The sequence below is a fragment of the Netta rufina genome, assembly GCF_964035555.1.
Source record: "Netta rufina genome assembly, chromosome: Z".
NCBI classification, from domain to species: Eukaryota; Metazoa; Chordata; class Aves; order Anseriformes; family Anatidae; genus Netta; species Netta rufina.
In genome coordinates this window covers 53,647,185-53,719,273 of record NC_140126.1, presented here as the reverse complement: position 1 = coordinate 53,719,273, position 72,089 = coordinate 53,647,185, and the positions used below count along the sequence as shown (strand labels likewise).

The following is a 72,089-nucleotide window of genomic DNA, read 5'->3' as shown; positions in this document are numbered from 1 at the left end:
CTTCCCTGTCTCTACTCTTTCCCAATGTTTGCTTTGTTCTCATGAAAAAATGATGCATATCATTAACAGTCTTTAATGGACTCACTATTGTTTTGATTTTTTTTTTCCTTTAGCCCTGTAGTTTGTACCTGCAGCTGCTTACAAAGTATTTCAAACAACCCAAAACAAGTGGCCTGAATGATTCAAGATTATTGGTAAGGACACACAGAGCCTTTCAACTCCATAAGACAAATAAACATGCATCATAAGATGATAGTGATGAAAGACATAACCAATTATGTTCTAAAGTTTTATGTGAAACAAATGTGGTGCACTCAGTGATCTGTTCCACATCAAGAAACCCACTATGTGTGGCACTGGTTAATAGGAGCTGGCAGTCTCCAAAGAATGGCTGTAGAATCAATGCCTGATGAAATAAATTGTTCTTTCGGCCCTAGAAGAGGTGCTTTAGCTCAGAATTTACATACTGCGTACAGACATGTTAGGTACAGTAAGCTTTTATGTAGAGTGGAAGGGACACAGACCAATTCCATCATTGTTCAACTCTTTGGCGTTTTAGAGATAAAGTTTAACAGCATTCATAATACCAGATGGCCTGGAATTTAGCTAGACGGAGAATGGAGTGGGAGAAAATTCACTGAAATTATCAAACTGTATAATATCAATAATATATATTATTCTTAATAATATAATGTACAGTTTAGAGTTATTTGGTTTTTTGTTTAATTGTACTTCCTTTTCTTTACAAAAGGCATTGTCAGAAGGCAGTCTGGGTAGTTGGCATCAGCAAAACAAAGATGCGAAGACACAGGGAGAAAGGGAACCTGGACAGAGCCAACAGACGGGAAGATACCAATACAACTTGTGCTCAACCCCTCCAGCCATGAGTCCCTAGCAATTATCCTTCCTGACATTGTCATGAAAGAGAATGCACAAAGATTATTTCATTCTCAGGCTGGTTATTGCTACCAACAGTCACATGACTATGAAAACCTTTACAGCTGATGTCCCCAGACCTAGCATATTGGCCTCCAAAGAACAGCATAAAAAAAATGAATGCCATACATTTCACATATCCTGAAACAGGTTCTGGGCATGTATCTTGCTTCCATCAGAGACCTTTTAATTAGCTGAAAGACACAGAAAATAAAATACTGAACAGTGATCAGAATGCCTCACATTAACTGGTATTAAGACCCATAATGTCTGTTAATATTTTGAAAATATTCATTCTTAATTTCTTATTACACTTGTAATAAGAACCCCAAACTTAATTCAGCAGATAGAGGGCAACACCACATAACTTATACCTGTGCACCAGAGCAGGAATGAGGATCAAACACAACAGATCAGAATAACCACATCAAGACAAATCAAATTACTGGGTAATTTTAAAAATATAAAGTATTTTATGGTCCATAATCCCATGCATCACCTACTATTACATTTCCATTTTTTATTCTATTAAATGTACCCTGGTACACATGGTACAAATGCTGGTACACAACACCTACAGCCCAGAATGCAGGTAAAGTGAGTTCCTTATGGAAGCTTTATAGGTACGATCTGAACATTCGGTGGTTAGTCATATTTCATGAAAACAGCCTACAAAGTTCAGAGCACAAAAGGGAATAATACCTAAACTATCACAGTAAATTAAATCCTTCTTTACTTCCAGTACTCTTAAATAGTTTTAAACCTATTTTAGATTTGCAAGAATAAACAGAATGACAACTTGTTTTTCAGAGGATTTGAGTAAAGAAAATTATCATTTAAATCCAACCTGAGTACAGTCAGCTGTAGAGTCAGATGCTTAGAGAAATGCTCTGGAAACCTCTGAATGCTCCTTGAAATGTTAAACATAAGATTCCGCAGACAGGTTTCTCTCTGCTCTTGTGAAGCATGGAAGTAGCAAAAAATTTTCCACTTTTGCCATTCCTGTGCTTTGTGTACCCTCTAGTGGCAATGTTTTTAAACATTCAAATCCTTTCTCATCTCTACAGTAAATGCAGGGCCCACAATAAACAAAAGCTTTTATTAAATATATTATTATCTATTTTCTTAAGTATTTCAGCTGTGGTTTACTTCATATCATACAACAGCTGACCACATTTATAAGAGTTTTTAATTAAGGTATTAACACCTTATGTAGATAATTACAGTGCTGTTGCGCAGGCAGTGTGTGCTTCCATAATAACTCTGCAAAAATCAAGGTTACTCATGCCACATCTACATTAACATGATACTTACTTATCCATAATCAATAAAGTTCTTAATCACTTGAAATCTCAAAGCCCAATCCATTGGTGAGGACACACTGCAATATCCCTTACCTTAGCACACTTTTTTAACATATTTTGCACAATATTATGAATGAATATGAAATGAATATGATTTTCTCTGGATTTTCTGGTGTAACTAAAACACAAAGTAATGAAAAGCAGGATGTCCAAAAGTTAGCAAAAAAGAAGGAAAAAGGAATCTATACTCACCAGCCAATAAAAATCTAAACATACAGAGGGGAGGGGAAAAGATATAATAATAATAATGATTTTTTTTTTTTTAAAGTATGCCTTAAATACTAATTGGAATCAAATTCGAGATTCTAAATGAGAAAAGGACAACAAATTCAAATTACTGCTCCCAAGTACATGAAGGTGTTCAGAACAAATAGGTTGTTCTCACAAATGAGAGAACAAGGTGAAAGTCTTAAAGAGGATTAAAGTATGCCTACATATGCACGTAAAAGCTTTCAGCTGCTCTAGTCTCAGATAGACTCACATGGATGGTAGAATTCAAGTAAAACAGAGATAAGATTATATCTAATTAACTTTTACTAAAGATTTTAAGTAGTTGTGCTGTGCATTATACTAACATGACATAAAGGTCTAGCTTTAGAGTAGGTGAATACTCAAAATCAAAAGCTGACAGATAAATGCATACTTGGCATGTCCTGAGTGAAAAAAGATTTTACTGACGGAGGGTGGTTTTTTTTAATACTATTATCAGATTCTCAGGCAATCCAACCATGAATTACATGCAATTGTTTTTGTAAATTGTTTTCATTTAGTGACATGCTGCATTTGAACTGTTTCCAAAATAGAATTAATCCCATTCTCTGTTTTGAATAAATCTGTGTTCCCATAATAATTGATTGCAACATCATCTTTGTAATAGTTAAAATAGATTACCATTGAACCAATACATATCAACTCAAGCATTTATATAGAACTTACAGAAAGGGGCCTTATCCCAGGCTGCTGTCAGTAACATATTTTCCCAGAAGCCCATTTTAATTTATAAGTAGAATACACTACACTGAACAGTGTTAAACAAGAATGAAGCAAAACTTTAGTAATGAGGACAGGATTAATTGGATTTGCAGTATATGGATTTCAACATTCTAGCAAATACCATGTGTATTAATACTATTAAAGGTACTGTTCTGGCATTACAACATAATGACTTTATATATCTGAAAATTATGAGTCTTACCATATATTTAGGACCATATATTATGGTCCTAAAAAAGAGCTACAATCTCTCCTTTCTTATATGTGTTATATTTAAACACAATTGGATGGGGAGAAGAATTAGCATATATACTCTTATGCTAATGAGCAAAATTCTTATACTTCCAGAGTACAAGACTTTCTAGGATAAGCTTTCTTGTTCCAGTGCCTATAAAGTATTTGATTTTTTTCTTTTCTGTATAATAAACTTTTTTTTTTTTAGTGAACATTCAGTAATTCTTGTTTATGCTATTTTTTTTAAACCAAACACTTATCCTCACTAAAAACATATCCTCAAGTCTCCTTGTAATCAATGCAAATACCTACATTAATTTTCTTCATGCTTTTTAAACATAATTAGATATTACCCAAATATTCTACTTAGGTACTACTAAATGGTACTTTAACTTGCTTTTATCCTTTTCCATTCTTGCAAATGGCTCCTCCATAGTAATGAGATTAAAGGCTTTCCCTGACAAGTACTGTTTTGTGTCAGTTTTCAATTAAACAAACCATCTGAACTGCCATTTCAAAAACAAAACATTATTTAGCTTTTACAAAGATCAACTAATTCACACACAAGCTCAGGAACTGTACAGATTCTGTACACATTTAAGACTTTAAACTTTAAATTACAGATGAAAAATTCAGAACTAGTATGTGCACCTAAAGAAAACGCATATTGTATCTATGTGTATATGCATATACAGAAATGCACACTATTTTTATATTTTTGATTTGCTGTCTTTTAGCCTATTCTACTTGATTTATTGGAAGAAAAAAAATCAATTTCTCTATATGTGCATATACATGCATATATATGTACACATGTTCTTGGTTATCACTACCGTATACAAAATCAGGTAAATAATCTCTAGCTTTTGTATCTGAAACCATGTATTTTATTATAAAATTGAAACTGCACATATATGTTAGAAACTGAATTGTTTACATATCAAATCCTTTTATCAGAGTTTTTTGTTTTGTTTTGTTTGCTTAAGATTCTCAGAAATTGGACTGATCCATTGGTTTTTATCATCTCTAGTCTCACGAGCACCCTCTATTGACTGAGGCTCTCAGGCTTTGATGCTAATTTGCCATATGTAACAATTCTTCATGTTTGTAATACCTCCCCTAACTTCCCCCCCCCTTCAAATCTGCATGCAGACAAAACTGCCCGATTAATTATTAATTTTTGCACTAATTTGTGTACACTGTTTGTTGCTGTGATTTCCTTGACATGAATAGGCACTAACATCCAAACCTTTCATGTTTCCCAAGCACCACACAATGCACCACGCATCGTTACACTACTACCTTCACATCAGCTAGTTCAGGTAGCAACAGTCTATCTGGAGCCATACTGATAACCAGCCAGTTTAACTTTGCTCTTAGGTAAGTTTTGCTGCTGCAGTTAAGAATTTTAAGGAAGTACAGAGATACTTTAACAGCCGAAGGCAGTCTAGGCACGCTCTTTGCCTGGTTGAAAACAGCACTAAAGAAATGGGTAAAAACCAAGAAGTGCTGACTGAAAGTAACTAAATATTTCTGTATAAACTTTGGCATTCATTAAATGCAACATTAATTTTTCCAGTTATTTAGTTAAAACAACTGAAATTGCTTTAATGAAAACAGCATAGCCTGCTTTCTCATTTGTTATATTTCATGAAAGAGTATCTCTGTATCCTAAAAAATAATAAAAAAAAAAGTAATACATTTGCATTTTTTTGTTTAGCTTACATTACTGCCTTTTAAACTCAGTTTCAACTCAGTGAAGAAGCCAACAAATATAGATTTAATTATACAGAAAAGATGCCTTAACTGCAGTGCAAATTCAATACCAAAAATCCAAAGAAAGCAGTCCTGCTTGAAATGTGGACAAATCAATTCATTATATTGATTTGAAAAGAGTTGTGCTTTAATTTAAAACATAGATTACCAAAGGCCAGAGTTGATAAAGCCCTATATTTCAAGGTACAGTGGCCAAGTTTTACTGAAAAATGGATCATTTGTAAGACACTGACTTACTTAACGGTTTTTCTTCTCTAAACGATGCAACAAGCCTCTTAAACTCTGCTCACTGCTAACTATTTTAATGTCATCTACTAAAAACTACTAAGACAATTTGAATTCAGGCAGAGTATTAAAGATCTGCCGACACTATATGAAAACCTTGAAATATTGCAACTTAGACACAATATTTTTCTATATTACATACATGTATTTTCCTCTTAGTTTCTCCTACCTTCTTTCTATACTAGAAAAGGCAGACTCTAGGGAGACTTTGTGGTCCATCATACACTTGACCACAACAGGAAGCATTACGATTACACAGATCAGAAATAAACTGTCCAACAAGACCTGATTCACTTCTTACCATGTAACTACACTAAAATAAATTATACCTAGACTTTGCACAGGAGGGCCCATAACTTCTGAATATAATGTTCTGAGCTCTGTTTGTCTTACCCCTAAGTTTTTACTAATGATGCACATTATTACTTTTCTGATTTAAGGAGCACACTTTGCCTATATACAGCAGGCTTCTTATCGAAACCCCATAACAATGCTTGAGAATTGTGCCTGAGTCTTGTGGTTTAACCACAGCAGGCAGCTCAGCCTCACACAGCCACTCGCTCACTCTCCCCAGGTGGGATGGGGCAGAGAACAGGAAAGGGAAAAGAACAAGAGCTCATAGGTTGAGATAAAGGCAGTTCACTGGGTGAAGCAAAAGCCTCATGCACAAGCAAAGCCAAAGAAGGAATACATTTGCTGCTTTCCCATCAGCAGGCAAGTGTCAGCCACTCCCAGCAAAGCAGCGCTTGTTACATGGAGTGATTTCTTGGGTAGACAAATGCCACCACTCCAAACATCCAGCCCTTCATCGTTTACCCCAGCTTTTATTACTGACCATGACACCACATGGCATGAGACATCCCTCTGGTCAGTCTGGGCCAGCTGGTTCTGTCCCCTCCCAACTCCTTGTGCTCCCCCAGCCTCCTGGCTGGCAGGGCAGCACCAGAAGATAAAAAATCCTGGGCTCTGTGCAAGCACTGCTCTGCAACAACTAAAACATTGTTTTTTGATGAAAAACTATTTTCATCAAAAAATCCAAAACACAGCACCATACCAGGCACTATGAAGAAAATTAACTCTATCCCAGCTGAAACCAGAACGCTGGGAAGACAGTTATCAGCTGCAACCAGTCTTATGCCCTCTGCATGTAGGATACTGCCATTCTCTACTGCTGGAATGACTTTTAGGTGAACCAGCAGGAGAAACTTAAGCACACAGAACCTCAGCAGTATCATCTCAAGCTGTGGAGCTTGTTGTGAGATGCTAACTGTTGGTGGAAGTTAAAGCTGCCATAAATAGCTGTAAATTGCACCAAGGGCCAATTAAAGTCAAAAATGAATAAACAAGCTTAGCAATTTATCCTGTAATTAAACGTATAAATGTAATTTAGCACAACAAAATGAGGGAAAGCCAAAATATGTTCTTTAAGACAAACTGTTTTAGTAAATGCTCTTTAAAATGTCAACAGCTTCTTGAGCTTTGACAAAAAGCATTGCGTTAGCAGGGATACGACAAATCTGTAACAATGGCATCAAAATTACCATGAACTGTTGTGTTTGCATCTCTGAAATTTTATAGCCATATTTATTGTATTTTTTTTCCTTTCACTATCTACTTGTATATAAATCACATATAATCATTCACTATTCTACCTCAAAGCAAGCACAAAATAAGCTCGCTATCTTAGGCAATAAAATACGTTTTTTCCTTAGGAAAATAAGTTCATAAAATCTCACATTTTCAGTAGGAAAAAACACTTGAAACAATGCTGTGGTCAAATTCTCATTATTATTTTGAAAAGGAAAAAAAAAAAAAAAGTCACAAGAATTTGCTTATTCTGTGGTATTTAACTTTCTTTTTGCTGAATAGCAGACACTATATAAACCCTGGCTGATAACAAACATCAAAAATAGAGATCTTGCTAGCACTGCCACCTGCTGCTGATCCTCATTTTGTTTCCTGCTCAATAGTTTTAAAATACCAATTTTGTACAGCTAATTTCACCTAGTCTGTAAGAAAGACACATAATCAACATTGATTTTTTTAAAATGTTTTAAACACCACTCATTGTTACAGTTTCTGTTGGCAGCAGATGTATAATTATCTTCTCATGCTTTTATAAGCAGTCTGAATAATTGCAATGAAGATTCTGTCTACTTTGGAGGATTTCCTTAGAATCTTATATGTGTTTCCAAATAGATTTTAATGTAGTAAAAATTAAAGAGTAAATTAAATAATTAAAAATGTATTAGAAATTTAAGTAACTATTTTTTAAACCTATAAACACCACAGACTCAGTGAGGTTGATGAAATAGGTGTTACTATTCTGTAGAAAATAGAACTAGTAAATGTGCTGTGGGATTTTATTATTTCTTAACTTAGGCCTTCATCCATTGAACCAGACTGTTACAAGTTTCACTTTCAACAGCCTTTGGAACTATCACAGTCTTCTGTATTGACAAAAATTCAAGCAAGTCAATGGATAATTTTATTTCTACAATTCAAACTTGTTGCACATACTTTCTGTAGTTTAGTATACATCTTTTCCATACCTCATAACTTGACATCACAGCTATGAGTTCTTCACAAAACAAAGCAAATGTTAAAAGACAATTCTAGCATTTTCCCCTAAAATTCTAAAGAATGCATTAAGTGTTTAAGAATTTTAAGAAAAAATTTTAGTCTATGGCATGTGTAAAAACAAACATGTAAGATGGTCCTAAAGTTATTACTAAATTTCAAGGGATAGTAGCTGAGCTATGCCATATATCACCACTTAGGATATAAGTTAGTTGAGAGGAGAAACCTTCATTTTCCGGTGCCTGTTTCTTAAGACTACATTCCAAGAATACATAGAATCACCAAATGGTTTGAACTGGAAGATCATCCAACCCCTTAAAGACCATCCAGTTCCAAGTCATTGCCATGTGCAAAGACATCTCCCACAAGACCAGGCTGTTAAAAGCCCCATACAGCCTGGTCTTGATCACTTCCAGGGATGGGAATCCATAATCTCATAAGTTTATGAAGATTGCGAAGTCAAACTCTAAGATTAAATAACGCCATTTTAAATAATTATATAAATGATAATAGGACTCCCACTACATGGTCATGGACCATTTTGTGGTAGTATCTTTGTTATGGGGCATGCGTATTGTCCGTGTTCTGGGAATTAAACAAGTGGCTCTTTCAAAAAAGAAAAAAAAAATATGTTTCCTGTCTCCTATGTTGTGGAAATAGCAGGTGTATATGATCAAGGCAGAAAATTAAAGCAGTAAAAGAGTAGTTTCATGAAGGCTGCATTAGGGAGCTCAGTATTTATCTTTGTATTGTCTCCACCAATTCCTGGAAAATGTATTTTTTTCAACCAGTTTTCTAGTTTCAAACTCCCCATTACCTTAAGGGCAGTCATCCTGTGAATTTGAAACAAGCTGCATGACAATAAATATAAAACAAGTAAATAAATAAAATAAAATCAGTTTTCAGGTATCACCTCATTCAGCTTAAATGAAGATGCTTTTATGCTAACCCTGTGCCTCAGCTACCAGTCTACAGAATGCGGAGAGTTCTTTCAGCTCAAAATCACTGCTATTGGGGAAGCATCTTTAAGCTAGACTCTTGCTAATTATTAAAGCCATACATTAAACAACCCTCATTAAAAATGAAAAAAAAAAAAAAAAAAAAAAAAAGAAACACCGGCTTAGCCTCCACCCGAGGAACATCAGAAACTAAATTACCCTTTCCGGTGCTCAGGGAGCCCTACTTTCCCATTCATACACAAATAGTTAAATACCAATGTCTTATAAACAGAGCCAAATTAGAGTAGTGAGAAAATTGAAAACACGGGAATAATTTGGAGAAAAATAAATAATCTCCAGCTGCCAACCACAAAGTACACAATAATTTTACCCATACTGTACCCCCCTTTCCAGCCCTCAAGATATTACTTTTCCCTCTAGTCTTACCACAGTCTGTCGGGTTCTGAGTAGTCCAGCAGATTAATACACTGTAAATGTTCTTGTTGCCTCTTTGGGTTACATTTTGGGTTAAATTTGAATGGTTATGTTTTTATCACTATCAGCTTTCTCAAGTTAAGCAAGCAAAGGAAGGTAAAGGAGAGAAAAATGGGGCAGCTAGGACATTTCCAAATGGTAATCCACTCTCATAAGCCACTTGCTGGAAGGCTACCCCCTTCAAGTGACAGTCTTGATGATCCTTCTCCTGCCATTCAGTCCTCAACATCACACACACTGTCCCTGCAAATTTAACTTGCTCACTTCCAGTAAATTTCTGCACTCAACCCCCACCACATTGCATTAACTGTTTGGAGGAAAATTGCTTCACTAACCATTGTATCATGAACCATCCGCTTTTGAGGATCATGTTCTGAGCAGATAGGTACTGCTGTATGCCTTTTTACCTGTCAGACACAGCATATAATTCAGTTATACCAGCACTACAAGAAAACTCCTGATAATACAGTTTAACAGACTGAAAGAATTTCATGCACTGTACAGAGCTTTGCTACAGGTTTTTCCTAGAAAAATGTGAAAACTCCCACCAAACTGACTCCAACTCTCCAGTGCCAAGAGACTCATATCTGTACCAATGGACTCTGGAGAATGCCCTGCAGGTTGTGTCCCAGTGGTCCTCAGGCAGAACTGTTTGGAAACACATCAGGGAGACACTTGGAAGTGAACCCAGTGAGACTGAAAAAGCCATGCTTAGAAACACTGAACGGGACTGTTCTGTAATGTTATGGTGCCTGTTCATGAAACCTTGTCAGAAATACTGATTCCTGCTTGCCTCATAAAAGCCTTGAATCCCTCAGGTGTGCTATGAATGCATCAAAATTTTATTTGAAGCCAAAAAAGCACTAAAGGATTAATCTATTATAATACTTTGAACATAAATGGAAGTGTTTGGCAACACATTCTTCTCACACATCCAGTGTCTCACTTTCACTGCCAATGAACAACTTAAAACCAGGACTGCCTTTTAGCCTTCACCTAGCACAGTAACCCTTGAGGGGGGAGGTGGAAGGAAAAAAGGGAAAAAAAAAAAAAAAAAAAAAAAAAGCACAGCCCCGAAGGATGAATTCACAGACCTTCTACCTTCTATGGTATTTCTACTGTTGCTACTGTTCTACTATGAGGAGTCTGAAAAACATTAAAATGATTGTTTTCCTGTGCAACTTAGTCCAAGCTCTGAGCCTCTATGCTAAAATATGATGAATCCAGATTCTCTTTCTAAATAGTCTAGGTCATGAAAATGAACTGATTTTACTGTATTTTTGATGCTTCTATTAGCCTAAGTAACTAAGCTAGCCATTGCCCCAGCCCAGAAAGAACTGATAGCTACTGGATTATTTTACAGACTTCTCAGCCCAGTCTAGTAATTCATATAGAAAGAATTAAAAGACAGTTCATACCAGAGCTAACAAGACAACATGGACTTGAAAAACAGATACCTCATTTCTACACCAATTTCTTTATTCTAAAGTCAGTTCAGGGATGGGAGTGGAGGGAGTAAGGGGGACAGAACTGTTTTTTCTCTCTAGATTATTGCTATTGGCTCATTTCTTTACAGATATTAGCTGCTGAGGCAGAGCTGGTATGTGAATAAAGGTTGCTACATGATTAGCCAGACCAAAACCCATGAGAATTAAAAAGGCAGATAAATCTATTAATGTTGCATCGTGCAAGTAAATATCAGTTCTCTTAATTCTTGTGTGATATTGATTTCCACATAGACTGTAGCTTCTACAGATACCATATCTTCAGATGTTATCTGTTACAGGGAGGTAATAAGTCTGTCAGGTGTCCAAGATCTCACTAAACACACGGTGTTTAGGAACACATTCCCAGTCATCAGAATTGTCTCTCCTCTGATGCATAATCCTAAATACATGTTAGTGTTAGGCACCTAAATTCTCTGGGTTAGCATCCTGGCATCAAAACATCTGTATCTCATGGGAAGATCCAATTATCCTGACCCATTGCAGGAAAACACTTATTCCTTGTACTTGAGTTATGACAGTATTAATGAATCACAAGAAACCTATTCCAATTTTAGCAGTCCATATTGTCATTTATTTCTGCAGTCTTCTAGCTAATAATGTGGGGAAGACACACAGACTTTAAGAGTCTGAAAGATTAACTTCCCAGAGGTATTGCTTCAAAGAATGTTCAGTTAGGGAGGGTTGCAAATCATATTCTCTCATTGACATTATTTTCCTTACATATCCCCCATCCACTTCAGGCAGAGGAATTTCAAAGTATTCTCTCTAAGCTTCTTCATTTTAAGATTTATTTTTATTTTTTTAACCTTCAGGAATGGGGAATCCCTGAACAGTTGCATGCTGTGGTAGAACCTAAACTTACAGTAGTTTCTGACAGTAGTTTCTGCATTTTTTCTGTAGTAACGTTAATAGCTTGTTTTCATAACAACTGTATACTGCTAAGCTTTTGCAGATAAGGTTATGAAACAACTGAGGATCAACACTTCTGTTCAGACTGCTTCTTTCCCATTTCCCATCATTTTGCCATTTTTTACGCTAACAGGAGCAGTGTTGTCTCACTTCTTGCAGACACTTCAACTCTGTTTTGCCCACACATTGTAGTGCTCCCCGTGGCACTGTTACATTCTTTGCAGAGCATGCAATTTTTTTCTGGAGGCTGCAGCACAGAATGAATAGGACATCAGAGCATTTAGACATGACTCCCTATTTGTTGTCTGCAGTAATCAGCATACATTTTGAAGACACTATCATTAGTCACTATCAATACAGAGCCACTTGAGTCTCTTTCAGGATTGAAGTAAATTAGTGGTGCAGCACCCTTTTCCATTCTCACACTGACAACCTCACTCAAAGTCTAGAAGCGTTATAAATACACTTTATAACAATGTTCCCCACTACTAAAGAGCTAACATACTCAGTCAAGTCAAAGGCTATACTAGACTGTATTTATATTATATATGTATATGTTCACACACACACATATATACATTTTTCCAAAGTTCAAGGATTCAAGAATCACACCAAAGTCCAGCACTACTTTGACCCTCTTAATACTTAGATGCTAAAGACATCAAAGGTATCAAGTTTTTAAAGTGACAGTTAACATTGCATATTTTTTCAAAGTATCATTAAATTCCTCTTAGAAAATTCAGCTCAGTCATTAAATAAAGTTCCATATAACCACAAGAAATCATAACATTTTATCCAGCATTATAATTGAATTTGTTAGCAGAACTAAGCCTTTAAAAATTCATGCATTAATATGCATGTAACAATTTAAATTCCTATTCATGTTTTTTCTTATAATCTCTGATACCAAAAACAAAGGGGCATTACATTACTTTTATAATCGTACCTTTGAAGATGCCTCAAGTTCCACTTGAGGTACTTATGATCGTGCAAGCTGAGGACTACTAACATGATGTCAAACACACTGAGAACCAACAAGGAAAAAATATTTCCCACCAGCAAGGAAAAAGTATTTGTTTATTACCATACATTCCCGAGCTCCTGCAAATCCTTATGATTCAAAAACACCACCACCCTTGAGCTGCTACGTACAAGCAGCACTGGAACAAACAGCGTAGCACAACCTCTTATAAAAGTATTTACAAAGTATATAAGTTTGGAAAAGACATCTGGTGAAGGTTAGAGGGAGAAGGGAGACAGAATAAAAAAAAATGAAATCTGAATGACCAGGCCAAAAGTGTCCTGCAGGTTCTACACTTTTGAAGGGTCTCCAGTTAGAAGCTGGCCATATAGAACATGTTTACTGCTGCTTTGGGGAGGAGCCGTACCGTGGATGTTGAGGTGAGTAAAGTACATGGAAATTACAACCAAAGCAAATTTAAAAGGACTGTGTAATATGTATTTTACAATGAAATACTATTTGCTAGGAAATGCAGTAACATAGTAACAAGAATCAGTAGGCAGAGAGCTGGGTAGGGCACAGTTTGGCTCAGAAGTTATTTCACACTAGGATTTATAGCTTAAGGGCATCAAAGTCTCAAACCATTTCCGTTTAATTTCAGTCATGCATTCAGAAAAGAGGACCTTTCTACCTACAGCTCTAACAAGGATTAAAAGCAATACGTGTTTCCACCTAAAGTTCTGTTTGCAAAACAAAAACCTGATGAATGGGCACATTAAGCCCTCTGTCTGAGATCCATGTTTTAAAAATGAACTAATGAGTAATCATTTCGTTTAGTATTTGAAAACACAGTGAACAATTCAAATAAAACAGTGAAACACAGATCTTTATGAGCTCATTATTTCTGTTTAATACATGAGTTGAGGAATCTACAAATGTAATACACATGGAAAAGCTGGATTTAATTTAATCTATGTGTGTCAATTGGAGTAACTGCAGCCAGTTTTGCAAGGTTTTACTGCAGCAGTATCAGTGTTGTATTTGACACCTCAACTATTTTGTTGTTGTTGTTGTTGTTTTATACAAACATGAAGAAGGAGAAAGAAAGCTATGCAATTTTCAGTATAAAAATCACTCTGAATTCATTACATAAATGTTTTCTAAAGAATATGAACTTTGTGCTATTTTAAATTTTCTCTTTCAAAATGGCATACTGAAGAAGCTTATAAATAAATGAATAAATAAAATACACATTGTTGATCATGCACTACACTTCTGGAACAGGAATAAGATTCTGGGAAAAATAGAAAAAAGTACTCATGTCCAATAGTTTTTAGTCTTAAATTTTTAATACAAACATGCTTCCCATTTTACAAATTGAGAAATCTTTCAGTGATGTTAAAATGGATATAAGCCCTTTATGTCTGTGAAACAAAGAGGGAAGAAACTTTGAAGGAAGTTCCCAGAACAGTTCCTTCAAAGTGATTTTTCCTTTAGGGAGGCAGAGCTAGTTTTGTAGGATCTAACATGTACATGAGTGTTATGGTCAAAACTTCCTGAAGGAAAAATAGAGAAGGAAGAATTGGGGGCAGAAGCAATCTGATAGCACTAACATCCTAACAGCACTAAAAAAAAATATATAAAAAAAAATGCCATACAGATACAGCACAAAGTCTGCATATATTTTTTTCAGGATTTAGAGGAAATAGTCATTCACACATCCAACTATTACTGAAGTTAATTTCATGCTTAAAAAGATAACTTGACACCCATGACACACTTACAAAATCTAAGGCAGAAAAATAGAAGTTTTGGCAACGCAGTACCACTGTTTTGTAACCTTCAGAATGTATAAACATATTACAAGTAAAAAATCCCAATAAAATAATTGAATACTTATTGAGTCTAGTTAGATGCTCATCTGTATCTCACGCTTCATATTGTACATGAAATGGGTATTGCCAGAAGCACCACTAAAGATAATGGAAGCCTCCTCAAACACTATCTGATCCTTCTGCCTATGTCATGTTTCACCAAGTAGCAGGACACAGTAACTTGATCACTGCTACTGTAAGATTTGTGTGTGTGCATGTCTATAGATTATATATAACCAGCTTAGATGTATCTCATTATCTTGAATATGAATGTTAAGGAGACTGCCTATACTTTGTCTCATAGAAGCTTCAAGTGATATGCTTCCTTCTGAATTCCCAAATATCCATCTCTCAGCTTATTCTCCCTCCTCGTCTTCCGTCTGTGCATTAGGATGCTTTCTTGTTCTTGACTTTTTTCCTTGTACAAACAAGGAAAGCAAGTTTCAAAGTTTTTACCTGGGTAACATGAGTTATTCCAGTACACAAAGTTCTGTAGTATGCTACCAGACAAGATCCAGTTGCCTGAACACAAAGAATGCTTCAGCCCACCTATGAGATCAGTGACTTTATTACACAGATCAGGATGTAAGGCTGCATGGTGATAATTTCATATATGGCAGATTTAAGACACTACTAAGAAGATAAGAAGTAATTTGTGCCTTTGAATGCCTATTACAATGAGAAAGCTATTTCCTACTTCAGTCATTAATCATCAGAGAAAGGACGAATGCCACTGGGAATCACCTACTGAAGGGCTGGTGGCAGCTCTTCACCAGGTGGAAACAATTATTTATGGATAGATGACCCTCATTGTATCAGGTATGGCTAGACAGCTTCCAGATGATTAAATAAAATTAAAATCACATCCCTTAACTTTTTATTTATTCCTATCTGGAAGAATACTCCTATCAGTTCCTCACGCACACGCTCACTGCTTCGTGTCTACGGGGGGCAGAGAGGGCGTGCATCTCACAGGGCTAGTCCTCTGCTGCGGACAGCTAACCACAGGCTGTGCTCTTGGTGCTTACTCAGTGTGTTTGATGCCACTTGTGGTAGCTCCTAGGAGGTGACGATAGCTTAACTACACGCATTTCTCTGGGACTGGAGCAGCCACACTTCCCCAAGCTTTCCACAGCGTCAATGGAAGTGTGCACATTAGCCTGCCTTCTGCTGTTTTTTTGGCTTTTTAACTACCGCCCCCAGCTGCGTATCATTTGCTCCACTTGTCTTGCACGAACACTCGCGTGTTCCGTTGACAACCTGGTTTCGCTTTCTGTTAGCATGGTGGGAAATAAATAAATAAATAAATAAGCGAATAAATACATAAAGCCTGGCTGGCCTCCCTAACTAAAACCAGGCATCGCCCGCGAGCCGAGCTGAGCCGAGCCGTTCCTCACGCTGCCGCCAGCGTTCACCCTGCCCCGAAGCCTCCCCCGCTCTCCCACAGCTGCCCTGAGGGCTGAAGCCCCAGCCCCAGCCGCAGCCTCGCCCGCTCCGGGTAGGCTCCGGGTAGGCTCCGGGTAGGCTCCGGGTAGGCTCCGGGTAGGCTCCGGGTAGGCTCCGGGTAGGCTCCGGGTAGGCTCCGGGTAGGCTCCGGGTAGGCTCCGGGTAGGCGGGGCGGCGGCGGGACGCGCCCCCACGGCGGCGGAAGGGCGGCCGGAGCCCGGCTCCCTGCGTTGGCCGGGCCGCTCATGGTAACGCGGCGCCCCCGAGCACCTCCCCGTCCCCCGCCGCCTCCCTCTCCCGGTCAGCGCAGCCCCGCGGTGCCCCCCTCCGAGGGCTGCCCGGGCTGGGAGCCGGCGGGTCCCGGCCAGCGCCAGGCACCGCCGGCGGCTCGGGGCGCGGAGTGGGTTTGTTAAGGCGCAGGATATCGGCGTTGTTCGTGCCGAAAAGCCGCGTTTGGCCCTTTTGGGTAGGCGGTGGTGCGGGGGCTGTGAAATGTCGGGCCTGTGGAGAAGGGTGGATAACGGAGCTTGGTGGCGCTGAACGCCCCTGAAAGGCCAGAGGTGCTTGTTTGCGGCAGAGACTGCCCTCTGAAGGGATCGAAACCTCAGGGGTCACGGCACAAGTTACTAAATTAATTTGTCACTGCTCCCGAGCAGAGATATACTCAGCAAAAAAAAAAAAAAGAAAAAACGCCTCGGAGTGAGGTGAACAGGCCTTTTCTCTGGAAGGGGACAGCTGTCTCACATTTATTTTTCATTCTTTCTAGAATATCCAACCGAGATTCATTTCTTGGGGTGGAATTTTGTACTGTTCAAAGGTCTTATTTTGTGTCCTTGTTTGATCAGAAGCCAGAACATGTTTTCCATATTTGAATAGGTTTCAGTTTCATAGCACAATGTTCCTCTCCTTAAGCCTTTTTCAAACGAGTCTTGATTTTTAGGGTAAAAATTTGCCATGTCTGGTGATCTGTGGGGCTAAGATTTGTTCAGGATTAACAATTTCATGCTAATTTTAAGAATTTTACTGTTAGATCACCAATTTGGTGACAGTGTTGGGTTACCTATGTAGCATTAAGCTTATGTCATTTACTTGAATTGTGTTACTAACAGCTGATATTTTTTCATGTATTTTTGTTTTCTAACTTAGCTGAGACAATGACAGCCCTTGAAAAGAACCTCCATCAGGAAATGATTTCTCAGCTGCATAATTTTGCTGCTGTTGGAGATGTTGCCAAACTGAAAGCATTGCTCAGCCATTCTCCATCACTTATCAATGCAGCTGCAGATAACGGCTGGACAGCCTTGATGTATGGCGCAAGAAATGGACACTTTGATGTTGTACGGATTCTTCTGGAAGAAGGGTAAGCTGTTTAGTAGATCCCATTGAAGAGTTCTGACCTAAATTCCTCTCTGTCCAGTTAAATATGACATCAGACAAGTAGACTTACTCAACAGACAGTGGAAGAATATTCAGGCTTAAAATTCAGAATTATATACTTTGTGTCATTTTATAACTGGATTGTGCTATTTGCTAAAAATTGTTGAAAAGATACAAGGATCCCTAAAATTATTGATCTTCAAAAATACATTGTCACTCCTCACAGAAACATGCAGAACAGAACAAAATTTGTACCCCATTCCAAACACTGTTCTGAATATAAATTTGATGTATTTGATTGTTCTGCTTAGGCTTTTTCTGTAAGGTTTAATTGTAATCCATTTGCATCTGTGTTACAGTGCAGAACATTTGCAGGCATATTGACCATTATGTAGGATATGACAGACATACCTACACCAAAGTTAGTGATTGCTGAATTTCGTGCTGCTTTTCTTTTACATGAGTCTTCCTTCCTCTTTCAGCTGTCATATTTTTTTATTCAGTCACTATGACACCATGCATGTTCTTTGCTTGTCAAAGGCTTGTTTTCATACATTTGTTGTCCGTCTTCAACTCCTGTAGTTCTAGTCTAGCAAGACACTGAGAAAAGCACAGAATGCTGCAAAGTTTTTGAAACCTCAAAGAAGATTTTTCCAAAGCCTGAATAAAGTTAGGATTGACATGTTTCAAATGGAAAACATTTCATAATAAGAGTGAGAGTTCAGCTGAGCTCTGTCTTAATCAAGGCTGATCTGTTCCTCTGCAACCCTAATTACGGAGCCATGCAAGACTAGTTCATTCTGTGGTTATGAGTAATCTCAAGCATGTCATTCCACAGCCTCCAGGATATACTTTTATTTAAGCCCTACGCAGATGCTGTACTTTCTGCTGGAGCTCAGCATGGAGTGTCAGACGAACTGCTGTTTTGCACCGTAATTAGTGTATCCTAGCAAGCCGTAGAGCTTCACTGTGCCAGATCTTCTGGGTTGAAATCATCGTGCATTGAGTAATACTTTGAGATTTTGGAGAATTTACCAGTTTGGTAAACAGGTTAACAAGATCTGAAGTTGTGCTTACTATAAGGAAGAGTGAATTTCTGCTTGTAAATGCCTTCTTCATGGCCATTTTCTTAGACAATATAGTTACTGATGTGTTACTTCAACCTCTTGATTTCATTTTAGTCAGGTTTAGTCATAATAATCATTTAGATGAATACAGCTGCTGGATGCATAAACATGAACATCAAATACAACTATGAAGGTAATATAATATAACATTCCAGAGACTGAGCCTGGATAACTAGTCATTTTTTTATTCATCCATGCTTGAGAAAAGCTACAGGAAATGTTTATGGACTGAAAGAAAGATCTTAGTGATCTGAAGAGTTTGTGCCACTGCAGAGCACATGAAATAGAAGCTTCATCATAGTCTGCATGTACCTGAGCAGACAGTAAGTAGAAGACAAGATCAGAACAAGACTGTGTCTGAGCAATAGGTAATTAAGTAGGAAATAAGGTAAGATTTTAAACTAAAGATAATTAATTTGTGAAGATAAGTGGGCAACTTTAGTTCCCTTAGCACCAAAAGCTTTTAAGCTAAGCTCTGAATGCATTTCTAAAATGTACTCAAACTCTCTCAGAAACCATTCAGTTAAATATAAAACCGTAAGTAAGAACAGTCTTGCTAGTGATACAGTTAGTTACCTGTGTATTAGCACTAGTAATATTTTGGCATCCTATCGTTTTAAAAACTGATTAGTATGACCCAGCATCTACTGTGTACTTTATAGTTTACAGTGCTATTTTCGTTTTACTTAGCCACTTGAGTTAAAATTGACAAACAAAAAAATAGTGTGCTCATTTTGACTTCCCTATCCACCCTTACCTATCTGAGATTTTTTTCAATATAGTTGAATATTTGCCACAAGTGACTGTTTTCCTACCTCTACCATTTTGCTTTGTTACAAGAACAAAGAGATGCTTATAGACCAGCTCATTCCCCACAGTTCAGAGTGCTTCTTCTACCGCTAAACACAAGCCATATTCTTGGTTCTTATTCAATGGTAAATCTAGTCTTATAACTGCTTTGATAGCTTGGTAGCTGCTAGGAAGTAATGCTAATTAAGCTACTGAATTTTGTCTTACTGGTTAGTCAGAAGAAAGCTGTGTCTTGGTCTACAAAGTTTCACATGTCTTGAGAAGGTTTTTTGTGGTATACAAAACATTGGTATACCAGTTTGTTTTTGACATGTTGCAGTATTTGGGATTTAAATTAATTGGTCACTGTTGTTGTAAGGCATGAACCTTGTTAAGTAATACCAGGAGTGCAACATAGATGTGGGATTTAACCTTAGCAAAATAAAATGAAGTAAGATCATTTTTCAATACCACAAGTATTTAGCCTAAAGAATGACTTAGTTGCTGAGTTTTGGAAAGTTCCTGCACCTATATATTATTAGATGTATATGCTGTGAATAATAATACAGTATTTACACTCTTCTTGCATAGCCTTATGCTGATAGCCACTGTTCTTTTCTGTTTCTGTAGGTGTGACAGGTCCATCGTTAATATGTCAAGGCAGACAGCTCTGGACATTGCTAAATTTTGGGGGTACAAGCACATTGCTAATTTGTTGGCTAATGTGAAGGGCGGGCAGAAGCCTAATTTTCTGTCAACTGAAGTGAAAGAGTGTGAAAATTATTTTAGCATGACACTTCTGGACAGAAGAAGCGATAAAAGAACAGATTCCAACTGGCTAAGCAGAAAACAAAGCCATCCAGCTACAGTATACATACTCTTCTCAAACCTAAGTCCTTTGGTTACTTTAGGTATGGGAACAGAGAGGTCCCAGCCACCAGAAGTCAAGCTTTGTAGGCTGTATCGCAAGGATGTGGAACAGTATATGAGTCAAACAGAAGAAGTCACCTTGATTTTTCTTGGAGTTGAACTTCAGTTCAACAAGAATTTTATGGCTGCTGGCAATGAAAAGGTTCTGGAAGAAGAAGAAGATGATGGGTTAGTTGCTTGGTTTGCTCTTAGCATAGATCCCACTTCTGCTGAGAAATTCAAAGAGAAGCATGAGGACTGTTACTTCCTTCACCCACCAATGCCAGCACTACTGCAGCTAACTGAAAAGGAAGCAGGTAAGGTGCATAAAATGCAACAGTAATCAAATGTGTGATCAGAAGAATATGCTTTAGGATACACTGAGGTATGCTGCAAAGACTAACCACAGCAAAGGTATTCAGGTATTCACTGAAAGTCAGGTATTTTCAGTGGCTTTAGGAAAAAAAAAAAATAACAGTCTGGCAGTGGCTTTGTGAATAATTCTATATGTAAAAATGTGCAGTTGCAAAGTGCTAACATCTTCAACTGTGAATTGTAAACTGTAAAATTTATTATTATGGTTTTACAAATAATAGATAGTATTTTAATATTGATGCATGTGCATTATTTTAAAATGAAAAAAAAAATCTGTCATTAATGACTTTTCATTACAAGAAATTAAGCTATCTCCTTAGTAGAAGCTTGTGGGATACTTTTCCTGAGAAGAAAAAGTTAGAGCAAGTGTTGCAAAGTCAGGATCCCAGTGTCCAATGTAATGGACATGTTACAACAACTGCAGTTGTAATATTTTCGTAAAATTTATCCTTTACAGAAGGATAAAGGACAAGCTCCACTTGTACCTCAAGTTTATCTGGGACAATGCATTATTATGTCAAGATACCTGTAGGAAGTACCTTTTCCATCTGGAAAAAAAAATGTGTGATACAAAATTCTGGCACTTCACACAGGAAAAATAATTTTAGTAAGAAAGAGGTTGTATTGGTCTGGATTAATATTCCAAGCAAATAAATTGGTTTGTATCTACATAATACTGCATTGTATTACATATGTTGTGCTGCAAAGAAAGATTTAAATGACTTGCATCATTCGACTTATGTTGTTAAGCCATAGTCTACTTTGATTTTTACATTGAACTTTAATACTTGCTTTTTTGTGTAATGTTAAAGGCTTAAATGAATTAGTGTGGAGTATTAATTATTTTCAATGTATTCTTTAAAAGGTGTAGTAGCCCAGGCTAGATCAGTTCTAGCATGGCACAGCCGCTACCGATTCTGCCCAACATGTGGGAGTGCAACCAAGATTGAAGAAGGGGGTTACAAGAAAACTTGTCTAAAAGAAGGTTGTCCCAGTCTCCAAGGTGTTCACAACACATCATACCCAAGAGTAGGTGAGGATATTGTAAGATAAACTTGGTCAAAAGGGATTATATGCACGTTTCTTTTAAATTATTTATTTAATTATTCATTATTTAATTATTTATTTAACTCTGTTTCTTTTTAATTATTTCAGCTTCTGTCCCAGTACTTACATGTTCACCCCTGTCAAGATTATGTGTGTCTCAGCTATATTTAGGATTAAGAAATTCAGGTTTCTCTTTCTTGTACTATACTCTGTGGCAGAAATTGCAGTGACAATATCAATCTTTATCACAATGCAGCTATATCAGATGTTCCAACAATATAAACAGTCCAGAGGGTCACATTTTACTCTTTCTATTCTTTCTGCATGTTTTCTCACCTACCAAAAGTCCTATTAGCTTGAAATAATCTGGCTCTGTAACAAATTTTTGGTATAGTGTTCGTTTTTCTGTAGTGCCTCTTCAACTGCATTAGCCGTCTTCACTGGCTTTGACTCTTCATTGTCAACTGCAAACTGCCAGGCCTATTTCTACCCAAAATACAAGCTTTGATATATTTTATAACCCCTTTTAATTATGTATTGCAAAGGAGGTTGTTAAAATTGCCGTGGTAGCGATGGAAAGACAACATGGAAAGAAAAATTACCTTTTTTTTTTCTTGGATTGTTTAGTGACCACGTTTGGTAATCACCTTTCCTTCCCCTACTTTGTCTTCTCTTTTGCAGTTGTAGTTCTTTCCAGAACTTCCATTGCATGTGTATTGTATTTCTGAATTAGTTTCTCTTACATGCTCTAGACATACCTTTGTAATAATCAAAAAATTGTGCCATGTCCTTCTCTCTCATGGGCTGCTGTGAAGCTTGCTAAAATACTAGTGGCCATTCCTTTGCAGTTTCTCACACAACAAGTTTAGAGACATAAAGGGATTATATAGGAAGGACAGCTGAACCAGCATTTTCTACTTATGCCTTTCTTGCATATTCTGCATTGTGCCAAGTGGCAAATACCTTCACACAGGACAACAGTCTTTGAAATCACTGTTTATAGCAATTGCTGAAGTAAGTCTTTTAATATTAAAAAGAGAAAAATATATAAAGGCAGAGGTAACAAAAAATAAAAACAAAACATTGGTATACGTAATAAAGTAGAGAATTAAAAGGGAAGAAGAGGGTAGGTGAACTGTATACAGAAAGTCATGACAAAATGAATGATACCAATAGGAGAAAATATTTAGCAAGAAACAGTAAGTTACATAAAACAACCAAGACTGAAAAGTAGATAAAAATGCTCCACCAGATAAGGGGTTGAAAGCAAACAGAAGAAAAAGTGTAAAGGTTAGTCAGTATTTGCTAGAATACCTAGCTCTTCAATGTGTAGTGAAAAGTACAACCTAGGAACCTGTGTATGTAGATGAGGTGATAGAAAATGGTGTTTCTTGCTGAAATTGTTGCTATCTGCTGGATGTATTGTTTATACTCTTAACAGATTATATGTTTGGGTTGCAGGTAATTTATGCCCTAACCTTGGCTACACTCACAAAGCATGTTGCAAAACAAAATAAATAGTATCTTATGGGGAGAAAAAAAAAAAAAAAAAAAGGTGAAATAACAACTTGCTCTGGGCATCTAGCCTATTTTGATTTCATGCACTTAAAGTTATCTTATTTGTATATGCATTGGTGTTGAATAGGCTGAATTTTATTGCTGCTTTTAGGTCCCCCAAAAGTTGTAATATATTCCTTTCATGTCCATTACAGATCCTGTTGTGATAATGCAAGTCATCCATCCAGATGGGAACCACTGCCTCTTAGGTAGACAAAAGAGGTTTCCTCCAGGAATGTTTACTTGTCTTGCTGGATTTGTAGAACCTGGTAAGTAATTTCATTTTCCCTTATCCGATGGGTTTTCTCACATATTGTGCACTGAAAATAATATAGAGATTTCTTCTGTTTTATGTCAAATAAAATATTAGTTCTTCATATTAGATGTTGTTATAATAAACATGTTAGCTACCATACTCTGCAGAGGTTGATTTTTTTTTTTTTAATAGCAAAAAGCAATGAGCAAATACAATTTTAAAATAGCTTTCTCATCAATTCTCATCACAGCATTCTCATAAATCATATACTTAAGTGAAAAAAAATATATAAAGGAACTTTCTGTGGTATGAATTCACTATAGGAAATCTGGGAAATAGGATTTCAGTATAGGAAAAATAAGAGTTAAAGCATAAATTAAAGTTTAGTGCGTGCTTATTTGATTGATTCTATGGAAGATAAGTAGAAATTTTGTAATATGAGAAAGAAAAGTAAAGAGATTTTGCTAACTGTATTTAGCAATAATATTTGAAATTAGCTAAAACTGTTGGTAGCTACAAAAAGTTGTAAAGCATTCTTATATTGTGAATACATCTTAATCACCAGCAATAGTGTAATTTATAACTATATTGTACAACTGAACTGTATTCAGTAACGGTATGCAAATGAAATGTGGTTACAGCATGAATGAACTGATTGAAGAGTCATTTAAAAGAAGTCAGGAGGTTTATTTTTTCACTGCTTTCTTTCTTATCATCCACTTTCTGATACTGATTTCAAGCATATGTACTAAAATTTAAGAGTAGCTGATCTTACCAGTTCTATTCAGTTGAACTTAATTGCACTAGAACTTCTATCTCTTAGGAGTTCACTTGCTAGTTAAAATAATATTTGCGCTATCATTTAGTAAAGAAGGCAAAGGAAACATCCACACGTTTTGAAATTTATTCAGAAGTTAATTCCATAATTGGATGAAAAGACAAAAGACTGAAAAGATTGTTATATTAGTGATTAGTTTTCTTATGGGACAAGGTGAGATGTATAGAAACATCATTGTATATTGAGATGTCTATAAAAAATTTGGTTCAAACTACTTGAACGGATCTTTCAATTGTCTTCAAATAAACACATACTGATGCATGGACTATCTAATGAATTTGTAATTAGTGGTTATAACACAGGGCATGTGTACATATATAGGCCTATGACCATCAATAGTCCACATGTACACTCAGAAATTATAGAATCATGGAATCACAGAGTATCCCAAGTTGGAAGAGACTCACAAAGATCATTGAGCCCAGCTCCTGGCTCCACACGGGACCACCCAAAAATCAGACCATGTCTGAAAGCACTGTCCAAACCCTTCTTGAACTCCCTTGGGGAGCCTGCTCTACTGCCTGACCACCCTCTCTAGCAAAGAACCTTTTCCTAATAAAGTCTTACATGAATGTAGAAATAAGCTTTTCCACTGCAAGTTAAGTTTGGAGAAGTATTTAGATTAAGACAATGAATGAATCTGGTGAAGTGAATAATACAGCACAGAAATCTGCAAGTCTACTTAAGTCTCTATTTTCTTATTATTGCCATTTTAAATGTAGATTTTCCACATTTTTAGTTTAGATTTTTAGTTAGCTGCTTACTGTTACAATCATACAGAAAACCTAAAAATTAACACAATGCTATTTTTAAATGAACAAATCTGTATTTCATATTCATTTAAGGAACAATGTATTTCCTACTCAATGTTTAAAGTGTCGTGGTTTAACCCGACCGGCAGCTAAACACCACGCAGCCGTTCGCTCACCCTCCCCCCTCCCTCTCTGGGACGGGGGAGAGAAATGGAAAGTGAAGCCCGTGAGTTGAGATAAAGACAGTTTAATAAGACAGGAAAAAAAAAAAAATAACAAAAATAATAATAACAATAATAATAATGATGATACAATGGGGATAATACGAAAGTAATAATAGTATGTACAAACAAGTGATGCACAATGCAATTGCTCACCACCCGCTGACCGATGCCCAGCCTAACCCCCGAGCAGTCCGGCCCCCTCCCCCCGGCTAGCCACCCCTATATATTGTTTAGCATGACGTCAGATGGTATGGAATACCCCTTTGGCTAGTTTGGGTCACCTGTCCTGGGTCTGTCCCCTCCCAGCTCTTACTGCACCCCCCAGCCTGCCCGTTGGCAGGACAGAGCAAAGGCTGAGATGTCCTTGGCTTAGTATAAGCACTGCTCTGCAACAATTAAAGCATCGGGGTGTTATCAGCACTCTTCTCATTCTAAGCCAAAACACAGCATTCCACCAGCTACTAGGAAGAAAATTAATTCTGTGCTAACTGAAACCAGGACATCTATCCACCCCTTATTCCATACCATTTATGTCATGCTCAGGTTACACTCTTTTCCATACATTCTAATTAGTCACCTATAGTAATCATGGTAGTGATAACATACAGTATAATATACTATTTAACATGGTGCAATTCAGTTCATGGGCTATTCTCACCCAGTATTAAATCTCCTTGAGGTACACACCGGACCTCTCCGTTCTTTTGCATCACCCACCAAGTATATCCAGGTCCCTGAGCGAAAACAATTCCACGAATAGGTTTGCCTTTTCCTGAGGCAGGAGTAGCCCAGACTGTTTTACCCAGCATATTTTTTACATGCACTACAGGAACTTTATCCCCATCTACAGTACGTAACAGGTTTGATTGGGCAGGTCCAGCTCGGTTGGTAGATCCCCTAGTATTGACTAACCAGGTGGCCTTTGCCAAATGCGTATCCCAGTTTTTGAACGTCCCAGCGCCCATTGCTTTCAAGGTAGTCTTTAACAGGCCATTGTATCGTTCAACTTTCCCGGAGGCTAGTGCATGATAGGGGATGTGATACACCCATTCAATACCATGTTCTTTGGCCCAAGTGTCTATAAGGTTGTTTCGGAAGTGAGTCCCATTATCTGATTCTATTCTTTCTGGGGTGCCATGTCGCCATAGGACTTGCTTTTCAAGGCCCAGGATGGTGTTCCGGGCGGTAGCATGAGGCACAGGATATGTTTCCAGCCATCCGGTGGTTGCTTCCACCATTGTAAGTACGTGGCGCTTGCCATTGCGAGTTTGAGGGAGTGTGATGTAATCAATCTGCCAGGCCTCTCCATATTTATATTTCAGCCATCGTCCTCCATACCAAAGAGGCTTTGACCGTTTGGCTTGCTTGATTGCAGCACATGTTTCACAGTCATGAATAACCTGTGCTATAGCGTCCATGGTCAAGTCCACCCCTCGATCACGAGCCCATCTGTATGTTGCATCTCTACCTTGATGGCCTGAGGTGTCATGGGCCCATCGGGCTATAAATAATTCACCTTTATGCTGCCAATCCAGGTCCACCTGAGCTACTTCAATCTTAGCAGCCTGATCCACCTGCTGGTTGTTTTGATGTTCTTCAGTAGCCCGATTCTTGGGCACATGAGCATCTACGTGGCGTACTTTCACAGCCAGGTTCTCTACCCGAGCAGCAATATCTTGCCACAATGCAGCAGCCCAGATAGGTTTGCCCCTACGCTGCCAGTTGTTTTGCTTCCATTGCTGTAACCATCCCCACAGGGCATTTGCTACCATCCATGAATCGGTGTAGAGATAGAGAACTGGCCATTTTTCTCGTTCAGCAATGTCTAAAGCCAGCTGAATGGCTTTCACTTCTGCAAACTGACTCGATTCACCTTCTCCCTCAGCAGCTTCTGCAACTCGTCGCGTAGGACTCCATACAGCAGCCTTCCATCTCCGATGCTTCCCCACAATACGACAGGACCCATCAGTGAACAGGGCGTATTTCTTTTCATTCTCTGGCAACTGGTTGTACAGTGGGGCTTCTTCAGCACGACCCACCTCCTCCTCTGATGATATCCCAAAGTATTTGCCTTCTGGCCAGTCCATGATCACTTCCAATATTCCTGGGCGACTGGGGTTTCCTATTCGAGCCCGCTGAGTAATCAGTGCAACCCACTTGCTCCATGTAGCATCAGTTGCATGATGCGTAGAGGGGACCCTTCCCTTGAACATCCAGCCTAGTACCGGTAATCGGGGTGCTAGGAGGAGCTGCGCTTCAGTACCGACCACCTCCGAAGCAGATCGAACTCCTTCATATGCTGCCAATATCTCCTTTTCAGTTGGAGTATAGCGGGCCTCAGATCCTCTGTATCCCCGACTCCAAAACCCCAGAGGCCGACCTCGAGTTTCCCCAGGTTCTTTCTGCCAGAGGCTCCAGGTGGGGCCGTTCTCCCCGGCTGCAGTGTAGAGCACATTCTTTACATCTGGTCCTGTTCGAACTGGCCCAAGGGCTACTGCATGGACTATTTCCTGCTTGATTTGTTCAAAGGCTTGTCGTTGTTCAGGGCCCCATTCAAACTCATTCTTCTTGCGAGTTACTTGGTAGAGTGGGTTTACAATCAGACTGTAATTTGGGATGTGCATTCTCCAAAACCCCACAACACCTAGGAAAGTCTGTGTTTCTTTTTTGTTAGTTGGTGGAGACATAGCTGTTATTTTGTTGATCACATCCATTGGGATTTGACGACGTCCATCTTGCCATTTTATTCCTAAAAACTGGATCTCCCGTGCAGGTCCTTTGACTTTATTTTGTTTTATGGCAAAACCGGCTTTCAGAAGGATTTGGACTATTTTCTTCCCTTTCTCGAAAACTTCCTCTGCTGTGTCACCCCACACAATAATGTCATCGATGTACTGCAGGTGTTCAGGAGCTTCCCCCTGCTCTAGTGCAGACTGGATCAGCCCATGGCAAATGGTAGGGCTGTGTTTCCACCCCTGGGGCAGCCTATTCCAAGTATATTGGACTCCCCTCCAAGTGAAGGCAAATTGTGGCCTGCACTCTGCTGCTAGAGGGATGGAGAAAAATGCATTAGCGATATCAATTGTGGCGTACCACTTGGCTGCCTTCGATTCAAGTTCATACTGAAGTTCCAGCATGTCCGGCACTGCAGCACTCAGTGGTGGCGTGACTTCGTTCAAGCCGCGATAGTCCACTGTTAGTCTCCACTCGCCATTAGACTTTCGCACTGGCCATATGGGACTATTGAAAGGTGAATGAGTCTTGCTGATCACTCCTTGGCTCTCCAATTGACGAATTAGCTTATGGATGGGAATCAGGGAGTCTCGGTTGGTGCGATATTGCCGCCGGTGCACAGTTGTGGTAGCAATTGGCACTTGCTGTTCTTCGACCCTCAGCAACCCCACAACAGAGGGGTCCTCTGAGAGACCAGGCAAGGTAGATAATTGTTTAATGCCCTCTGTCTCTAAGGCAGCAATACCAAAAGCCCACCGGAACCCTTTTGGGTCCTTGCAGTATCCTCTTCTAAGATAGTCTATGCCAAGGATACATGGAGCATCCGGACCAGTCACAATGCGGTGCTTTTCCCACTCATTCCCAGTCAGACTCACTTCAGCCTCCAATACAGTCAACTGCTGAGATCCCCCTGTCACTCCACAAATATAGATGGGCTCTGGTCCTTTATAGCTCGATGGCATTATAGTACATTGTGCACCGGTGTCTACTAAAGCCTTATACTTCTGTGCGCGTGATGTGCCAGGCCATCGAATCCACACAGTCCAATAAACTCGATTGTCCCTTTCCTCCCCCTGGCTGGAGGCAGGGCCCCCCTAATCCTGGTCAGAATCTTCCTCGTTTCTGTGTTTGAAGGACTGTCTGCTGGAAGTTGGAGCAGCAAACTTTTCGGAGAATCCCTTTTTCCTGATTGTTTTCTTTTGCAACTCACGTACCCGTGCCTCTAGGGTCGCGGTAGATTTTCCATCCCACTTTCTCATGTCCTCTCCATGGTCTCGTAAGTAAAACCACAGGGTGGCACGGGGTGAGTACCCACCATATCGTCTTCCTTGTGTGGGTGAACGCCTACCCCTGACAGCTGAGACACTGCTTTGTACAGGTGCGAAGGAGAATAATCTCTCTTCAAGTTGGTGAACCTTTTCAGAAAGTTTCTCCCAAGTGTTCTCCTTTGGTCGGTGGGCACTGGTTGGTTCAGGTGGGGAGGACAATAGATTCTCTTCAAGTTGGTGAACCTTTTCAGAAAGTTTCTCCACAGCTGAGACGCAGGCCTGTAAGGAAGAGGAGAGACTTTCTTCGTACTGCCGGAGTTGTTTAGCCGCTTCACCCACTGTGGGTTCCTCATCCTCTTTCCAGGCCATTATTGCCAATGAGCTGGCATATGATGATGGTGCACTCCGTACAAACTTCCGCCACATGGGTCGTGTACACTTGACTTCATCTGGATCTGTGGATGTTTGATTGAGGTCTGGATCCTCATAAATCACTTCCCGTACGGCTAATTCCCTCAGGTACTGGATTCCCTTCTCCATAGTGGTCCACTTGCCTGGTAGACATAAAATATCTTCCTTGAAGGGATACCTTTCCCTCACAGCTGAGAGGAGACGCCTCCAGAGGCTGGTGGGTCGTGCTCCATCTGCAATTGCTTTGTCAATGCCGGCGTCTCGAGCAAGGGATCCCAGCCGCTTGGCTTCCCTGCCGTCTAATTCCACACAATTGGCTCCAGAGTCCCAGCACCGGAGCAGCCAGGTGACAAGCTGCTCACCTATACAGCGACCAAAATCTTTTCGCACATCTCGTAGCTCGCGCTCGTTTAGGCTTCGGGTAGTTACTGTTGCTCTTTCGGCATCCTCATCTTCCTCCTCCTGAATCCTTGACGGCCCAGCGTCGTCATCATCTTCGTCATCTCTATACTTAGTTTTGGCAGAAGCCTTACCTGGATTGGCAGAAGACTCTCTGCGTTCTAAACGACTTGAATTTCTGTACCATATTTTCACCTTCTCTACAGGGGCAGCTTGCACTGCTACTGCTCGTTTCTCTGACTTTGTTACAGGGTCTGCCACAGGGGTTGGAATGCCCTCTGCAGGGTCAACTTGCACTGCTACAGCTCGTTTCTCTGACACGGCCACAGGAGCTGGAGCGGCTACAGGAGCTGGAGCAGTTGCAGGAACCGGAGCTGTAGCGGCTACAGGAGCTGGAGCTGGAGCTGGAGCAGTTGCAGGAGCTGGGACTGGAGCAGCAGTAGGAGCTGGAGCTGGAGCGGCTTCAGGAGCTGGAGCTGGAGCGGCTTCAGAAGCTGGGACTGGAGCAGTTGCAGGAACTGGGACTGGAGTAGCGGCCGGAGCTGGAACTGGAGCGACTGCAGGAACTGGGACTGGAGCAGCTGCAGGAGCTGGAGCTGGAGCGGCTTCAGGAGCTGGAGCTGGAGCAGCTGCAGGAACTGGGACTGGAGTAGCGGCCGGAGCTGGAACTGGAGCGACTGCAGGAGCTGGGACTGGAGCAGCTGCAGGAGCTGGGACTGGAGCGGCTGCAGGAGCTGGGACTGGAGCGGCTGCAGGAGCTGGGACTGGAGCGGCTGCAGGAGCTGGAGCTGGAGCGGCTGCAGGAGCTGGGACTGGAGCGGCTGCAGGAGCTGGGACTGGAGCGGCTGCAGGAGCTGGGACTGGAGCGGCTGCAGGAGCTGGGACTGGAGCGGCTGCAGAATCCACCGTAGGGGTCACAGTGGCCGTTGGATCTGTCACAGGGTTTGGAGTGGCCGCAGGGTCTGTCACTAAGTTGACAGCAGTATCAATGGCAGCTCGATAGGCATGAGCCAGGCCCCAGCACGTTACAATGATTTGTGTTACTTTGGAACTGCCAGAATCATTACACCTTTTTTTCAAGCATTCTGCCAGTTTTTGAGGATTTTGCCATTGTTCAGGGGTGAATTTCCAACACACTGGGGGTGCCAACTGCTCTAGATGCCTGCCCATATCCACCCATACTCCCTGCCACCCACAACTATACTGCCTCCGGGCAGATCTCCGGATGAGCTTCATAAGTAGTTGTTTAACTTTAAGCAGAATCTGAAGTGCATTCATGAGGCAGAACAACAAGACTATGGTATTCTGAGTATTCCAGAAATATTCAATATCTTGGAGAGCTATTGTAACAAGCTCAGGGGATAAGAGGGTGGTGAAGGAGGAAGGCAGAGTGACCCAGGAGGATACAGGGGTGGTGAAGGAGAAAGGGAGAGTAAGCAAGTAAGGAAAAATATCCTCCCCTTTCCCCTCCACAGATTGACTCTCTAATGGAGAAAAACAATAGGTATAATTGCTAATAGTTCCCAAGATGCTGTTTCCAAAGTACAGAGTCCACGATGTTACTGAGTATAAATACCAAGTTAGAGTCATGACCAGATATCTTATCGTCTCATAAGCCATTGCTATAACACTTAGTACCATAATGGTCTGAAACCAGGGCCCGGAGAGGAGAAACAACACTACAGAGAGCAAATACGGAAAATAATGTACTATAATACTCAATTTGGAAAACAGGCGCAGCAGAGTTGTGATTAAAGCAATCAGCATCATGACAAGTGACTATTAAGCAGGTCTAATCCTTACACCAATTTTAGTTTAACACACTCTGATCAGATCTGCCGTTATCTCAACCTTTCGGGCCCCACGTTGGGCGCCAAAAAGACTGTCGTGGTTTAACCCGACCGGCAGCTAAACACCACGCAGCCGTTCGCTCACCCTCCCCCCTCCCTCTCTGGGACGGGGGAGAGAAATGGAAAGTGAAGCCCGTGAGTTGAGATAAAGACAGTTTAATAAGACAGGAAAAAAAAAAAAATAACAAAAATAATAATAACAATAATAATAATGATGATACAATGGGGATAATACGAAAGTAATAATAGTATGTACAAACAAGTGATGCACAATGCAATTGCTCACCACCCGCTGACCGATGCCCAGCCTAACCCCCGAGCAGTCCGGCCCCCTCCCCCCGGCTAGCCACCCCTATATATTGTTTAGCATGACGTCAGATGGTATGGAATACCCCTTTGGCTAGTTTGGGTCACCTGTCCTGGGTCTGTCCCCTCCCAGCTCTTACTGCACCCCCCAGCCTGCCCGTTGGCAGGACAGAGCAAAGGCTGAGATGTCCTTGGCTTAGTATAAGCACTGCTCTGCAACAATTAAAGCATCGGGGTGTTATCAGCACTCTTCTCATTCTAAGCCAAAACACAGCATTCCACCAGCTACTAGGAAGAAAATTAATTCTGTGCTAACTGAAACCAGGACAAGTGTTAAGCAGCGTGATGATAGGTTGTATATACATACTTATGTATACCATACATGCTATAATTGATAAATTATCAATTCGGGAAATAAACAGTATGATGGAGAAATTATGACACTTTATTTACAAAGTTAAATTTTGCTTTGGTGGCTATTTTTACCTTGTTAGACTTCACCATCCCATGCTTAAGGTATGTGCCCTGATCTGTGAACTGGATGTCTATAGGTAATTGTCTGGTGCAGTTTCAAATCTTTTGAGTCAGTTCAAAGCACAAGATGTAATCCTTGGTTGGAGTATTTTCATCAGCTGTTGGTTCTTTGCCCTTTTTGATTAGGCGAAACAATAGAAGATGCTGTTCGAAGAGAAGTAGAAGAGGAGGCTGGAGTCAAAGTTGGCCATGTTCAGTATGTCTCTTGTCAGCCATGGCCAATGCCCTCCTCCCTAATGATTGGCTGCTTAGCTGTTGCAGTGTCTACAGAAATTAGAGTTGACAAGAATGAAATAGAGGACGCCCGCTGGTTCACTAGAGAACAGGTAAAGTTCAATTTAATTTCCTTCTGGTATTGATTAGTCTGTGACTGTATCACTTCTGGCATAGAATAGATACTTTCTTTTTTCAGCAAGTTGAATAAACAAGTATACTCTCCATTTTATCATACTACAGTTGCATTATATTGTATTTGTAGATTACACATAAACAGTGGAAGGCAGATACTGATAAGGAGCACAGTAATTACTGGGTCACTTGCAAGTCCATTTTATGACATATTTACCAGTTAGCTGTTCACCTTTTCCTTTTGGGAGATATCCAAGTTATAGTTATGTTAGACCATTTTTTTTACAAGCCTGTGCTCTGCATTTTGGCAGAAATAGTGTTCATCACCTGACTTTCTCCAAACAAGCATGCTACCAGATTTGTTAGGGGTGGAGGTGAGGTTTAGGTACAAATTCTGGGAATTCTAATTTGAATATTTTTCCGTGAACTAGTTTTTTAATACTCTGGTATTGAATGCAGGTTACTATGCATTAATAGGAAATTCAAATGAAAAAGAGAAAAAAATAAATTTTCACAGAAAGAGCTCATGAGTAGAAAATAAAACGATTGTTTATACAATACAGTCTTCACAGGTTTTGTCACAGGCTACTTACAAGCTAAATTTCCTGTAACACTATACAAATGCCTAGCAGTTACAAGTGTTGTGACTCTGTAAGTCAACTTGAAGGAAAAATTAGTCACCTACAATCTCAGTGTATTTCTGACAGCAATCAGAATGTTATTTTAAATGAGTATTAGTTCTGCATACAGCTAGACATATGCAGATTGGTCTAGAACTGGGAATAAATGTACTACAAAAGTGTGCTAAACTGAAAGTATACACGCATGTTGCTTGCTACTGCCTCAGAAAATGAACAAAACATTTTCTCCAACGCTACATGATAAAAGAAAACAAAAAGAATTTATGGAATGGTGTAGAGCACCATCTGGTGGTTCTTCCTTGCAGAGACTTAACAAAAAAACTTGAATATCACTCTTTTTTACTATCTCCACGGTTGTATGAAAGTATCCTTTGGGGCACGTTTTAAGCTCAAAAATGCAACAACTCAACTCTTCCAAATATTTTTCTTGTATTTCTCTGGTAGTAATTTATTAATGGGGACAGTAACATTAGACTGATCATCGTTGTTAATTCCTGTGTTAGATTCCATATGGCTTATAATTCTATTTTCTAACAGAAATAATTTCTTTTTATTGCAGGTTGTGGAAGTTCTCATTAAAGGAAATCAGCGTTCATTCTTTGTACCACCAAGTCAAGCTATTGCACACCAGTTGATAAAACATTGGATTGGAATGAATGCTAATCTTTAATTCATATAATTTAATTCAAATTCTTTAAGTTGAATTATTTCTTTTAGTGGATGCTAAAATTAGGAATAAACTAGAAAGAACTGTTTATCTAATGTTTGTGCAACCATGTAAGTTTTTGAGTCTTTGCTTTGGTTCCTGAAGTGAATATGCAAACCTTTACAATTTTTTTCAGACCTGAGTGAGAACTGAGTAATAGCACAGTGCTCATCCCAAGGAATCAAGAAACAACTAGGAAAAATTAATACTTTATTTTGCAGAGGCTGCTTTGTTTTTGTTTGATCAAATTATTATGCCTGCCATTATCACATTCTTAATGTTTGATTTGGATTTTCCTGTCCACCACTAGAAGGAGTCACATTACAAAAAGGCCTAACCTTGCCTGTTGCCTGCACTCTATATTTACATCCTCCTGTTCTGTCATACTAGTTTCCTTCTCATTCTTCCCTGTCTCCATTTTAAAAAATTCTATGCAGCACAAAAAACACCAGTCACTGTTCATTGCTGAGAGTCCTATCAGCAACAGCTAGTTTTAAGCTAATAGTAAATATGGTAAATATGTAGTACTTACATTTCAATGGTAAATATGTAGTACTTTTTTATCTACATGAGCAACGCTGTAAACAGAGTATTTACTCTTCCAGTTTGATTTCACCCAGTTACACAGTTATGTCATCCTGAATTTAAAGGTATAACACAGTATTTATGAATAATGTATTGGAAAACCAAAACAAGATAATAATACATTTATTGACCCTAGCCAATGAGTTATTTCATTCTCTGATAATTTGTAATGGAGGAGAAAAGATTATTTAAAAGGCATAATATCTGAAAATATACACAAAATTGTTTTATACAAATTGAGACTTTTAGATTTTTACTGCTATTAAGAATTCACAGTTCTAAGAAATATATCAACCCCAGCTGTAAGACTGAGAAGGCAATATGTTAATTAAAATAATTACTTATGGATATTTAATGCTATAATTCAGATTTGTGCCTTAATTTATTGTGTTATTTAAAGAATATATCTTTTTAAAATGGAAGTTTATAAAAGTATACTGTTGTTATTAATTTAATTATGTTACGATTCGGTAGTCTGTGATTATGCAGACACTGCAGTGTTATAAAAAATGCAAATGAACAGGAGGAAATACAATGATAGTCATAAAAATTAACTTATTATGAAATGGTAATTTGTTTATTCAGAACAACTTGAATTTTTTTTAATCAATAAACTATGCAAGATTTGTTTCAAAATTCTGTGCAGACTCTGCACTCAGTAAAAGTGTTATGTCTTTCTATTCAGTGTTCATACTGTGGCAGCATTTTTTGTTTGTTTTTATGGCATCTAGGTTAAAGCAAGAAGCACTTCTGACAGTCTTGGAACAGCTAACAAATCATTATATTGCTTTACTCTCTCCCTTGTTTCACCCACAACTGCAAATTAAGAAAATAACTTTTATCAGTTGAGCTACCTGGAAATGAGAAGGAAGCAATACGCTGTTTTATTTAATATTTTCTTTTACAGAGAAGTACAATAAGCTCTCATGGACTACCACTATTGTCAATATGTGGTCCTGGTAGAAATAATTTTATCAAAAAAATAAAATAAAACATCGGACAGAAAGAAGGCTAGTTGCAGCTACTTCATACAAGTAGAAGAGAACAATGGAAAGCATGCGTAGTGGAAGAAACGTTTGCCTAGGACTGCGATGATTGCATGGTAAGAAAGATGAACAAGGAAGGAATGAGGAGCAGACAGAAGAGGAAGGATCACGCAATATATAGATTTTAGGAAGGTAAATCATTTATCACATTAAGGTAACTAAAAATGCATATAAAAGTTACATTCTGGTATTTTTTTTTCATGTAGGGAATTTATATAGGTGGATTATATATATAGGTGGATTGCTATAAAGGTAGGTTTGTAATTGTGAAACTCAGAAGAAGTTTCTGAGCATAACCATAACCAGAAGAAGTTTCTGACCATAACCAATATTTATATTGATTCAGATTTTTTAATTGAGAATTTGTATAAGAAATACGTATCTGTAGTTACAATACTAGTAAGTAGAAGAACTGTAACTTTACAGCATGAAAATGGCAGAAAAAGCACAGGTTGTAAAAAAACAATGGTGTTTTAGTAATCTGAGTTTGTGAATAATATTTTAATGATCTTTTAATGATCATTTCTAGTAACTTTTGGTGATAATTATTTTTTTAATGCATATACATTTTTGAAAGCTAACTAGCAGTCCTTCTTTCTTCAGCAGATGAACCACTCACAGTAAAGGGGACAAACATCATTTCTTTAAGAAAATTAATTTAATCATTTTGATCTCCTATTTAAAATGATAGGTTTCCTGGGTATTTATTGCCTTAATTTGACTTGTTTGCAAGTTTGAGTTTTAGTTTGCAAATACCTATCCCTAGAAATTTTCTGAAGGATGGTTATTTTCAGATTATGTATGAAATACCTAATTGAAGAACCAAATGCTGTAGTTATTTAGCAACCAGAGCAATTTAGGAAAGGGCCAAATTAAATTTAGCATGGAAATTAAATAGAAAGTGTAGTGATTCTCACTGGAATATGATCAGCGTAACAGCTCCCTAACATTAGAGTTGTATGCTTTATCCAAAAGACTGCAGCTGTGCAAGGAGGTTATTTCTTACCACTAAGTTAATACAGTATGTTAAGAAAATGCCATCCTGGAAACCACTAAAAATGGAGGGACTTTGTTCATGTTGTGTGGTAATGATCTTTCACTCTCTTCTGTCTTGCTTCTGCTGTGGTACCAAAGCAAAAAGTGTAAGTAGTAACTAGAGAAAATTCTCAAAACATTTTCTCTTCCAGTTTGCCAGTCAACTAATGAGAATTAATTTCTATTCAGTATATATCTTTAGATATGTATTTTGTCCATTGTGTTTTTTATTATAAGAAATAGAAATAATAATATAGTGGACAAAAAAATAAATGTTGTTAAAACACAAAATCCATACTACTAACAAAGCTGTAAGCCCATGTTATGAATACCTTTGTGAGATTTTTATTAAATCTGCATCAGTTCCCATAAGCATACTTCTTTTATCTCATTTTTAGTATTAGACATGGATAAGCATACGAAAAATAAAATCTTTCCAGTATCAGTAATATAGTACGAACAGTATGTGTCGTATTTTGTGTATACTGGTAAATAATGATCTTGAATTCTACACCATGTGAAGGAAAAGAGGCTGGATATCAGTAGGCTGATTAAAGGTAGACCAGTCATGATGCTTCATGGAATTAAATATACTAATCAGATTCTGAGCTTAAGGGACAGAAATAGAAAAAGAAGTGGAGCAAGACTGTGAACAACATTGCTCTCTCTCTTATCTTTAATTTTAGTATAGGTAATTTTATTGGCTAAGACTTTTCAGACATAATTGACAAGTGTAAAGCCTGAGTGAGTTGAGTTACCATTTTTCATATTTGCTTCAGCTGTTAAGAGTTAAATAAGCAGTAGTCCTTTTTTGCTTCAGTGATTGGAAGGGTAGATGTATGCTGCATATCATTGCCAACTGGGGTTGACAGTACAGAAGTGGATAAGTCCGAAGGAAAAAAAAGAATTGAACTTGTTATCCTATTAAGCCTTAGCAAGACGGCTACCACATCCTTCATGAGCTTAGAAAAGCAAACTATTCACAGAGTCTATAATAGCAAGCAAGCATCTGAGGAAAAGGAATCTTGGCTCATAGTAACAGTAAGTATAAACATGTTTTTTATTTTAAGTAACAACCCTGTCAGTATATATTTTGTATAAACTTACTGTAACTCATCATAGTTTTTGTAAAAATGGGGGATTTCTGAAGTTGTTTTTTCACAGTGGATATAGTTTAAAGAATTTCAATTATATTTAAGTATAATTGAAATTAAATTGAGTATATAGTTTTTGTGAATACATAAGAACGATGGTTTCCTAAATAAAAGGGATTTTTTAAGGTGGATTTTATTATTATTAATAATAAATAAGAATGCTTTCCTAAACAGTAGATATGTAGAATCCATCTTCTAAGATGGATTTTTGATTCCTAAGACTGTTATCTGTAATTTTAACATACAGGAACTAAAGTTTAGTACTGTGTAATTTCAAAACTGAAAGCTTATCTGAATGAAATGGTTTGATTTAGTTTGCTTGTTTGTTTCTTTTGAACTATCTTCCTGCAAATAACATTTTAGATCTGAAAGGTGAGGAAAGATAATGATAAGACTACAGGGATATTAATCAAGAAGAAATGTTATATACCACTGAGTAGAAAAGCTTACAAATTCAGTTTGAAGCACTTAAATAAGCCTTGATTGCAGGTTGTTCTCCTACCATTTCCTTATCCTGCTTACTAAACTGTTTTTGTTAAAGTACTTTCTTATTCCTTTCTAAGGAGAGAACCATTCTGACACTGAAGCTGTCCTTCCCAGTTCACTGAAGGAATGCAAACCTTTTCTCAACACGCTTACTAAAAAATGAGCCTATGAAGTATTAAATTTGTTTTTCACTCCAAACCCAAATTGCTCCTAATCTATGCAATTGAAATTCCTGTTCTGCAGAAACTGACCATGGAAACTGCATAGTCAGGAAATACAGTTTCTAAATTTTTCCATTTTAGACAGTGGAAATTGAATCCTAGAAGCTAGGATATATTTTTGAACTTAATTTATTCTATAAGAAAGGACAGATTTTTCTCAAATAAACGTAATTTATATTTTCTAGTTGCAGACTATCTCAAAACAAGCTAATATATTTTCAAAGGGTTAACTGTGGTAGCGTATTACTTGATTGACAGGCTTCACTTGGTGAGCTGAGTTTCAAGCAGAATTCAAGATTCTGGATTTACATCATTTCTGTTATGATGGATGAACTGTTCACAAGTTCAGAGAACTTCAATAATTTGACTTGACAAAGGATTGTAGTATTCTATTGGTAGCACCGTTTTACTACAGAAATTTTATTTCCTGTGAGTGGAAGCAGTAGTGAGATTTCTGCTCATTTCATGGCCATTTGCCACATTGCACATGGGAGGTATTTCATTTAGTTGCTCCCATGACTGATGCTGAGAAAGCATGAATTATATGCCAAAACAAAAAAAAAGCCAGTTAAATGTAACTAAATGTAAAATACCAAACATCAGTATAATAAACTCACAAGAAAAGGGCTAATCCAGCTGGTGTTCAAATTGGCATTTTTTCCTTTGGTCTTAGAACAGGAATGGCAGAGACACAACAGAGAAAACAAATGGAAATTCACGGTAAATATTTTAATATATTTTCTGAACTTTTGCTGAAGACAAAATACTTTCATCCACTGTAACAGAAAAAATGCATAATAAAACATGTTCTTTATGACAGTTGTGAGAAAGTGTTTTTACACACATAAAAAATACATGAGCGTCCATGGTATTGTACTGATATTCACCACTGGAAAAATGTGGTCAGTAAGGAGAAGTGTTTATTACATGGTACTTAAAGTCAACAGGTGATCTCTATATGGACCATCGACAGCATAGCCACATACTGGTTCACCATTTTGGTGCAGTGGAAAACTAAATGACAGTAGGAGCAAACAATTTGATTCAGAAATGAAATAACTTCAAAAACATTAAATAAATGCCTATCCTTAGTAATTCATTACTCATGTTACAGCAGAGACTCAAAATAATTAAACAAATAGCAAGATTAGCTTAGCAGAGAGGCAGAATCTTTCATTTAGCTTTCTATTTAAAAAAAAAAAAAATGCATACGGCTTTGCTGAATTTAAGAACTGAAAACTGGACCTATGCCTTGTCTTCTGCCTAAGAAGGCACAGGTGCTTGTACACACACAAGCTTATGATGGCTGAACTGTAATTTTTCAAGATGAATTCCCTGTCACTTGTGTTCTCAATTGTAAGCTAAAATAGTCTTGAAGATATTTGACTGACTGCTATTTTATTAGCCTTTTTTAAAACTAATGCAAAGGGCAAAAGGGCTCCCTGAAGGTAGCTGTTCCTAACACAGGAGCCAGAATAGTATTCCTGCTAAGTGTTTAAGAGGGAAAAAAAAAAAAAAAAAAAAAAAAAGTGATCAAAACTTATTTAACACTGTGGTGTCACTTGTTTATGTGTGTACAACATAATGCAAAATTTCATTACATAAGGTAAGGATTTCCTGATTATGCTCCTTTGTGTCTTGTTGCTTAGACAGTAACTTTCCTTGAGAACCAGATCTGCAGAAATATTACTGGCTGGTATTTGCTATCTTTTGATCATCTGAAAATAAAAGATCATGACTAGGTGTGCTTTATTAAAAGTCCCACAGAACATTTCATGAAATAAAATGATTAATCACTGGGTCCTAGCACAATATCAGTTGCAGAGCAATTTTGCTTACCCATGCTTTTTTAAGCGTTTCATTTGGATGTACTATTCTTATAGCTAATTGGATACTGTCAGATAACTATTGAGTTCCATTTGAATGGAAACTGATTCTTTGCAGCAATGTAATTTATGTTTTAATTAAATTTGTGAAGTGCTTTAGGGTCCTGTTACAGACCCATATTAATAAATAGCTATTCTAGACATTTTGCAAAGGCATTCTTAAAGACCAGTCTGTTTTCTGGAAAACACATAGAACAAATGATAAGCAAATGAAACTAAGATGCATACTACCTGAGTAAGAAACACTACCATGGTATTTCTGATAACATTTCTCTTTTCTTGCCTATGTCTCATATAAAATACGGTATTTGGCAAAAGTACCGCAGAACTGGGTGTTGAGAAATTATTCAGATAAGGTAACTTGATAAGGAGATTTGGAGCATTTTTGCAAATTTAAGAAATTTGGGGGGGGGAGGGGGGCAAAAAAAAAAAAAAAAAAAAGAAAGTATTCGAATAAGAAGCACTTGAATTAGGTAAATAAGAGATAAATAAATAAGCTTTTTTGGACTACTCTCTGACTATGGAATGATTAGGCTGTCATACTCAAAATGGCATTGTCTGTTAGAATAAATTTTCTGTGGGAAATCTGCATAAAAGCTAATAAGGGTAATATGCCACAAAATACAATCTCTAAGGAAAGTGAAAGGAAGAAATCATAAGGAAGAGCCTGGCTTTAACAACAATTTTATCAGAAGAAAGAAGGGGAGGAATTAAGCAGTGAAACGGCCAAATACGATAGAGGTAATATGATAGAGGAGCAAAATCAATGAAAGAAAATATTAGCATGGAGCAAAAGAATACTGAGAAATAGAAGAAAAATGAGACAGAATGGAAGTGAATGAACACAAAATTCCATGTTAAGTAAGGATATCTGGGGTAACAAAAAAAAAAAAGAGAGGAGGGAGAGGGGATTCTGTATCCAAAGGGAAGAGAGAAATCAGATGTTTTTGATGTGGTTGAAATTCATAAGGAAAAAGCATTGAAAGGACTTTTCCAGGTGTTTCAACCTTCAGGAATTTCATCAAGCACTTTAAATAGTGCTTGAGTATTCTGTGACATTGTTCTTGTACAGTCTGTAAAAGGTGAAATAATTTAAGTATAGGATTTAATGTGGAGTTATCCAGTGAACTGCCACTAAATATATTTATAGCCATGCCTTCTAGAACAAGAGACATTTTCCACCCCAAAAGGGCAATTAATACTATCCTGAAGGAACATAAAGCATTTTGCAAATGTATTGTCACCACACCATTCTGATTCAATATGCTTAAATATTTCCCATATATTTTCCTTCTCCTTTTTAGTCTGTCTTTTCTGCCAGTGCTTTGTAACTTAGTTTCACTGAACACTCTTCTCTAGAAAACTTAAGAAAGCAAATGGTTTCACATAAAAACTCCAATATATAAACATGAAATAAAATAATCCCTACATTTTCCACTTTACTTCTAAGAAACATTATGAAGGCAGCTTTTTCTGCCTAAAAACATGATCTCTGAGTCACATGTTAGAAAAAGAAAAACATTTTCTTGCCTCTATTATCACAGAGCTTGTCATCACTTGCACTATCTTGAAAGAAATTCTATCAGGAATACTGTTCACAGTGAAATTGAACACATTCTAGACCAAGCTTTAACTGTTGTGATGGTAAGGAGTCATCTTTCTCTCTGAGTTCACAGGTTATACATTCTGAGCCAACCCAAACGCTGTGTATGTAGTAAGAATAACCTGTCACGTAGAGCACTTTGTCAGTGGACATTGGCTTCCATTTAGTGAACTGCTGAACACCTCTGCTGTCATAGAAGCTAATTGGACTAGCATTCACCTAGTGTCCAGCAGTGGACAGAACAGTCCCTAATGCAGGGTCTGATGCATTCAACTAATCCTTCTTCAAGTCAACAGGACTATTTGTGTGACTAGGACTGAAGATGAATTCTTAATTCTGTTTGCATATCTCAGCTGTAGGACTAAAAAACAAGAATAGACAACAACAATATAAGGAAAACGTACATTGAAAACATGAGTGGAAAGAAAAGGGCTGTTGTCCCACCCTCTTCTGAAGTAGTAAATCTTGGAGGAGTGGGCATAAAGTAATATTTGGATAGGTGTTAGGGCCAACAAATCATTTCCTACAATCCTGACACAAAGAGAACGACACTATCTACCTTCAGATTGTTCCATACCAATAAATGCAATTTGAAAAGTAGTAGAACTATCGACCATCTCAGAACAGAATTTATTTTGAAAATCTGTATATTTTGTCAGGACATCTCACAAAACGTACGTTGCAACTATGATGAGAAAGTTAAATGAATATGCCTTTCATTTGAATTGATCCACAGTACTGTCTACCTCCTTAAAATTCCAGCATCTTTCCTGTTTTTGTTTGTTTGTTTTTTCCTCCTTTCATTTTGGTATTATCCTGTGTTCACTTCAGTTCTTTTTACTCCTCCATATATCGAGTGTTTGGGGATTCTTCATGTAACTCAAATTATTAAAGCACACAAATCTTAATCACCATAATGTTTTCCTTGTACTAACCTTTCTTTAATATTGTGTTTCCTAAAGTTTGTTAAATTCAGACAGTGAAATTTCCCACCTGTCTCTAAGAGGAAAACAGACACTAGCTCGGGAGCTGGCGGGTCCCACTGAGAGGGCTTTAAACTAGGTAGGAAGGGGAACGGGGAGGGAATAAGTCTCATTAGAGGTGTGCCAGGAAGAACAATGTCAGGGCCAGGGGAGCAGGCAATGGCCCAGCTGAAGTGGCGTCCCCAGGGCTCGGTGCTGGGGCCGGTCCTCTTTAATATCTTCATCGATGATCTGGACGAGGGCTTTGAGTGCACCCTCAGTAAGTTTGCAGATGACACCAAGCTATGCGTGTGTGTCGATCTGCTCGAGGGTAGGAAAGCTCTGCAGGAGGATCTGGATAGGCTGCACCAGTGGGCTGAGGTCAACTGCATGAAGTTCAACAAGGCCGAGTGCCGGGTCCTGCACCTGGGGTGCAATAACCCCAAGCAGAGCTACAGGCTGGGAGAGGAGTGGATGGAGAGCTGCCAGGCAGAGAAGGACCTGGGAGTGATGGTGGATAGTCAGCTGAATATGAGCCAGCAGTGTGCTCAGGTGGCCAAGAAGGCCAACAGCATCCTGGTTTGCATAAGAAACAGTGTGACCAGCAGGGCTAGGGAGGTGATCGTCCCCCTGTACTCGACTCTGGTGAGGCCGCACCTCGAGTACTGTGTTCAGTTTTGGGCCCCTCGCTACAAGAAGGACATTGAGGTGCTTGAACGAGTCCAGAGAAGGGCGAAGAAGCTGATGAGGGGCCTGGAGAACAAGTCCTGTGAGGAGCAGCTGAGGGAGCTGGGCTTGTTCAGCCTGGAGAAGAGGAGGCTCAGGGGCGACCTTATTGCTCTCTACAGATACCTTAAAGGAGGCTGTAGTGAGGTGGGGGTTGGTCTGTTCTCCCACGTGCCTGGTGACAGGACAAGGGGGAATGGGCTTAAGTTGAGCCAGGGGAGTTTTAGGTTAGATGTTAGGAAGAACTTCTTTACCGAAAGGGTTGTTAGGCATTGGAACAGGCTGCCCAGGGAAGTGGTGGAGTCACCATCCCTGGAAGTCTTTAAAAGACGTTTAGACGTAGAGCTTAGGGATATGGTTTAGTGGGGATTGTTAGCGTTAGGTAGAGGTTGGACTCGATGATCTGGAGGTCTCTTCCAACCTAGAAATTCTGTGATTCTGTGAAGTGCATCTACACTAATGCATGCAGCATGGGCAACAAACAGGAGGAGCTGGAAGCCATTGTGTGGCAGGCAGGCTACGACTTGGTTGCCATCACGGAAACGTGGTGGGACCACTCTCATGACTGGAGTGCTGCAATGTCTGGCTATAGGCTCTTCAGAAGGGACAGGCAGCATGGAAGGGGTGGTGGTGTGGCTCTCTGTATTAGAGAGTGTTTTGATGTTGTGGAACTCAAGACTGAGACTGGGAATTATAAGGTTGAATCCCTATGGGTTAAGATCAGCAGGAAGGCCAACAAGGCAAGCATGTTGGTGGGGGTCTGTTACAGATCGCCAAACCAGGATGAGGAGACAGATGAGGAATTCTACAGGCAGCTGGCAGAAGTTGTGAAATCATCAGTGCTTGTCCTCATGGGGAACTTCAGCTTCCCAGACATAACCTGGAAATGCAATTAACCTCAGAGGAAACAGTATAGGAGGTTTCTGGCAAGCATGGACGATAGTTTCCTGATGCAACTGGTTAGTGAGCCTACCAGGGGAGGTGCCCCACTGGACCTTCTGTTCACAAACAGAGAAGGACTGGTGGGAGATGCGGTGGTCAGGAGCTGTCTTGGGCAGAGTAACCACAAAATGGTGGAGTTCTCCATTCTTGGCGAAGTCAGGAAGGGGACCAGTAAAACCACTGTGTTGGACTTTCGGAGGGCTGACTTTGAGCTGTTCAGGACACTGGTTGGTAGAGTCCCTTGGGAGGTGGTTCTGAAGGGCAGAGGGGTCCAGGAAGGCTGGGCACACTTCAAGAAGGAAATCTTAAAGGCTCAGGAGCAGTGTGTCCCCACGTACCCAAAGATGAGCCGGCGTGGAAGAAGACTGGCCTGGCTGAAAAGAGAGTTGTGGCTAGAGCTTAGGAAAAAAAAAAGAGGGTTTACGATCTTTGGAAAAGAGGGCAGGCCACTCAGAAGGATTGTAAGGATGTTTTAAGGATGTGTAGGGACAAAATTAGAAAGGCCAAAGCCTGTCTGGAGCTCAATCTGGCTACTGCTGTTAAAGACAACAAAAAATGTTTTTACAAATACATTAACACTAAAAGGAGAACTAAGGAGAATCTCCATCCTTTACTGGATGCAGGGGAAACTTAGTTGCAAGAGATGAGGAAAAGGCGGAGGTGCTTAATACCTTCTTTGCCTCAGTCTTTAGCGGCAAACCCACTTGTTCTCTAAATAGCCAGTACCTTGAGCTGGTGGAAGGGGATGGGGAGCAGGATGTAGGCCTGTTAGTTTGACCTCTGTGCCAGGGAAGCTCATGGAGTAGATTATCTTGAAAGTCATCACACAGCACTTCCAGGGCAACAAGGCGATCAGGCCCAGTCAGCATGGGTTTATGAAAGGCAGGTCCTGTTTGACGGACCTGATCTCCTTCTATGACAAAGTGACGTGCTTGGTGGATGAGGGAAAGGCTGTGGATGTGGACCATCTTAACTTCAGTAAGGCTTTTGACACTGTTTCCCACAGCATTCTCCTCAAGAAACTGGCTGCTCATGGCTTGGACAGGTGTACGCTTCGTTGGGTTAGGAACTGGCTGGATAGCCAGGCCCAAGGAGTTGTGGTGAATGGAGCCAAATCCAGCTGGAGGCCAGTCAGTAGTGGTGTCCCCCAGGGATCCGTACTAGGGGCAGTTCTCTTTAATATCTTTATCGATTATCTGGATGAGGAGATCGAGTGCACCCTCAGTAAGTTTGCAGATGACACCAAGCTAGGTGCGTGTGTCAATCTGCTTGAGCGTAGGAAGGCTCTGCAGGAGGATCTGGACAGGCTGGACTTACAGGCTGAGGCCAACTGTATGATGTTCAACAAGGCCAATTGCCGGGTCCTGTACCTGGGGCGCAATAACCCCAAGCAGAGCTACAGGCTGGGAAATGAGTGGTTGGAGAGCTGCTTGGTGGAGAGGGACCTGGGAGTATTGGTTGACAGTCAGCTGAATATGTGCCAGCAGTGTGCTCAGGTGGACAAGACGGCCAACAGCATCCTGGCTTGTATAAGAAGCAGTGTGGCCAGCAGATCTAGGGAAGTGATTGTCCCCCTGTGCTCGGCTCTGGTGAGGCCACACCTCAAGTACTATGTTCAGTTTTGCGGTCCTCGCTACAAGAAGGACATTGAGGTGCTTGAACGAGTCCAGAGAAGGGCATTGAAGCTGGTGAGGGGTCTGCAGAACAAGTCTTTTAAGGAGTGGCTGAAGGAGCTGGGATTGTTCAGCCTGGAAAAGAGGAGGCTCAGGGGCAACCTTACTGCTCTCAACAGGTACCTCAAAGGAGGCTGTAGCAAGGTGGGGGAGGGTTGGTCTATTCTTCCACATGCCTGGTGACAGGACAAGGGGAAATGGCTAAAGTTGTGCCAGGGGAGGTTCAGGTTGGGTATTAGGAAGAACTTCTTTACTGAAAGGGTTGTTAGGCATTGGAATGGGCTGCCCAGGGAAGTGGGTGAATCACCATCCCTGGAGGTCTTTAAAAGACGTTTAGATGTAGAGCTTAGGGATATTGTTTAGTGGAGGACTTGCTAGCGTTAGGTCAGAGGTTGGACTGGATCTTGGAAGTCTATTCCAACCTAGATGATTCTGTGATTCTGTAAACACGAAATATTCGAAGTTGTCATTTTCAAATAATTTTTACTAGAGTAGGACTTCAATACCAAGTTAGCATTAACAGCTAATCTTATATTTATCACGTTCCTCTATACATTGAAAAAAATTACTCTCAGACAATTATTTTCTCCCGCAACCAAATTAAAGGAATAACCCAAACTCTGATTTATGGATTGGTCTCAGTTTGCTCTGCACATGGCTCAGTTAGTCACCGCTGTTTTCTGACATTGTCTGTTGTTTTCTTTTTTAAAGAAGAAAAAAAAATAGAGAGAGAATAGTAAGTATTTAATTATATATAGAAACAGGTATGAATTAAAAAGCATAATATTAATGTATTAATGTATTAATGTCCAAAAATCAGAATCAGATAATATCATGAGCTGAAAAACACCAGTCATGACTCTAAAGTTCCACAAAATTTAAAGGGTATTCATTTAGACCCCATAGCTGAAGACAATGGTATATTAGGTATATTTTAAACAAATACAGCTAACTGATATTTTAAGTTACTACTTAGAAACAACTTTGAAAATTTGGTCCTAAGTAACCAAGACTAGAAAGTACCTGCATTAGTACCAGCTCAAGCACTTGTGTATTTTTCATTATAGCTAGTCAGTGGCTACACAGGAGAAATGTCAGCTTAGACAGCCTGAGAGAATTAGACAGCAAAATTATTCTGGAGTAACTTTCTTACAATAGAAAGTTACTAATACAAATACAAATTACTAATACAAATTACAAATACTAATACAAATGTTACTAATACTAATACAAATGTTTTCCCTCCCACACAGAAGACTGAAGCCCAGATGCCCTCAGGTCTTAGAAATGAGTAGAAAAAGAAGAAAAAGCTACAAGGGCAGAAAAAATTCTGATTCCAGAGAATGTAAGTTTACATAAGCATTTGATTTGAAGTAAAAGCACCAGAATCATAGGTGGTTGATCCAATCACTCATCAAGACAGAAATCCTTGTTTAAGCCCAAAGCTGTTTTTCAAATTGGAAATATTTACACTCAAGTGTAGTAAATATAGCCAATGTCTTGATGAGACTACATGTCTTATTCTAGTAGAGCTACTATCCTACTTATTTGTGGCAGTCTTTCAAAATATACTGATGTTTAATTGCCTCAAATTGTCAAAATTCTCATCATTTTACTGCAAGTTTCTTAATGAATGTTGTCTAAGTAAAATAAACTGTAAACTATTATCCTCTAATAATGCATATGAATGATTCTAAAAATAAAAAAAATATATATATTAAAAAAAAAAAAGTTCAAGCAAGGCAGAATTTCACATAAATGTATAAACACTATGAAATCTTGCCTAGTACCTCCTGCCAGGAAACAGTATTTTCTTCTTCAAACAGGGCTCATACCTCCTGGGAAATGTGCCACCGATGTGCTATGTGATTGTGACAATATTCATTAATCCCTTTGTTTGCTCATCTGTAAAAGGATTATAAAAGTCAAGTTCCATGTAATTTACCTGGAACTGCAAGTATGCAATGGGATATTGATTGTCCCAGCGTGTCCACAGGAATGAAGTAAATACTCAAAGGAATAATAGAAGTAAAAAGGGTACATTTTTCTAAATGCAAAAAGAATACCCTATCACCTAAAAACTGTGAACCTTTCTAAGAAAAGAAAAACCATTAATATATTAATTTATTCCAATTAGAGTGAGTTAACATGATATACCCTTCATACTACTTATCAGATAACTAAGACAAAAGAAGCAAATGCTGGATCGAAAAAAAAAGAAAAAAAAATGCTGTTGTAGAAAATATACTACATTTTAAAGACAAAACAGTCATTTTCAAGTAAAAGTGTCTCAAAGCTAATTATACATTTGTGATACTGTTTACCAAATCATGGGAAAATGTTTTTCTTTTTTTTTTTCATCTTAAATTAGATGAACAATTGTCACTCACTTGTAAATGCCAGCAAAATGTAGAAAACCTGGAAAATAAAGCAGATGAATCTCTGGGTTACTTCACTGAGCCACTGGATGTGAGGGATTCTGAAGAAAATGGAAAAGATCATGAAATCAAGGATCAGAGTAGTTCAGATGTGTCTGAAGATAGAGACAATGTGTCAGAAAATGAAAAAGAAAGAAAGAAGGAAAAGAACTGCACTCCTCCAATGTTCTCTTCTCTGCAAAATGAAATCCTTGCTACAGTAACTTTCGGTGAATCAGGAGGTTCATCAACAGGAAAGATTACAGTGTGGGGCAAACCAGACTCTGCAAAATCTGTTAGCTTGGCTGCTGGAATAATTACTGCAGAGGTAAAACATAGGTCTTTTAATGTGAAAGTAGAAATTAAGAATGTTTCTTTGTTTGATTCTGGAACAAACCTTGTGGCTGAGAAAAGGAAAAGTTCAAAGAACAATAAACACTGCCATGAAAGACACTGCCAGAAAAGCCAGTGTTCAAGATGTCCAAAATACCAACGTCCTCCAAATGACCATTCAGAAGTAGACATTCAGAGGTGTAAGGGAATTTCTACACACAAAATACAAACTGCTCTCAACAAGAATGCCTCCCTGAAAATGAACATTGAAGGAAAGGAAATTAAGGTAGAATATATTAACAAAAAGAAAAACCTAAAAGTTAACATCAAACCTGGTACACAGAGGAAAACCTGCAACAAGGAATGTGAAGATACATATTGGAATGAAATAGATTATTATGTAACAAAGGCACCTTGCAATACAGATTGTGAGTCACATTTTCACTTTCATGAAAAAGAAGAATTTATATTCCCAGATGGGTCTATACTTCTCCCTCCACCTAAAGAATTTGCTGACTGTGACAAAATGCATTTAGATACTATTGCAGAGGGGGTCTCTTCATATGCTGATAAGGATGGAGAGGAACCTGACAGCCTCTCTACAGCCTTGAGAATTTGGGAGGGGGAAAATTACTTCTGTAAACATAACAAAAATGAGTATGAAGACCACAACAATGAAAAGGAAGATTTCTCAAAAGACAAGATACTTTTCTCAAAAATGAATAATACAAACTGTCTTCTAACCAGTAATACCTTGAATAATTCAAACATTGGGAAGGAGCACATCAATAAGAACAGTGCAGCAGCTCAAGAAAGAAATAACATTTATAAGTGCAATGACACAGGGCAAAAACCAGCAAGAAGAAAGTCCTTCCCTGATACTACCCTTGATGTACCATCACCAGTTCACCCTAGAAGGGATTCTGGCTTCTATTCATTACCATCCTTGTCCTTAAAAGTACCACCTAAGGAGACCAAAGCAGACATCTGTGGCAAGAACTCACACATTCACAACCACTGTACAAACCTTTGTATGTGTCCTGAGTTGACCTCCTCACTGAGAAATTTGAAAGGTCTTAAGTCTACATATCAGTATGCTTTCACTTCATTTGATCATAATATTGCCATTTATCCATCTGAGCCTGAAGAAAGTCTAGATGACACTTGCTTATTGAATGACTATGCAGACTATGTTGGGCAAGGTGAGGAAACAGAAGAAATACTAATGGAGAGTCTTCATTCCACTGATACTATAAATGAGAAAAAAGAAAATGGGCATGCAGAGCCTTTGAGAAACCTAGCCATATGGGAGGAAGACAGTGAGTCTACTGAAGATGTTTTAGATGGAGAAACACCAGAGTACAACCATCTAGAGAAGCATGTAGATTTACAGAACAAAGCTCAGCTGGTACAGGCCTCTCCACCTTCTAGGACCCCTGCAGGTGAACCTTTTAGTGACAAGGAAAGTACTAATTATGCTTCTATAGAATGCATTCCAAACCAGCTTTCAGCCATACAGAAAAATGTTCACCCACCCTCCACAGAGCCTGATGTAACAAAGAAAAGGAGAGGATCAGTAATGACTGTAATAACTGGAGAACTAGAACGAAGACTCATTGTCCAAGGTGATACTAAATTGGTACCTGATCCCTTTGGCTCTGCAGTAAGAAAAGAGCCTAAACTTTTCTGTAGTATACAAGAAAAATCTTTGCTATCCCCCGTGATATTGGATCTTGAGGATCATGACATAGATAATGAATTAGAAAGCTTTTCTGAAATACAAGGTATGCCTGGGAATACCCTTCCTGAAATCAATTGCCATAATGATTCTGTACAGACTGCCATATTATCTCTCTCTTCAGCTTATACTGAAAAGAAAGAAATTTTCACAGAACATTCACATAACAAGGAAAGACCAGAGAACCTTTGTAGTAAACAATCACCTGATGATAGCATAAGAACAGAGGCTGGAGCAAATCAACTACCTCAGTTAGTCAAATCCACCTCCGATGAAGTTGAGAAAAAGGTTGAAATAAAAGAAGATTTTCAACAGAATATAGATTTCCCCCTATCATCAGTAAAACAGATTAGTCAGAAAGGTAGGTATTCTGAGATTTTTATAGTTAATGTCCCTTACACACCTCTGCATAGTTGTCTTAGTGCTCTAGTGACATCTTTGGGAAAAGGAAAGTATGTTCTGTCCTCACAAAAAGATGATATTGCTATACTTTAGCCATTTGGTTATACTATGCAGTTATCGTATTGAGGATGCTGGGAGTGATCCTGTAAGCCAAGTAAATTAAATTTTAAAAAATAAAGAAATATTTAAAGCAGCTTTGCTCAAGAAGTAGTTTTTCTATGCTAAACAGTCAACCCATCTGATGCTTCTGGTGATAGAAGCAAACAAAAAAACAGTATGGGAGTTTTGAGGTTGACACGTGGCATATACTCAGAGCTCTGGTCACAATTTCAAAATCACATAAATCTATTTTTGGAATCAATGGTTTCTAAGCAAATATTGAATTCTAAGTATATCTAGGTCCTAATTATGGCTGAGCCTTTACATGACATAGAATGACCACAGCAGATCATTTAACCTTCTTTTCTCCTCTATTTATATAGCTAAGAAAACTGCATATTAAAAAAGATTTTTTTTTTTTCACGAATTTCTTATCATCCCTTCTGTAATCCATTCATCTATATCTATAATTGGTCATTTAAAAGGAGAGTTCTGAATCATAAAAATGGCAAAATGGACAGGGACACTGCACACTGCAGTGTAAGCTTTTTATATTACGTCTATACACATGAATATGTATAAACACATTTTTGTGTGTATATTTGAAATATCACTCCAAAGCCCTCAATCTTTCTTTTTTCTTTTTAATTTTAATCATTATATGCAAATATAATTCAGATAATCCTCTGTAGAAGAGATTGTTTCCAGCAGGTTCGGAGGTTAGGGCTTTTTTACTGTTGAAAAATATGTACATTCTTATCATGGTTAAAACTATTCAAGAATCTTAGTATAAAGTGTCAGTGAGTTTTTAATACTTTTTCAAGTTCACAATATCTGCAGAAAATACCATGTCCTCCAAGACTGTTTTTTATGGTTTTTGTATGTTTGTTTCTTGATTTTGGCACTGTAACGGAAATTTCAAATAAACCTGAACTTTGCTATTGATTAGATAGACAGATATACAGATAGATGTGGTTATGTTGGTTAATATCTAAAATAATACAGTAAGCAGAGGATTAATTAAATGTTCCTTAAAGCAAGGTATAGAAAGAAGATACTGAAGGAAGCCTGCATGCTCAAAAACATCAGACCTCAATGATTTAACACACAGCATAAAAATGCCTTTGTCTCACAACAACAAGGTGTGGTTATTTGATGTATTATTTTTAATCCTCCTCTCTTTTCTTTTGCCCCTTACTAAGAATTATATAACTGTGTGCTCTCTCTTAGCCATCACCTCATCTGGTTTGTCCCACCCAAAACCTGTAACTTTGTCCCTCTTTTGGTTTATGGTCAAATTTTGATTTTCCATCTGTGAAATTCTTAGTGATGCTGTGGAGGTCCTTAAATGAGTAAATTTGTACATTCAGAAAGAAGTATAAGCATGCAAAATTTTAATATTGGTTAATGTGAATCAAAGTCCACTTGTAATCTAGGAATACAAACATACTCAGCCAAGACACTGGGCACACGAGGCAATGTAAGACTTACTGTGCTCAATAATTCACTGATACTGGAAAGAAAATGTGGCAGTTTTCAACAATGGGTGACAGCATTTAGAACACAGAGGAAAAACAGATGAAAACGTTGTTAACAAGTTTGGAGAGTCTGAGCAACCTTGAAGCCTGATGATGTGGGAACTTAGTTCAGAGGGACAAGGACTCATGCAAAGGGCATTAAAAGAAATTTTGCACTTTTTCCAGTGCAACCCTATCTGCCTTTGTTGGTGGACACAGGTGCATTTTAAGAAGGGAATCCAACACAGTCTTACAATTTTTGTTTTCTTTGAAACGGTAATAGAATAAAATAAATTCCTATTGCTGTATTTAGAAGGAAGCATAAAATAAAAATACAGATCCTCCTTTTATCTGCATTCATCTTGCTAGACTTTAATGTTTAAAAATACCTTATATATCTACATACTGATCACTTCAAAAATGTACAAGCACTTTTAAATAAAATCCATGAAAAATTAACTTACTTCTGTATAAAAATGCCATACAAATGGTTGTATCGGTATTTAAGTACAGGTGCACCTATCACACTATAGTCACATGCACTTTTCTCTGCATGAATACATCAGCAAGTCTAAAAAATATAGTTTACAGGTATTTTGAGTGTTATTTGATATTTTCATTTCTGTGTTAGCAAAGTAGATATTCTTGTATTTATAATGTGAAAATGTAAAACTGTGTAATTTCTCACGTTCCTTACAAGCAATGTCTGGTTATAATTTAGACTTGAAATCAGAAATGAATAAAAACAGAAAGACACCATTAATGAAAGATGCCAGAGCCAGCGACAGCTCCCAGGAAGAAGCAATAGACCAATGGGCCAGGAGACGGAAACAGTTCAGAGACAGCAAAAAATGCAGTTCAACTGGTGGAAGTTCCATAACCAGCACAATCACTGAAGGATCAAGTGAGTATATAAATCAATCTTATAGTTTTATTATTTTTTCTTTATGCAGTTGACACTCTGTCAGGACTTTCAGCCAAGGAAACTGATCTTCCATTCATAACCTGTCTCTATCTTTGTTATCATAAGCAAGAATAGTTTATCTGACTGAACTCTCATCATGGGAGTCAGTAGTGGAAAATCTGGCTGAAAAAAAAAAAAAAAAAAAAAAAAGATTGTACCATCCTTGTCCACATGCAATAAACCCTAAGACAATCACTAGACTTAGACAAGTAATCATTTATGGCAGCAGTTTTGAGGGTGCAACAAAAGTCACAGTTCTGTTGTCTGTTTTTCTGTTTGCCTATATTAAAGACATGGTGAGCTGGGAGTCCTTCTCTCATCATTAAGACACCCACCCACTCCAGCTTTTATCTTCAGATCTACTGCCTAGATTGTCCTTCCTTGTCCCTATAGTTATTGGAACAGTTAGTCCTGCAACTGTTTCATTACGCAATCTGTCACCTCACCATATGCTTGAGTTTATACCAAATTCAGCAGCTTAAATGACATGGTAAAGAATTATGCAGATAAACTGTTTAATGCTTTCACTTTTCCTGCAGATGAAGTCCCCAAGCAAGTGTTGCACATTCTAAGATAAAGCGTATGTGCTACTTCTTAACACCACCTTTGTCTCCTTTTTGCTATTTTAACTAGTGTAAAAGGTACTTCTTAACAGATGAAGAAATGCACACTTTCCAGTGGAAGTATTTTGTGCTAGAATGTTTACTTTCAGTGAGGGAATCATGGAAGGGTTAAGGTTGGCAGGGACCTCTGGAGATCATCTGATCCAGCCCCTCTACTCCAGCAGGCTCACCTGTGGCAGGTTGTCCAGGACCACGTCCAGATAGCTGTTGAAGATCAGCAAGGAGGGAGACTCCACCACCTCTCTGGGCAACCTGTGTCAGTGCTCTGTTACCCACCCACATTAAAATGTTTCCTGGTGTTCAGAAGGAACCTGTGTTCCAGTTTGTGACCATTGCTTCTTGTCCTGTTACTGAGCACCGCTGAAGAGAGCCTGGCTCCATCCTCTTTGCACTCTCTCAAGATATTATAGACGTTGATGAGATTGCCCCTGAGCCATCATCCAAATCATAAATAAAAACGTTAAGCTACTTATTGGCCTCCAATTAGACTCTGCACCACTGATCACCACCCAGTGGGTTCAGCCATTCAGTCAGTTTTCGGTCTACTTCACTGTCTGCCCATCCAGCCCATGCATCCACAACTTATCTGTGGAGATTGTATGGGAGACTGTGTGAAAGGCCTTACTGAAGTCTCGGAAGAAAACATCCACTGCTCTCCCCTCATCCATGAGGCTGGTTATTTCATTGAAAAAGCTTATCAAATTGGCCAAGCATAGCTTCCCCTGGGTGAATCCATGATGATTACTCTTGATGATTTTCTTGCTTTTCATATGCCTAGAAATGGTGTCCAGGGTTAGCTTCTCCATCACCTTTCCAGGAACAGAGGTGAGGCTGACCAGTCTCTAATTCCCTGGGTCCTCCTTCATACCCTTCTTGAAAATAGAATTGACATCTTCTTTCCTCCGGTCTTCAGGCACTTCTCCCAGTCACAATTGTTCTTCAACAATTACTGAGAGTGCTTCACAATGACATCTGCCAGCTCCCTCAGTATTCATGGCTGTATCCTATCAGGTCCCAAGGAGTAAGCATATGTCCCGTTTGTCCAAGTATTCCCTTGACTGATCTTCTTCCACCAAGGGTACATCTTTTCTGTTCTAGCTTTTTCCCTTGATTTCTGGGACCTGCCATTCCTGAGGGCCAGTCTTGCTACCAAAGAACTCACTACCTCAGCTTTTTCATGTCCTGTGTAACCAAGTCACCTGTCTCATTCAGCAGTGGACCCACATATTCATTAGTCTTCTGTCACCACTGTACATAAAGAAGTTCTTCTCGTCTTTGATATACCTGGCCAGCTTCAATTCTATTTGTGCTTTGGTTTTACTAACTTCATCCCTAAATTCTCAGATAATGTCCCTGTCCCTCACAGATCACCCATCATTAGTTCCACCCTCTGCATGTTTTTGCATTTGAATCTGGCCCAGAAGCTCCTTGTTCATCCACACAGGCCTCCTGGCATTTTTGCCTGACTTTCTATTTGTTGGGATGGATGTCTCTTGAGCATGGAGTAGGTGATTCTTGAATATATAAAAAAAATTGTTTCTTGGGCCCCTTTTTCCTGCAGGAATTTATCTCACAGGACTCTTCCAACCAGGTCTCTGAAAGAGGCCAGTGTGCCCTCCTGAAGTCCAGGGTCGTGATCTCACATTTCACCCTAACTCCTTCCCTCAGGATTCTGAAGTTCATCGGCTGCAGCAAAAGCTGCCTTTAACCTTAACTTTCCCAACGAGTCCTTTGTTGTGGGTGAGTATGAGGTCCAGCAGAGCACCTCTCCTCATTAGCTTCTCTATCACTTGGAGAGCAAGATATCATCAATGCTATCACTGCTATCACAGAAATGTGGTGGGACAAATCCCACAGTTGGAACACTGGGCTACAAGTTTTTTTACAATAGATAGGCAGGGAAGAAGGGGAAGGGATGTTGCTGTATATGTTAGGAAATGGATTGATTGCAAAGACCTGACTCTGAGAAACAGCCACGGACAGGTTGAGAGCTTGTGGGTAAAAGTTAAGGACCAGACCAATAAAAGACACCTTGGATTTGGGATCTACTACAGGCCACCTGATCAAGGGGAGCCTGTTGATGAGGCCTTCTTGCTTCAACTACAAGAAGTGTCATGCTCTCATCACGTTGGAGGACTTCCTGGTCCAGTTATTAGACAAACCAACCAAAGGAGAAGCATTACTGGACCTGGTGCTCACTAATGCAAGTGAACTCATTAAAGATACGAGGCAACCTGGGCTGCAGTGACTATGCTATGTCTGAGCTTGTGATCTCAAGGAATGTGGGCCTGGCAAAGAGTAAAGTCAGGATGCTGAATATCCAAAGAACAAAAATCCAGATATTTAAAGACCTAGTGGATGAGATACCCTGGCACACTGTCCTTAGAGACAAAGGAGCTGAACAGAGCTAACAACTCTTTGAGGATGTTTTTCTTAAAGCACAAGAGCTCTCCCTCCCATGTATAAGAAAGCAATTTGGGAGGGCAGAAAACTGGGATGGCTGAGCAAGGACCTGTTGGTCAAACTGAAGTGCAAGAATGAAATGCATAGTCAGTAGAAACAGGGACACATGGCCTGGGAAGAATACACAGATGGTGTCTGGACGTGTAAGGATGGGATCAAGAAAGCCAAGGCACAGATGAAACTGAGCTTGGAAAGGGATGTAAAGAATAACAAGGGATTCTGTAGGTACATTGCTCAGAAGAGAAAGGCCAAAGACTGCGTATCCCCTGTGATGGATGAGAAGGGAAAACTCATGTCAACAGACACATCGAAGGCACAGGCACTCAACAACTTATTGTTTCTGTGGGCAGGCTTCCCATGTCTCTTGAGTCCCTGAATTGCTAGGTGAGGACTGGGGAAGCAAAGTCCCTTGCACTGTAAGCAAAGAGCAAGTTTGAGACCACCTAATGAAACTGAACATGTATAACTCTCTGGAGCCCAATGCTATGCATCACAGGTTCCTGACGGAACTGGCTGATGAAGCTGCTAAGCCATTGTCCATCTTATTTGAAAAGTCATGGCAGCCAGGCCAAGTCCATGGTGACTGGAAAAAGGGTAACATCACTCCCATTTTCAAAAAGGGTTGAAAGAGGGACCCGAGGAACCACAGACCTCACCTTCTTGCCTGGAAAGATCGTGGAAAAGATCCTCCTGGAAGCAATATCAAAGCACATGCAAGAGAAACAGGTGGTCTGAGGCAGCCAACATGGCTTCAGTAAGGGCAAATTGTACCTGACCAATCTGGTGTCTTCTATAGTCAAGTGACACCATCAGCAACCGATGACATCCACCTGGACTTCTGTAAGGCCTTTGACACAGTTCCACGTGACATCCTAATCTCCAAATTGGAGAGAGAGAGATTTGTTGGGTGGGCCATGCAGTGGATAAGGAGTTGGCTGGAAGGTTGCATGCAGAGAGTGATGGTCAATGGCTCTATGTCCAGGTAGACACCGGTGACAAGTGGTGTCCTCAGGGGTCTGTTCCAGGACCAGTACTGTTTAATATCTGTGTCAGTGATATAGACAGTGGAATTGAGTGCACCCTCGGCAAATTTGCAGATGATGCCAAGCTGAGTGGTGCGGTTGATACAACAGAAAGAAGAGAAGCCATCCAAAGGGACCTGGGCAAGCTTAAGAAGTGAGCCCACATGAACCTAATTATTTTCAACAATTCCAAGTGCAAGAAGTTGCACCTGGGTCAGGATAATCCCAGACAAGAGGACAGACTGGGAGAAGAACTCACTGAGAGCAGCCCTGTGGGAAGGACTTGGGGGGGGTTCTGGTGGATGAAAAGCTCAGTATGAGCCAGCAGTGCATGCTTGCAGTCCAGTTCTGCATTTGTGAGGCCACACTTGAAGTGCTTGCACCCAAGTCTGGGGCCCCCAGCAGAAGAACGATGCAGAGGTGCAGAGGACAGCCACAAAGATGATCAGAGTGATGGAGCACGTCTCCTATGAAAATAAACCAGGAGAGTTGGGGATGTTCATTTTGAAGAAGAGAAGGCTCCGCGGAGACCTCATTGCAACTTTTCAGTACTTAACGGGTAACTTTTTACTTGGGCAGATAATGATAGGACAAGGGAGAATGGTTTTAAACTAAATGAGGGGAGATTTAGATTACACATTAGGAGGAAATTCTTCACTCAAAGAGTAGTGATGCACTGGCAAATGTTGCCCAGAGAAGTTGTGAAGTTGTAGATTGCCCATCCCTGGAAGTGTTCAAGACCAGATTGGACAGCCTGATCTAGTGGGTGGCATCCCTGCCTATGGCAGGGGGGCTGGACCATTCTGTGATTCTATGATTCAATGAATGCACTCCAAGACCTCCTGGATTGATTATGGTCTGCCCTGTTGTCCCTCCAGCTGATACTAGGGTGTTTGAAGTTACCCATGAGGATGAGATCCTGCAAATGTGAGGTTTCTTCTGTCTGGATGTACAGGCCTCATCCACTTGTTCTTCCTGGCGGGGTGACCTGTAGCAGACACTCTGTATAACGTCAGCTTTACTGGTAACCTGTCCTTAATCCTAACACCTACACTCTCAGTCAACCACTCATCCACCCCCAGGCAGAGCAATATGCATACCAGCTGCTCTCTAACACAAAGAGCGACACCCCCTCCTCATCTTCCCAACCTGTCCTTCCTAAAGAGCCTGTGTCCTTCCATCACAACATCAATTATAGGAGCCACATGTCTGTGATGCCAAAAAGATCACAACCCTGCAGCTGCATACATGTCTCTAACACATCTTGTCATGTTCCCCATGCTCTGTGCATTAGTGTACAGGCACTTTAAAAAAAGGTGTTCCAGCATACTGAGTTCCTAGAAAAGTTTTGAGAGATTAGTCCATAATGGTGCCTTGTAGGCAATTTTTTGCTTACATGCAAGTGCTGGAGGTGCACCCACTTAAGTCTCATTTTATTGATTTTCTTATGCCTTCCTCTTGCTTTCATCTCATGCCCTTTGCTCAGAAACCTTGTCCATCACTCCCTCACAGGACTGCCAGTTACTCTCTCCCTTCCTATTTTACAGCCCTCCTTATGAAACTAGCCATCCTATTGGCAAAAATAGGTTTGTCCTGCTTAGTGAGCTGGGTTCCATCCTTCTAAAGTAAACACTGGTCCACAAAAAGGCTTATGGTCATACAGTCCAAAGCCCTCTCCCAAGATCCATTTTGCAGCCAGTTTTTGGCCTACCGCATTAGTGCCCTTCTCACACCCATTCCCCTTACCAACTGTATTGAGGAGAAAACTACATGGGCTGCCATGACCTTGACCACTGCCTCCAGAGCTAGTCACTGTTGATACTGCCCAGGTTTCCCCAGCAGTATCATTTTTGCCCACGTGGAGTAACAGCAAGGTGTAGTCATCAGAGCATTGAACAAACTTAGGTAGTCTGTTCACAGTATCCCAGATCCAGACCCCAGCATGCAACAAACTTGGCAGCAACCAACCTGGTAGATCAGGTCAACAGATGAGCACCAGTGTCCCCTGCAGCCAGGAGTCACCCGTTACAATGGGTCACTATTTCTTCTTATTGCCCTTGTATAGTTTAGGATTAAGTGAACCAGAACTTTTGGTTGTAGGCTCCCCTGGCCCCTCTTCATCTTTGAGGAGGATCCTCATTTATTTTGTAAATGTTAGATGTCATATGGGGGAAGATCCTTCCTCTTGGTGCCCAAACACCATTACCAGATTTTTAACCTCCTTTTTGAAGAATGTTGAATGCAAACCTATAAAGACTGACAGCCGTAAGACATCAGTGTGGGTCCAATACAACAAAACCTGTAAATAAATTCCATCCCTGTGCTGAAGAGGTAAATCCTACGTTAGCAGAGTCTCAATCCCCCTCCTAAACATAGGTGTTTGTTGCTAACTGGGATACCATTAGGTTTCCAAGATACGTGACATACAGGGGGTGCATGCCTCTTTGGGGCAGTAACTGGAGGGCAAGTGAGGTACCTTAAAGCATCTAATATGGCATTAGCTACCTATGTTCAGATAACCGAATCATGCTCTGTTTTAATGTCAGGGATTTTTTTTTTTAATCCACCAGAGCCACAAAACACCAGAGCTCAGAAAACATATCAGGAGATGCATACAGCAAGATAAACTGTTTGTTGATTTCAAGAGTGATTGCTTTGGAGTATAAAGTGAACCATAAAATGTATCAGATCAGGCACACACTGGTTTTATAGAGAGAATATAAATATATATATAAAGACCAAGTTGCAAGATTGAGACTTGCTGTCCTTGAGGAAAAGGAAAGTGGTCAGACAATCATGTCACAATTCCTAGTCTCTAATCATTTTGTGCTACATGCCTAAGATTTCTGTCCTTTTCTCTTGGATAGCTGGTCTGTTCCCTGGTGTTTACAGACTTGAGACAACTGTAATCAATATTTGGCACAAGCAGCTCCTTAGATGCTTGATTCTAGCAGCCAGAAGTGCAGCTAGAAGCTACCAATGTTAGAGCAGCTTGTTCCTAACACTCATAAGCTGCTAGGTTTGACATCTGTGCCAAAATATCAAGGAGAAGAGAAGTGAAAGGACATTTGAGAAATGTTTTTACATAACTCCATAATGCCAATGCGGCAGCATTCATTTCTGTGGTTTTGCCCACTAAGTAAATTTTAAGCCCTACTACAGTTATAACAATTCAGTGTTAAATTGCCAAAATACTGTTGTATTGAATTGCTTGGGATTAGTCTAGGTTTTATTCATTTATAAATGCATGATAGAAAGCTAAGATGTTTTTTAAACGTATCTGCTCAGTAGTATTTATTTATTTATTTGTATATATATTTTTATTAGCTTGATAGACAGCTAATCATGCAATTTTTTATACAATTAATCATGCCATCTCATACTTCCTGCATAATATGGAAGAGGTCAGTAGCTGTGGCATATTTGTCTGTATAGATACAGTTAGGCAAACTGTTAAAGTTAAAATACACTCATTTAGATATATTCAGAATATAACTTGCTGAACAAAACTACAGAAGGGTCAGTTTTTCAAAACCCTTTTTACAGAAGGATTTTCTTTCTGAAAAGATTTTACAGAATCTTTCCTGTTTTGAAACTGGAAATCATTCTACTTAACCGTCACATCGAATACAGGACAAATAAAACAGATACATTCTCCAGCTGCATATAAATCCAGCTGCATTATACTAGGCATTCTGTACTGAAAGGGCTAGGATACATTTTCCTCTTAGACAACTTATGCTAAAGCATTTTTTCAGTTTATCCATTAATGCAATCTCTGATGTTATATACATTTCTATGCCTTTCACTACCTGGTTTTAGCCTTCCAGTTCTAGCTCCCAGGCTGCTTCGGAAGTTGTCACATCACTGCACAGCCTCTTTTTTCTCCAGTCAGACTGTTGTGTAGAGACAACCTCACCCACAGCCAGCTGTCTCCTGTTCCTTGTGAGCCTGAAAATTATTTACTTTTTCCTGTAGCAGAGGAATTAGTCCATCTCCACACTAACCCGGGTGCCATGGCCTGGCCCAGCAGACTCACTGAAAGACATTCTGAATGCAAAGTGTTATCAAATACAAATCTGAAAATCCTTATAGTAACACAGGTAACATCAGACAAATATTCAGATTATGATAAACCAGGAGATCTATGTCAAAATAAACAAATAAATAAATCTTTTCTCGCCTCCTTTTCAATAAAACTAAATACAGACATATGGAAGAGTTAAGGTTAAGAAAACAACAAATCTAGTAATCATTACCTGAGTTGTCAGTCAGTTTTTAGCTTCTTGTTTTCCCATGTGTGCTTAACTCATATTAAATTCTTCAAAAACTTGTTTAGTTTCCTGATCAAGTGGTGTGCATAAGAAAGCTCAACAATTGGCTAAAGCCAGACTTCTCTTACACAGTTGCAGCTCCTCTTTAGACATTTTGCATTTAGTATTCAAGTTCAGTATGTAATATTATCCAATTTGTGGTTTTATTATTCTGACATCTTTGCATACTGCTCCTTTAACAGCAGCAGATAAGCAGAGACACTACAAACACATCACTTAGGGCACTTCTTCCTTACTTGCTGACTGGAGTCTTTAATTCTTCATGTATTTTGCCTACTAACATTACTTTTATTTGTTTTATCTTCATGACAGTGAATTCTGAGGATGCTCGGTCTGTAGATCTAGGACTACATTCTGAAAATGAGGACAGAGGTTTCTATACAGAAAATTTTCATTCTGCTTCCTGGGTTTTCAGAGGAGATGATGTCTCTCCTGATAATAGTCCTAGATGTCTCAGCAAAAGACCTAGACCAGTGGCAAGTAAGTTGTTTAAAGCAACAAGTAATAAATGTCTTAAAAATATAAGTAGCTTTCACACTCTGAGGATAACATGAAATCAACATTTTGGAGAAGATGCCAGTTGCTTATGATGCAGACAGGAGCAAGAATCTAAATCCAAGAAACTAAAAGGGGAATAAATAAATAAATAAATAATAATAAGTAAGTAGTTCTTATTTAACTACTATCTTGAAAAATATCGTAATTAACTGACAAAATTGATACTGGTAAAAAGTTGAAAATAAACATGATCTCTTGTTGCAAGATACATGTAAATGTAGATGTAATATAATTTCATCACTTCTTCAAGCATCACGTTGTAGAGAGCTGTTTCTGGACATAAAGCCTAGTAGTAGTCATAAAATCCACTCTCCATCAAACTTTCAAACATAGTTGGTCAAGAAAGAAAAGCATCAAGTTTTCAATGGATATGAAGGAATTGTCTTGTTCTATTTGCAATTTAAACCCACTCATGTAAACAGATGAAGTGAATAATTTTGTGGGGGTTGTGCCATTTTCCTTCATTTTTCATATGGTAAATTACTTAAAGGTAATACAGTTCAAAGAACTAAGAACAAAGTGGAACACCTATCTTTTAAGGAGATAGTTCTTTGTTGGAACTCATAAATTATTCACATGAGAGAAAAAAAATATCTTCTATACATCTCCAGATACGAAAAATCTCCCTTAAACTGTATGAGAATATTCTGGAGAGAATTGTGATTGCCTTTCTTCCCAAAGGAGAGCTCAAAAGTTCAGCAAGATATATAAAGTACATATTGAAATATTTATGCTCTTTTAAGTAAACAATATCAACTGGCCTGCTAGTAAAGTAACCTCTAAAGCAACTTCAACTTTTCAAATATTACACAATTTGAAGACAAAACAGCTATCATAAATTATTATTAAATCAGCCTCCATTAAACAAACCCAGTAAAACAGTTCAATGATCAAAAGCAGACACAAAAGAAAATTCAAATTTACACAGAACTCTTTCATGACTATGAAAGAAGCAAGACAATTTGAGAAATGGTACTGATACCGAACCCCCCCCCATAAAGTTGAAACATGCAATGGAAAATTAAAGCCCAGTTTTACTTTTTACTGAGGATGATTCTGTTATGTCTTAAATTCTACTAACATGACATTTCACATGGGTAAAACCACTGATGGTAGGAGATGCCAGCGTGGTGGGGTTAGAATTAGAGGCTGTGGGAGTGGAGCATGAACAGGGAAACGTGGGCGAAAAAGAAATAAAGGATACAATTGATATCCAAGAGAGACCTAAAATGGAAAAAGAGTGATAGTACAATAAGTAGATTTGAAAATTTAGAGTGTGCTTTGTGTTTGCAGCTTAGAGGTCTGACATGCATTCATTTAACAAAGAGCAGAAGTATTTTTCTCTCCAAGAATGTAGTCAGTGGAGTGGAACATCTAAGCGCTTCTCTGCCACCTCATTACAAAGTCCAGCCACTTAACTGCTGATGAAAGTACATTTCATTTACACTGTTAGTCTTTGTGATGTTCTGTCAGTCACGGTGTGAGGGTGGTATGCTGTGGAAGAGGAGCAATACCAAACAGCTAGGAGTGATGCTAAACCATCCTAGCCATCTACGCAATCAGTAACTTTCAGTGCCTGTAAATAAAAAGGTTTAAAAATACACTGCTGCTAGTTAAATTGAATTTGATTTGCAGAGAAAAAGGGATCTCTTTTTCCATTTTCTGCAGTTCGTGAAAGAACCGTGAAGATTGCTAAAGGAACTGGCAACTACCCTTGGGGTTTCCGGATCCAGTTCTCAAAGCCCATTCTTGTGACTGAAGTTGACACAAGTAAGTTGTGTTTGCACCAGTTAAATTCTGCTAGGAAAACATATATAGTAAATATATAATATTAAATGATATAATAGTATTATAATATACATAAATGAAAGCACCTATTTTGTAATATATAATATTCATATATGTAAATATTTTTCGTAAGTAGTTGATTTAAAATGTTTAAAGAAACATACCTGAATAGCTGAAAACAAGCTATCTTAAAGCCTCACATGTCTGTAGGCAAACAGAACTACACTGTTCTGTGACTTCCCATGCCAGTTCATACCTCATACAAGTGTCTTCATCTAGGCTTTCTCCAGAACTAGTCTAGAGCTTTTTGGGGACTAACATCCATTAATGACAACAGACCCTTCAGGATGAAATGGAAGATGTCGTGATCCTCCTAACTACACTCCCAAAAGCCCAATCAGCTGGAGACAATTCTACTTGGATGGGTTTCTAGTGAGCCATCTACAAACCTTAACAAGTGGAATGTTAAGTTCTGTAGGGTAGACTGATGATTGCGAGGAACTCCTCATGAAAATGGGGGAGAGGGGAGGAGGGGAGAGAAGTACGTATAGATCTTTAACAGGTTAAACTGTAACAAGGATAAAAGATAATGCCCCTAGAGGAGAATGATGCAGAACATGATATTGGCAACTACATGCAAGAACGAAATCTTGGGAGTCACCACCCTAAAATCTTCAGCTGCATGTAATGGCAGCTTGGAAAGCCAGCTAAAGTTGGCCCCGTCAGTAACAGCAGTGACAATGAGACACTGGGACTCATTTGGCTAAAACCTTGGTTTCACCCTAGAGTATTGTTTACTGTACCACTCTCTGCATCTCAGGATGGACAAAACAGAGTTTAAGAAGGAGCAGAAGGTATGGGGAACTCAAAGATTTCTACTGCCAAAGGCAGATATAATTAAAAATGTCTCTCCAGACCAACAATGCTAATGAGTGCCCTTAGCAAGGCACCTAAGAATAGCTCTCTTAATTTCCCAGCTTCATGTATCATACTGATCAGCTTCCCAAGAACACTGAGCTATTGTCAGAGGCCTATGACCCCATTAGCTGAACCCATGATTTTAAAAACTGGATGCTTAGCTAAATAAAATCATCATTAAACTTCAGAAGAGAAAATCAGAAGAGTCAGAAAGCTGAGCAAAGGAGCAACATGCAGAGGAGAAAAAAAAAAAAAACATCCACAGAGGTCAACATGTTATTAAATGTTATTAACAAACATTTTACAATCCTCCATATTTATATTAGAATCATGTTTATTCCCTTAAGACCTCAACATTGTTGAATTTATACCTTAGCCGTGTTTTGTGCATGAAGTCCCTGTTCAGTCCTAAAAGGCATTCTAACTTGCCTCAGAGCAAACATGCAAACACTCTGCTTAATAAATACTAAAAATAAAGCCTTCAGTTCAGAAGAGCAACTCATGCAAAGGACAGACCTATTCAAAAAAAAAAAAAAAAAAAAAAAAAAGGTAGGAAGTAGTTCTCTTAATATGTCTACATCTATTTTTTATACAAGGACCTTTTAAACTTTTACTGTTACCTACATGAAAATAAACATGATTTTGTCAAAAGATCCTAGAAATCATTCACTATTTACACATCTGAATGTAATCAGTAATTTCCATTATTGACTGAAGTCTTGACAATAATGTAAATTTAAAAATTAAAAAAAAAAAAAAAAAACAACAAAACTTTGCCTACAGAATACTGTAGAAAGGACCTACTAAGATTAAATATTGGCTATGTAATCCTCTTCATCCTGAAACAAATACATACTTTAACTCCAGAATACATTTTTAATTTATAGCCCTTGAAACCAGTTAATCTTCACAGTATAATTCAGTTGAAAAATGATTTACCGTGAATCTGAGAAAGTAATTTTGAAGGAAAAAAGTCATTCTGCTCATCTTATTAGAACATTACTTTTGACTAAAAAGTTAAAGATGAATATCAGTTGTTGCTGATTATTTTAAGGAAATAGAATTACTGGATTCAACCAGCATTCATCTAAATAGCACAGCTGTGACAATGTGTACTTGGATAACAACCAGTTATATCAGATTGTTTGGAATTTAAGTCCCCATTCATACAAAGTAATCTGTCTTGCACAGAAATGTTTCTTCTCTCTAACATTAAAAGTTTTAGCTGACTTCCCCATTGTAAACATACAGATTGCCTTAGTGCTCTTGAAAAGATAATATAATAGCCTGGAGAAGAGGAGGCTCAGGGGTGACCTTATCGCTCTCTACAAGTACCTTAAAGGAGGGTGTAGTGAGGTAGGGGTTGGCCTGTTCTCCCACATGCCTGGTGACAGGATGAGGGGGAATGGGCTAAAGTTGCGCCACGGGAGTTTTAGGTTAGATGTTAGGAAGAACTTTATTACCGGAAGGGTTGTTAGACATTGGAACAGGCTGCCCAGGGAAGTGGTGGAGTCACCATCCCTGGAAGTCTTTAAAAGACGTTTAGATGTAGAGCTTAGGGATATGGTTTAGTGGGGACTGTTAGTGTTAGGTCAGAGGTTGGACTCGATGATCTGGAGGTCTCTTCCAACCTAGAAATTCTGTGAAATTCTGTAACCTAAGAAGAGGCCTTTCATATTAGAATGGGAGGAAGTTTTGTACCTAAATATAAATAGGTAATAGGTCATGAGTGAAGCATTAGCCTTAATACCTAACAATTTATTCCTATAAACTACTAATTAAAATGAAACATAGCAAAACAACTAATAGCATAGTATATCACTGTTATTAAAATTATCTTTATGTTTTGTCTTCAAATGCAGTTGCTTTAAAAAGGTAGAGGATTCTTTTTACAGACAAACATTCAGTGAAGTTTTATTTTCTCAAAATATGACTCATTTCATTAAAACAAACATAAAACTTGCATCTGTATTCTTTTTTGTTTGCACAGTGAAATAAAGACATTTTAATAAAGTTTTGAAGATTGTTTATGACCATAAAATTTTGTATGAAATCTACAAGACCAACAGAAACCAAAGAGTCTGATTTGCAAATGATTTGTAATATATATGACTGTTAACCACAGCTTTTTTGTGCCAACTATTCATTATTAAGCTTTTATTAACCTTTTCCGTACAATTTCTAAGCATTCTCAGAAACACTCTGAACAAACACATTTTGACATGACAGAAAAGTACATAGAAATTACTTTAAGTAATATAAATGTGGAACATTAGTTTCAAAAAAATAAAAACACTTCTTTTTCACAGTACATTAGGAATGCTTCATTATAGGTCAGAAGAAAAAAAAAAAAGTCTGAGGAATATGTAGATGGAATCTAGATAACTATATACTAGTTCTTGTAAATGGACCATTTTAGCCAATACACAAAAGGATGATGTATTAACAAATCTGTTTCAGTCCCTCCTTCACTGGCCCTTATCTGACTTTCTATCTTATTTCTCATTAAAGATAAAACCAACAAAATATTATGGCCAAATTGTTAAACATCAAAAGAAACATCAGCACAGAAAAAAGTTTAGGTCATCTTTTGGTCTTAAATCCAAAGCTCACCAGAATAAGGGATGCTTTTTCTACTGATTTTACAGAACATTGCACAAGATCTCTTTGTTTCTTGTATAGAATAATACCATGATATTGAAATGCCAGTTTGCTTCTTAGAGCATTTAAGTCCAAATGTCATTTTTAAAGGACGCTTCTTCACTGCTAGTGATTCTATGTTTCTGAATGAGCAACAAAATCTTGAAGTTTCATTTACAGACCACTAACGGGTTGCTCAGGAAAACACTCTCCATCTCCAAGCTGAAGTCACAAAAGCCCCCAAAATCTGGATTTGGCTGTTCTGACAGATACCTCTTTTGCTACAAGAAGAGAAAACAGATCATATTTTGTACACTAAGTCTAAGTAAAATTCCTTTTTGACTCCAGATAGTGCAGCTGAAGAAGCAGGTCTTCAGGTTGGGGATATTCTGATAGCAGTCAATGGAACTGATGTCACCAGCATGCCACATTCAGAAGCTGCTAATCTGGCAAGGAAAGGTAAGTTTGAGATCACAGTAAATTACACAGATGGGTCGTAATTGCTGTACAATGCTTAGAAGATCCAGACAAAATGGTTTCCCCAGACAAAACAGTTTCATACATTGGTATTTAAATACACTAGCATTGCCTACATCTCTTATTTATCTAGACCATGCTAGAAACACAGAATAAAAGGGGCATATCTACAAAATATTCCCCAAACAGTACATTTATCAGTAATGCTTTTGGCTCTCCTGCCTTAAAGAAGTGGCTGAGAAAGTCCTGAAAGTGACTGTAGAGATCCTAATACCCTATTTATACCTTGTGCTTCCTGATGGAGAGCATTCACAGCTTGGTTCAGTGCATTGAGTAGTTATTTCTGTCACTGAGACCAGTCAGGAGTGCAGAGAGGTTATTTCATTGAGGTATCCTTTTGCAGCATCAAAGAAACAAAGATTCAGTGATATTGATCATTTCATATTCTTCCTCAAATTCTGATGACAAAACCCAAAGTTACCCGTGTTCACACACTGAAAGTCAGTTTACTGCAGTTCTTTTATTTATCCCAAATACAGTTTTGACAAGTGCTCAGGGGAAATTCAATCAATTAAAATGCTTTTACAAGACAGTGACAAATTTGTCTTGACACATACCAAGTTCTTTAATTCTAGAAGTGCCATTCACACTGATAAGTTTAAGAGCCTGTCAAGTCTTTCAATAGATAAATCTCTAATTACAGGGTATTTTTAACTCCTCTAGGAGAACACCCCCTGGCCTGAATCTTGGCATGCAAGTAGTATTTCCAAAGTCAAATGTCCTCAAAAGAGAGATCCAGCAACGTTTTACAAATGAAATTGTGTCATAGTCACATCATACAACCTAACATAAGTCTTGAGTACTTACCTTGCAATTGATAAGAGGGCAGCTTAGCACAGGTTAACCTCCAACAGCAAGCCTCCTCAGAGAGGGGCACAGATAGCCAAAAAGAACTCCAGGACATGTAAAAGCAAGAATCTTCAAGAACATACTTAAGAAAACAGAGAGTGAAAGTGACATTCTGGGCATCCTCAGTATTTTTTTTTTATAAACCCCAAATTATGCATACACATTTGGGCAAGGAAATAAAGCCAGTTCTCTAACCTAATAAAATATGGAAGTGCCTAAGCTGCTACTTGGAAAGAAGGATCACAAAAACTGTTTTAGGAGGTGTCTTCAGATAGCTGTCTCCATTATAACTGCTCCAGACAAAATGAATTTAGTTCCTGGATTCCTTACTGAGAGGAGAAGGACAAGGGTTAGAATACTGCCTTCCTGCTCCATATCCCATAGGGGTATTCAAAATTATTGATACACTGGATTATAGTTTTCACTTATATTTTCACATTCTTTATGTAATACTTTAGGTCCTGATATCTTGACCATGGTGGTGGGATCAGATATCAGCCGTTACCCTAATACCCCCAGGCCTACCTGCCGAGGATATTTGCACAAACGAACACAATCAGCAATATTAAAGGGATGGAGGAAGAGGTGGTTTGTGCTGAAACATAATGGCTACCTCCACTATTACAAACACAAGAAGGTAAGGAGACAGGCTGGTGAGGAAGGAAGCTGTGTCCTGAACTATGAGGTGAAGTAATATTGTAGTCAGATTTATAAGCTGATTATCTTGACTTGTAATGTTTACAAAATAACACCAGTACTAAAGAAGGTTTTTATATGTGGTATGCTGAGCATACTTGTTGAGCAATTCCGTCTTCCTTTACAGTAGTCGCTGACATACATGTAGACTCAAACTCAAGGGCTTTTGTGGATTCACATTTAATCTTAAAGTTCTAATCCTCAGAAGTCTGTGAATTGAATTATGGCATAATTTAAAAACCCCTGGATGTATAGCAAGTGTTAATGCTGTAAATCACTGTCTCTCCTGTCACCTACAAACATATGAGTATTCTACAAAGTTTTTCGCTGCTGGGAAAAAAAAAAAAAAAAAAAAAAAAAAAAGTAAAACATAACAACATAAAGGGGAAAAAAATCACATCAAAAATAAGTAGAGGGAGAGAGAGAAAATGCAGTTTTCCTTAGAAGCTCCATGGGTCTTTGGCAGGCTCACCAGCAGCCTCTGGACAGTTACCGGAGGCTTCAGTGCTCGCCTTGCAGCCGGCATCCAGCAGGTGGGGAACTTGGTTCACAGGTGCTTCTCGTAGCCCTAGCCACTAACACAGGAACATGGCATTTTACCGTAGTTTGTGGGGCGGCTTAGCAGGTGCTACATGTAATTACAAGTTACTAATCCCTTCCCTTGTGCTGCTTTGTGATGAAGTTATTCACTGAGAAAATTACGTCTATAAAATTAAAATGGATTCTTTTCAAAGTTTGTGGTCTGTTCAGGACTTTTTGTGGTAAAGCACTTTGCAGCTTGTAAAAAAGTTTCAAGATTATCCATTAAGAATTAACTCTAAACTTATTTCAAGAATACTTGGTGAAGCTGAGACAATTTGCCCTAGTAATTGGTTTAGTACCAGATGAAGCCCAAGTAACACCTAGCTATATGTAAAAACATCAGTGGGTATATCAGCTGGTTAGAAACAAGCAGAAACACATTCGTCTGTAACACGATTTGACCACATCATTGAAATTAACCCATATGAAGTCCTAATCAAAAATGATTTTAAAAGCTTAGCATTGCACCAAGTCCATGATCTGAAAATAGTTTTGAGCTCTGCTACCCTGGTCAACTTTTGGTCAACTTTGCATATGAAGGATG

General features: G+C 38.8%; 1 protein-coding gene across 2 annotated transcripts; it reads left to right on the top strand.

Annotated features, from left to right (window-relative positions):
- The first annotated feature begins 16,490 nt into the window (after window positions 1-16,490).
- Window positions 16,491-37,021, top strand: NUDT12 (nudix hydrolase 12). Of its 2 annotated transcripts, none has more exons than XM_084304970.1 (7): window positions 16,491-16,547; window positions 17,446-17,659; window positions 20,223-20,818; window positions 21,742-21,909; window positions 23,636-23,749; window positions 33,178-33,377; window positions 34,600-37,021. In XM_084304970.1, exons 2-7 carry the CDS (start codon window positions 17,454-17,456, stop codon window positions 34,708-34,710), a joined length of 1,395 nt encoding a protein of 464 aa, XP_084161096.1. In that variant the 5' UTR covers window positions 16,491-16,547; window positions 17,446-17,453; the 3' UTR covers window positions 34,711-37,021. The 2 variants fall into 2 exon arrangements, with proteins under 2 accessions (XP_084161096.1, XP_084161095.1); XM_084304969.1 differs by having other exon boundaries at window positions 16,511-16,765.
- Window positions 37,022-72,089: the final 35,068 nt, after the last annotated feature.

Coding starts and splice junctions, on each gene's coding strand:
- NUDT12 (XM_084304970.1), top strand. CDS start 17,454: ATGACAGCCCTTGAAAAGAACCTCCATCAGGAAATGATTTCTCAGCTG. Junction 21,910..23,635: donor CACATCATACCCAAGAGTAG/GTGAGGATATTG, acceptor TGTCCATTACAG/ATCCTGTTGTGATAATGCAA. Junction 23,750..33,177: donor TGCTGGATTTGTAGAACCTG/GTAAGTAATTTC, acceptor CTTTTTGATTAG/GCGAAACAATAGAAGATGCT.